The sequence below is a fragment of the Dipodomys merriami genome, unplaced genomic scaffold (genome assembly GCF_024711535.1).
Source record: "Dipodomys merriami isolate MVZ:Mamm:240054 unplaced genomic scaffold, mDipMer1.0.p SCAF_28, whole genome shotgun sequence".
Classification (NCBI taxonomy): Eukaryota; Metazoa; Chordata; class Mammalia; order Rodentia; family Heteromyidae; genus Dipodomys; species Dipodomys merriami.
Genome location: NW_027204270.1, coordinates 18,478,663 through 18,546,756, shown reverse-complemented (window position 1 = coordinate 18,546,756; position 68,094 = coordinate 18,478,663). Strand labels below are relative to the sequence as shown.

General features: G+C 56.0%; 3 protein-coding genes across 4 annotated transcripts in view; 2 read left to right on the top strand and 1 right to left on the bottom strand.

Annotated features, from left to right (window-relative positions):
• Positions 1-6,529, top strand: part of Padi4 (peptidyl arginine deiminase 4) — an 18,684-nt gene extending 12,155 nt beyond the window's left edge. The window contains exons 9-16 of the mRNA XM_070037035.1: positions 1-42; positions 881-988; positions 2,512-2,666; positions 3,399-3,543; positions 3,643-3,745; positions 5,017-5,087; positions 5,273-5,413; positions 6,102-6,529. The exon at positions 1-42 is cut by the window's left edge and continues 70 nt beyond it. Of these exons, the coding sequence (XP_069893136.1) occupies positions 1-42; positions 881-988; positions 2,512-2,666; positions 3,399-3,543; positions 3,643-3,745; positions 5,017-5,087; positions 5,273-5,413; positions 6,102-6,335 (999 nt within the window). The 3' untranslated portion in view covers positions 6,336-6,529. The remainder of the gene's footprint in view (positions 43-880; positions 989-2,511; positions 2,667-3,398; positions 3,544-3,642; positions 3,746-5,016; positions 5,088-5,272; positions 5,414-6,101) is intronic.
• Positions 6,530-10,682: 4,153 nt separating this feature from the next.
• Padi6 (peptidyl arginine deiminase 6) lies at positions 10,683-33,307 on the top strand. Its single transcript, XM_070037016.1, has 16 exons — positions 10,683-10,774; positions 11,279-11,456; positions 12,361-12,433; positions 13,474-13,541; positions 13,955-14,057; positions 15,191-15,316; positions 20,969-21,144; positions 21,324-21,427; positions 23,243-23,354; positions 24,395-24,502; positions 24,662-24,816; positions 25,492-25,657; positions 25,760-25,883; positions 27,516-27,586; positions 31,199-31,360; positions 32,927-33,307. The coding sequence occupies exons 1-16, from the start codon at positions 10,683-10,685 to the stop codon at positions 33,158-33,160; spliced, it is 2,052 nt and encodes a 683-aa protein (XP_069893117.1). The 3' UTR covers positions 33,161-33,307.
• Positions 33,308-36,463: 3,156 nt separating this feature from the next.
• On the bottom strand, positions 36,464-56,698 carry Rcc2 (regulator of chromosome condensation 2). Of its 2 annotated transcripts, none has more exons than XM_070037828.1 (13): positions 56,525-56,698; positions 55,264-55,559; positions 50,819-50,912; positions 47,979-48,122; positions 45,988-46,119; positions 45,658-45,746; positions 44,411-44,525; positions 41,470-41,636; positions 40,554-40,734; positions 40,321-40,426; positions 39,821-39,893; positions 38,787-38,864; positions 36,464-38,477 (listed from the first exon to the last, which is right to left on the bottom strand). In XM_070037828.1, the coding sequence occupies exons 2-13, from the start codon at positions 55,549-55,551 to the stop codon at positions 38,373-38,375; spliced, it is 1,572 nt and encodes a 523-aa protein (XP_069893929.1). In that variant the 5' UTR covers positions 55,552-55,559; positions 56,525-56,698; the 3' UTR covers positions 36,464-38,372. The 2 variants fall into 2 exon arrangements, with proteins under 2 accessions (XP_069893929.1, XP_069893930.1); XM_070037829.1 differs by lacking the exon at positions 56,525-56,698 and adding an exon at positions 56,441-56,491.
• Between the last annotated feature and the right edge of the window lie 11,396 nt (positions 56,699-68,094).

Here is a 68,094-nt window from a genome sequence, read left to right as displayed (position 1 = left end):
GTCAGCCCGCTGGAGGAGAACATGGACGACCAGTGGATGCAGGTGGGCAGCCTCTGCGTCCACCCTCCTGTCCTCCGGTGGCCAGGTAGGGGTCGGAGGGTCCTGAGCCGGGGGTGCAGCAGCCATGGTCTGTTCACTGCTGGAGATACCGACCTCAGCCCTGCTCCAGTACTTTCTCTGTGTGTGCATGGGGGGGTGGGGGGACAGGGGGCTTGCACTCTTGCTCGTTTTTTTCTACTCAAGGCTGGTGCTCTACCACTTGAGCCATGCCTCCACTTCTGACTCTCACTCGAGAGTCACAGACACACTGCACGCATGCGCTGTTGTACAGGGCCTGGCCTCTACCATGTAAGTTATTGTTTTTACTGAAGGCTGGTGCTCCATCCAGTGCTTGAGCCACAGCTCCACTTCCAGCTTTTTGGTGGTTCGTAGGAAACAAGTCTCACGGGCTCATCCTGCCTGGGCTGGCTTTGAGCCTCAATCCTCTGATCTCAGCCTCCTGAGTCACCAGGGTGACAGGCGTGAGACGGTGACTGGATTCAGCTGCTCTTGCTGACCCCGGCTCCACGCAGGCCGATTCTCTGCTGTCCCTGCTCCCCTGAGAGCCCTCTGCACCCCACATTCCTTGTCACCATGGTCCCCGTTGTCCCCCCCACCCCTGGTGCCCCCGCCCGCCTCCCTGGCTCTCCCTGGAAGCACCCCTGGGGGAGGGGCAGGTCCCAGTTCTCTGAGCTTCTTTTTGGGTTCAGGTGTCTGGCAGGGGGGGAGGGGGGAGGGGGAGGGCTCTGACTCCAGGTTGAGCAAGGTGATGGTCCCCCCAGCCCCACCCCAGTGTTCGATGCTAAGACCCAGCCACAGTCTCTCCCCCGGCCCCCACCAGGATGAAATGGAGATCGGCTACATCCAGGCCCCCCACAAAACGCTGCCGGTGGTGCTTGACTCCCCAAGGGACAGAGGCCTGAAGGACTTCCCCATCAAACGCGTCATGGTAGGATGGCTGGGGCCCCTGGCTCCCCAAAACCCCTCCCGGCCTGTCTTCCCCCCATCTTCCCCTCCCCCAGGTCAGGTGGGTGGGGCCTGTCCACCCTGGAGCCTGGCATGTTCCTGAGCCTGCCCAGCCCCGAGACCGTCCAGCGTGGTCGCCCTGGGCTGACCCAAGGGGCACGGTGGCGTCAAGCTGCCTTCCCTCGGGGAGGGGGCCTCTGTGGTCTCCGTGCCAGGGGAGGAAGCGTGGTGTCAGCACGGCCTGCTTGGCTACGAGGTAGACTGACGTGAACTCAGCACAGATAATAACAACAATAACAATAATAATAACTGCATTATTGCGTTTGCTTTCTGTCAGCCCTGGCGCTGACTCACTTAATGACTACCCTTGACAGTAAGGCTCTCCGGGGACCCATGTTACAGATGAGGAAACGGTGGGTCTGACGAGCAGTGAGGACTCAAACCCAGCCAGCCCCGCCAGGGCGCAGGCCCCTCCCCACCCTGCCTCCCTGCGGTCCCAGGAAGCCCCCTGCCCCTGACCTGCACCCTGAGCCCCAGAGAAAACACAGCAAGGAGTGGGGTGCGAGGTGTGCCAGGATGGGAGGTTTTCTGGGGAGCATCCTGCACCCCAGCCCACAGGGGATGGCACAGTCCGCATGGTCCACTTCCGGGAGCTGGGGGTGGGGGGCTGTGAACCCGGCTCAGGTTCCAGCAGGGGTCTCAGCCGGTGCCACCCTGAACCCCACCCCGCAGGGCCTGGCCCGCCTGCCAGGCTGCGTCTGCCCTGGACGGGCACTCCCAGCCGGGCCAGCTGTGTCCCCCTGCGGTGCTCACGTCTTCATCCTAGTTACTCAAGGAGGCTGAGATGGAGGTTCCCAGTTCCAAGCCAGCTGGGCCAGGAAAGTCTGTGAGACTCTTTGGTTGCCAATGAATTACCAAAAAGCCAGAAGCGGAGATTTGGCTCAAGTGGTAGAGTGTTTGGTAGAGTGTTAGCCTTGAGGGAAAAAGCCAAATGAGGCAGTCTTACTACCAGCAAGAAAGCAAAGAAGGGGGGCTGGGAAGGTGGCTCAGCGGTAGAGTGCTTGCCTTGCATGCATAAGGCCCTGGGTTCGATTCCTCAGCACCACATAAGCAAAAAGAAAAAAGCCGGAAGTGGCCTGTGGCTCAAGTGGTAGAGCGCTAGCCTTGAGCTGAAGAGCTGAGGGACAGCGCCCAGGCCCAGAGTTCAGGCCCCACCCCCCCAAAAAAAAAGAAAGCAAAGAAGGGAAGGAAGAAGGAAAGAAGGGAGGGAAGGAAGGAAGGAAGGAAGGAAGGAAGGAAGGAGGGAAGGAAGGGAGGAAGGAAGGAAGGAAGCAAGTCTTGCAGACTTGGCTATTTGGCCCAGGCCAAGCTTTGGGAGTGACCGCCGTGCCTTGGGCCCTGGCAGTGCCCGGGTGTCTCCTGGCAGGCGCTGGTCCATCCTTTAACACGCCCCCACCCCGTGTCCACCCAGTGTCCCTAATGCAAGCCCCTGCTCCTCCACCTCAGGGCCCAAACATGGGCTACGTGACCCGAGGGCTGGACGCGGAAGAGGTCACGGGGCTGGACTCCTTCGGGAACCTGGAGGTGAGCCCGCCAGTGGTGGTGGGGGAGAAGGAGTACCCGCTGGGCAGGATTCTCATCGGGAACAGCAGTTACCCCAGGTAAGGGGGGGCTGCAGGGAGAAGCGGGAGCCAGAGCGGGGGTCCCCCACCTGCCCCCCAACCCGAGAGGGCACAGCAAGCATTGGGGGGAGGGAGAGGGCTCCAAGAGCAGCTGGGGAGGGGTGGCGGGCAACAGGGCCAAGGTCAAGTTCCACGCTGGCACTCACGCTGTGGTCAGTGGATGCGGACTTACTGAGCAGCTACTGCACACCCAGAGCTGGGGACGTGGCCATGCATGCAACAGCCGCACCCCTGCCTCTCCGCTTACCAGGGGACCCTTCATGGTACAGTAACGAAGTCAGGGCATTGGAAAGGAGGGAAAGATAAGAAGGCAGAAGAGGAGGGGGACCTGTGTTGGGGTGACCAGGGTGGGCTTCTCTAGGGAAAGGACTCGAGCTGAGACCTGATAACAAGAAAGACAAGACCACGTGCAGATCATGGCAGAGTATTCTGGCATGTGCAAAGGTCCTGGGGCAGGACAGAGCTTGATGTATTCCACAACTGGAGACTTGCATTGATGATGGATCAGGCAGTACTTTCTGAGGCTAGGTGCTGATTTTGTGCCTCAGTTTCCCCCCTCCCCCACCAAGTGAAACTGGAATGACAATTCCTCTAGTCAGCTCGTGAGAGATATGAGGATGGCAATCGAGACTCCCTTCCCTGGTTGGAGGAGAGCTCGCCTCTGGCCCCTAGGCACCTCCTCAAGTGACGCTCCTTACCCTGTGGGGGCAGCCCGGACAGTCGGGACATGCACAAGGTGCTGCAGGACTTCCTGGAGGCCCAGCAGGTGCAGGCTCCCGTGAAGCTGTACTCTGACTGGCTGTCCGTGGGCCATGTGGATGAGTTCCTGAGCTTCGTGCCCGCATCTGACAGGAAGGTGGGCTCCAGAGCTGCTTGAAGTGGGGGTGGGGGTCCCCTCCACGTTCCTGGGAGCCACAGAGACAAAGCGGTGCTCACTCCAGTGCCTCTGCCCCAGGGCTTCCGGCTTCTCCTGGCCAGCCCCGGGGCCTGCTACAGACTGTTCCAGAAGCAGCAGGAAGAAGGTCATGGAGAGGCACTGCTCTTCCAAGGAATCAAGAGTAAGTCCATCCAGGCACCGGGTGCTCACACCTGTAATCCCAGCTACTCGGGAGGCTGAGCTCGGAGGATGGCAGTGTGAGGCCAGCCTGGGGCAGAAAAGTCTGTTGAGACTCTTGAGTGAATCAGCCAAGAGCCGGGAGTGGAGGCATGGCTCAAGAGCACCAGCCTTGAGTGGAAAAGGCTGAGCAAGAGTGCAAGGCCCTGAGTTCAAGCCCCAGTACTGGAGCACGTGCGCGTGCACACACACGCACACACACACGCACACACACACACACACGCACATACACACACGCACATACACACACACTCACACACGCACACACACACACTCACACACGCACACACTCACACACGCACACACACACACACGCACACACACTCACACACACATGCACATACACACTCACACACACGCACGCACACACACTCACACACACACGCACACTCACATACACACACGCACACACACGCACATACGCACACACACACGCACACGCACACACACACACACACACACACACTCACACAGCGTAAGCCCGTCCTGCCCTACTCTGTGCGGGCGCTGTCCTCCCTGGTCACCAAGCCTCCTACTCCTGGTGGGAGCATCCAGGAAGCAGAGGTCTTCTGAATGCTGTGTGCCAGACGCCATGCCAGGCACTGGGTGTCCCAGCCAGCCGTGAGAGCAACTTCAACAGGGGTTTAGGGACAGCCAGAAGGGCTTCCTGGAGGAGGCAGAGGCCATGAGGGATGAGCAGGAGCGGGGGTATAGAGGGAGCCATGAGGGGCAAGGAAGGAGGAGCTTGCAGACAGTGGGAGCAGCAAGTGCAAAGGCCTGGGGGCCGCAGAGAGCAGGTGTGAGCGGAGGACAGCCAGGACACAGGCTGGGGCGGAGGCTGAGCGGCCCGTGTGGCTGATCACTCTCACCCAATGTGCAGTGGGGTGCCGTGGGGTTCCCAGCCGACCCGCTTCCTTCCCCTCCCCCACCCTGCACGGCTGGGACCAACGTAGGGTTTCACAGGCGGGGCAGGCACTGAACCACCGCATGGCCCCAGCACACGGCTTCTCCCCTCTAAACCCTCTGTTTTTGGAAGAGATTCTCCGGGGAATGAGCCCGGGTGCCAGGCTGCATGGGATTACGGACTGCCCACAAGGTGCCTGCACCCTGGAACCCCCCCCTTACAGCCGGGGGGTGCGGAGTCTCCACCACGCCCACCCCAGGGCTGACCCACCTCCCCAGTCTTTGCTTGTATTTTCTTTTTCCCCCTGACAGGAAGAAAACAGCAGACCATAAAGGCCATCCTGTCCAACAAGGTTCTGAAAGAACAGAACTCCTATGCCCAGGTGGGGAGTCTGGGGGGGCTGGAGGGGGGGGAAGGTCCTGGCCACATCCCCACCCCTACCCTGTCCTTGGGATGGCCTAGGCCAGGCTGAAAGTGGGAGGGACCTGCTCTGGCCCCGCCCCAACCCCTCCCCCTCCCCCGCCCGGTTCCCCCCCCACACCGTCCCTTTCTCCGCCTTTGCCCCAGAGCTGCATCGACTGGAATCGAGGGGTGCTGAAGAGGGAGCTGGGCCTGGCCGAGGAAGACATCCTGGACATCCCACAGCTCTTCAAGCTCACAGGCAACTCCAAAGCCAGGCTCAAGGTGGTGGCCTTCTTCCCCAACATGGTGAGGAGGTGGCAGCCCCCCCCGCCCCCTCCCTCGCCCAGGGCCTTGACCTCCCAGGAGGAACGGGGGGCTGCTAGAGGAGTGCTTCTCCCTGCTCAGGTCTGAACAGCTTCCTCGCTCCCCTCCCCCGCCTTGTGACACTGGGGGATTCCAGATGAGGCACAGAGAGAGATGGCATCTGACACAAGAGCACACAGCACCAGGACGGGGCTGTCTGGCTTTGGAGCCCCCCCCCCTCTGCTGATACTTCAATGGCATCTGGCTAACAGGCTCTTACCAGCCAGGCTTCCTTGTGCTGAGCAGGAAGGGCCAGTCCTTGTGTGTGTGTGTCTGTGTGTGTGCCCATGCGTGTGCACTTGTCCTGGTGCTTGAACCCAGGAGCTCGTGTTCTTACTTGGCTTTTGCACTCCAAGCTGGTGCTCTACCACTTGAACCACAACTCCACTTCTGGCTTTTTGGTGGTTCATTGGAGATAAGAATCTATTGGATTTTGCTGCCCAGTCTGGCTTTGAACCATGATCCTCAGATCTCAGCCACCTAAGTAGCTGACAGGTGTGAGCCACACTGGGTACAACCAGGATTTTCAAGGCTGCCTGAAAGCCTTTCTCTCCGGTCTTTCTGGGTGGGTGGCGCAGTGGGGGAGTGAGGTGAGGGGCTCTCTCTGACCAGGGACCCCCATTTCCTGCAGGTGAACATGCTGGTACTGGGGAAGCACCTGGGCATCCCCAAGCCCTTCGGGCCGCTCATCAATGGCCGCTGCTGCCTGGAGGAGAAGGTGCGCTCGCTGCTGGAGCCGCTGGGCCTGCACTGCGTCTTCATCGACGACTTCGCCCCGTACCACATGCTGCATGGCGAGGTGCACTGCGGCACCAACGTGCGCCGCCGGCCCTTCAGCTTCAAGTGGTGGCACATGCTGCCCTGAGCGCCGCCCCCTCCTCCTCCCCCCTCTCTCCCCCCCCCGTGGTGCAGCCCGGCAGGGATTCTGGGAAAGGCTGGGCTCCCTGGGCGCAGCCAGCCCTCCCAGCAATGGCTCCTCTCCTCTCCTCTCCTGGGCCCAGCTCCCCACTCCTCCATGGTCCTCCTGTCGCAAACTCAGCTCTGCCCAGAGGAGCTAACATAAAGACGTTTTTACTCACTTTCTACATAAGGCTGTGAAGTTGTCCCTGTCGCTCGGGCATGTCCCCTGCTGTCCTGGCTGTGACCAGCTCAGGAAAGCTACCAAGACACACTGGAAGCCAGGTGGCTTTTGCTCCCAGGTCGTTAGTCGCTCTATGAAATCGTGCAGGACTCTGGTTCTGAGCTTCTTGTAGAACCCAAGGAAGGGAGCCAGGCATGGCAGCACACACCTGTAATCCCAGCTACTCCGGAAGCAGAAGCAGGAGGATCTGGAATTAGAGCTAATTTGGGCCAAGTTAGTAGGACCTTGTCTCAAGGACATATTGAAAAGGGGGTGACATTGTTTCACATAAATGGGCATGTTGTACAAAGGGGTTTCAACTATTTGAAGATAATAGTAATAAATATGAAGGGTTGATGGTGTAGCTCAAGCGGTTGGACACCTGGGTGAGACCCCGGGTTTAATCCCCAGTACTGGAAAAAAAAAAAAAAAAGGCTGGGTGCTGGTGGCTCACACCTATAACCCTAGCTACTCAGGAGGCTGAGATCTGAGGATCAAAGTTTGAAGCCAGTGCAGGCAGAGAAGTCCGTGAGACTCTTATCTACAACTAACCAGCAAAAAGCCAGAAGTGGAGCTGTGGCTTAAGTAGTATAATGCCAGCCTTGAGCAAAAAAGCTAAGAGACAGCATCTCCGCCCGGAGTTCAAGCCCTAGTAGTGGAACAACAACAAAAAAACTTCCAGCACTGTACTGCTAGCCTGTGTCTCATTATGCATTGTGAGTGTGTGTGTGTGTGTGTTGTGGGGCCTAAACTCTGGGCCTGGGCGCTGGCCCTCAGCTCTTCAGCTCAAGGCTAGCGCTCTACCACTGGAACCATAGTACCACTTCCAGCCTTTTCTGCTTATGTGGTGCTGAGGAATAGAATCCAGGGCTTCATAAAATCCAGGCAAGGCAAGCGCTCTACCACTGAGCCACCTTCCCAGCCCTCATTATGCACCTTTAAGGCATCTGATGCCAACAATAAATGCCATGAAGCAGAGGCTGCAAGTGAGGGGGAAAGAAAAGCCAGGACGGACGTGGGGACAGAGCCCGGCCCCAGCTTAACTTCCGGTGTGCTTCTTCCCATGTGTCCTGCCACCGGCTGAGCTGTGTCCCCTGAAATACAAACATTGAAGTTCTAATCCCCAGTCCTGCAGAATGTGACTGCTTTGGAAGACGCTCTTTCTAGAGCATCCACGAGTCCAAAATGAGGTGATCAGAGTCAAATGAGCTCAGAGTGAGCCAAAGATGCTTAGAGTCATTGAATTTTGAGTCCCACCTGGGGCTGCCTTGGCAGGGCTGGGTCAAATGACCCTGGGGTTCCATGCCCACGTGACAGCCAGCCCACAGAGCACGCACACCTGAGGCCAGGAATTCAAACACACACCCTCACACAGATGAGGCCCCTCATCTTACTGACCCCACGCTTGCTCGGTTGGCAAGCCCAGGGAAAACTTCCGACCAACGCCTGTTCCGAATCAAACTCAGGCCCCGGCTCACCCTGGACGCCGAGTACGGCTTTCAAATAAAGTACCTTGAAACATGACAGTGATTTTTGCCACCACAGACCCAAACCGACCATTTCTACCCTTTCATGTTGCATTTCCACGATAAACTCCTGCCTCTGACTCGTTCCTGGACGCCGAGCTTGTTGATTCACACAAACACCCTCCCAATACCCCCATGCCGTTCACGGCATCTCCAGCCCCTGGCCTTGCCCCCCCACCAGAGACACACAGTCACAGCCAGGTGGCTTCAAATACAAGATGTGGGCTGAGGCCAGAGATTCTGGACCCAGGGGGCCTCTGGGATGGGTCCCTGGGGTCAGGGGTAGGGACGAGGGTGGGGACCTGCTGCCGCTCTCTCCCAGCTCTTGTGTCATGGTGACTATAGTACTCCTGGATGCAGAGCCTCTCCCCTCCCCCCCACCTCTGCCTGTGCTTTACAGAGATCCTGTGTCCCAGGTCATCTCTGCCTCGAGATCCTCAATGTAACCCCCACCCCCACCCCGCACAGAGTATTTTCATATCCAGGGTGACATTCCGGACAGACGTGGCCCTCTGAGCAGTACGCCTGTGTGAACTGCGGGGTGGGGAGGAGTGGGAAGTTTAACTTCATAAACCGAGTGTCGACTTTCAGACTTCTACAGTCACGCACCTGTCTGAGATCTGGTTCCCAGACCAGATTCTGCACCAGAGACTCACTGCAGGAGGTTCATGTGCGACTCAGAACCCCATGGAGGGAGTGTGGGGCCCATGCAGGCTTCAACGAGGACCCCTCGGGTTGCAAGCAGCCTAGTGTTTGTACCCCCCTCACACACCACATTGGGTAGGCCACCCCGGGAGGGGGACCTAGGCCAGCTGAGCATCTCCTGTGCTTGGAAGACGCTTCCAGAAGGACTTGCTGTGAGCAGGCAGGTGCTACTCTCTTGTAGCTGGGGAAACACGCCCCCCCTCCAGAAGGGGGGCCTCACAGGCCCACCCACCAGGGTCCATCCATGCTGGCTTAAAGTGACCACAGGGCTTGGGTCAGCTGAAGAGTCCTGGGAGCCCACTGGGTTATTTGGGGGGAAGAAGCAGGCAAGGTCACCTAGTCATTTGTACCCCCCCTCCTCCAGGGATCTTCCCGGGACTGGGGATTCAGTGGTGAAGGGGACTCCCCTCCTCTCCCCCAGAATGCAGTGTCCTTCACCTCCTCCTGCCAGGTGCCATGGGCCCAATGGGACAGGCCAAGCACCTGATGCCACCCAGAGGGAATTTGAGGGTTTTCCTGGCCAGCTACCTCCAAGGAGCAACTAAAGCAGCCCATTCAGGGCCGAATCCTTCCCTCCATGCAGCGATTTTCACTTTGAGGCTTGAACAGGCCTGACCCCTTTCCCTCCCTCCCCTCCCCCCTCTCCCCCGCCATCCCAAGTCTTCCTCAGATCCCAGACTCCAGAACAGTGGGGGTTGGTACTAGTGACCAGCAGCTGCAGGGGTCAAAGCAGGCTTCGAACTCAGCTCCTGCCTAACATAGTCATGCCCGATGTAAAACGCAAAGCTTTTCTCCAAACTGGACCAGGAAGGAAGATCAGCAAGGGCTGGAATCCTATGTAGCACAGACTCTTTGTTAGGTTTAATAAATAAGAGGGCTGGCCAAGCGCTCAGGGCTCATGCCTGGCATCCTAGCTACTCAGCAGGCTGTGATCTGAGCGTTGTGGTTTGTGCAGAAAGGTCTGCCAGACTCCGATCTCCAATTAACAGGCAAAAAAGCCAGACGTGGGGTTGCAGCTTAAGTAGTTGAGCACGTGTAGTTATGAGTGAGAAAGCCAATCAAGAAGCATAAGTCCGTGAGTTCTAGCACCAAAAACATAAGAAGGGAGGGCTGGGGCATGGCCAGAGCACCTGTCTAGCAAACATAAGCCCTGATTTCAAACTCCCCCTCCCCCCAAATCCTAAGCCTGTGTTCCACTGAGATGGATGGCAGCTGCCTCCCACTCGTGCATTCTACCTACTTTGTGTTCCCCGCCCCCCCCATTGTTTGGTTGACAGCTGTGGGCAACCAGCTCACCTGAATCACCAGGAACTAGATACAGCCAACAGCCCATGTCGTTCCCCCCCCCAACCCACTACTCCAGGGAAATACAATGTTACCAAACTTCCCTTCCCTGATGGTTTTTGTCACCACCATGGCCTAGAGGTCCCTTGGTCCGGCCCTTTGCCCAGCTCTCCTCATTTACTTTGGGAATCATGCACTCTACAAATCCTAGATCTTGGGGGTGCTGCGTCCCAACCATGGCTCCAGCTTATCCCCCTGACCTGCAGGTATTTCTGCCTGATGGCTTCTAGAAGAGTCTTTGAGTAAGTCTGTTCACGCATCAACTTCCCACCCTCCTCCTCCTCCCGGCTGAAGGTGGCCAGCCTTGGAGAGCACAGACGCTGCTGATAAATCACCCCTTCTCATCTCCCCTACCCCTGCGCACCCCACCGAGGAGCAGCAGCCACACCTGGATGGGGGGGGTGAAGCCTCCCTCTGCTTAATAAGGGGGCGGGTTAGAGAGGCCCACGACCCATAGCAGGGGAGAGCGGGCACACACTCAGGCCTCCGTGCTGCAGTCAGCTTGGATAGTCCTACCATGTCTGTCCAGCATCTCATCCGTCTGTCCTTGGACAGCCCTGTCCACGCCGTCTGCATACTGGGCATGGAAGTCAGCGTGGACATCAATGGGTAAGGCTGGCACTGTGCTCACTGTCCCTGAGGATCAGGGGTTTCGGGGGACCCCAGGTTCGGGTCCCTAGAAGTCCTTCCCTTTTGTCACAGAAAGCTGGCTAAGTCCCTCGGCCCAGGGCTGGCTGGGCAGCGTGAGGGAATCAAGGGCCTTCGTACCTCTCTGCTCCCCTGGCGGGGCTGATCCTGAGGAGGAGACCAGGCAGCCTCTGCCTTCCCCGGCGTCCTGGCTTAGATCTCCCTCGTCCCTGGCCCTCTTCCTTTTCTCACCAGGATAGCTCTGGGGCTCAGACACGGCCGCTCCCTCCTTGGGAGCTGGGGATTTGTAAAGGAACCTGAGGAGACTGGATGAGGCTGACATTGTTAGGGCCTTTCACCCCCCCAGCAGCAGCAGGCCTCTGCTTCAACTTCCCAGGGGCCAGAGGGCTGGGGGTCACCCCCACTCTGCGGGAGCCTGCCAGCCCGCGGAGGGGGGACATCGTCTGCATCTGACTCTGCCTTCAGGTGCGCCCCCACGGAGTGCACGTCCTTCACCATCCACGGCTCCCCCGGGGTCCTCATCGGCAGCTCGAGCACCACCTTCACGAGGAAGGAGGACACTACTGTCTCGCGTCCGCTCCCCAGTCCCGCGCACGTGCTGCTGCAGATGCTCTCGCTCAGCTTCAGTGAGGACGAGGACAAGGTGAGGAAATGGGCAGGTGGCCCCCGGGGGTCTCACAGAACACCGGGCTGGTCTATGGGCTCTCTCTGGGGGGACAGGGGGTGGGGAAAGAGGTGCCTCAGTGGGGCTCAATCTGGGCCGTAGGGCTAAACTTGCCCTCCCAGTGCAGTCAGAACCTGGTGGGGGGTTTGGCGCCCCGCTTTTATAGGTGCAGGACCCTGGCCCAGAACTTGAGGAGTGGGGGAGGGAGGGCCTTGTTGGCAGCTGGCCGGAGGCTAATGTGGCTGATGGGCGTGTGATTCACTCCCTCTCCTTAAGCTGCGTCCCTGGATGAGCCCCTCTCTCCTGGGCTCAGTTGAGGGGACTCAGCTGGGCCTCACCCACCTGAAAGCCGGTCAGAGCTCAGCCTCTACTACCAGGAGGGGGCAGCAGAGGGGAGGCCCAGCCTTGGGGGAGCAAACAGGAGAACCTGCAGGCCAAGGCTCTGACTAATGGCTGGGTCCCTGGCTCAGGATGGAGTTGAAGTCGAAGCCAGGGTGGTCTCTGGAAGGAGCGGCTGGGACATGACTAGCCCAATCCCCAGGGGTGTCCCCTCCTCCAGGCAGCTGGAGCTGTCGGAGGGCCTGCCTGAGGGAATCAGGAGACAGGGTCCCAGGAGCATGACAGCGCTTGGGCGATGCCCTGGCAGCCGGGATCGCCTCTGGGCAAGGGAGGAAGTAGAGACCCCTGAACACACCTGCAGGGCCAGTTGTGCAATGAGACATCAAAGGGCCGGGGTGCCATGGCAGTTTGAGTGCCAGGTCCCCCAGGCCAGCTCCCCAGGAGATGTTGGGAACGCGACACTTGAACCATGAATTCAAGGTCACGTCCCTTGGCCTGTGGCTCTGCTCCCGGTGTGCCACAGATCCTGGTGCTGTCTCCACAGGTGGAGGTGTCCTACTTCTGCCCCAATGAGGACAGCCCTGCCGCCACAGCTGTGCTGTACCTCACCAGCATCTGTGAGTACGGCTTCCCCCAGGGACCCGGCCCGCCCTTCACAGGAGAGCGGAGGCTTTGCCCAGCCAGCGAAACCGAGGACCCGGCCTCCTGGGTTCCTGAGCTGATTGCAATCGGACCTCTACCGCTGCAATGTCTCTTAATACCTCCCTACTTCAGGGTCTGCGGCCTCCAACACCAGTCCCTTCTTGACAATTCTATCCACCTGCTCCTTCCCAGGATGCTTTGCAGGACTCTTCCCCCTGTGGGCCAGGGAAAGTCTTCCAGGCCCACCTGGCTTAGATGCCCCTCCCCCATCCCATCCTCACCCCCAGTCTTCAGCCAGGCAGTGCCGATTAGCTATCGCCTATCTCAACATAGTTTCTTAGGTGTCTAATGTAACAGACGCCAAATCAAAGTGGTTTTCCTTCTTTCAAACCTACCTTTCTAGTAGCTTCCCTGGTGCAGTCTATGGTCGCTTCGGCCTGCTTGCTGCTCAGGCTGGGAACCTTGGAAATGCCTTTAGTCTCTGCTCAGCCTGTCAATCTGTGGGTCTTGATGAACTCTCTTCCCATGCCCTCACCCTGGTCTAAGCCTCCATCCCTTGTCTCATAGGCACATCTCCCATTGACGCTGCTGCTTTTGCTCTTCTGTAGGGCTTGGCTTGGTCTAGCAGCCAAGCGTGTGTGTGCGTGTATGTGTGAGAGTACAAGATAGTTCTGGGGTTGAACTCAAGGCCTTCCACCCTTGCTTGGCTTTGTTTGCTCAAGGCTGGCACTCTACCACTTGAGTCACACTTCCATTTTGGGCGTCTTTTTTTGCTGGTTAGTTGGAGATTAGAGGCTCATGGACTTTTCTGCCCCCGGCTGGCTTTGAACCTTGATCTCCAGATCTCAGCCTCCTGAGTAGCTAGGATTACAGGCGTGAGCCACCAGTGCTCCGTTGGTGCCTCAGTTCCAAGTCTTCAACTGCTTTTGTATTAGGCAGATCAAAGCCAGTGGCTAGCCACGGCTTGTGGGTCATGCCCAGTCTGGATGGTTGAGATGCCCCACTTGCTTTTCAGACGTCTCCCTGGACGCGGACATCTACCGCGATGGGCAGCTGGAGATGGCAAGTGACAAGCTGGCAAAGGTGAGATGCTGCCCAAGAGCCGGTGGGGCCCACCCCTGCCCCCACCCGACCTCCAGAGCCTCGGTTACACTGCACGTCAGCACTGAAGTCGATTAGTGGCTTCGCCCCAAGCCAGGTTTCCAGCAACTCTAGACACTCCTCACCTGGTCAGCTGGATCAGGGTTCACTGCCAGCCTGGTGGGGCGCACCTCTTCAATTTGCCCCACTTGCCTGGCACTAAGCTAGGTAGAGCTGGGAGCCTGGATCAGATCTTCCCTCTCGGCTCCTGGCCTGAGGCGGACACCTCAACCTCTGTCCTGACATGTTCCTAGGGCAGAGGGGAAAGGCTGGCTCTGGCCTTGGTGGGTGCTGGCATGGGAGGAGCTGAAGGTATATGTGGTGTCTTCCTGAGTTGATATGCGTATCATTTGCAGAAAAAGTGGGTGTGGGGGCCCAATGGCTGGGGCGCCATCTTACTGGTGAACTGCAACTCTGTCGATCTGAGCAAAGTCACGGACAAGGCCATCTTCTCCAAAGGTGAGCCTGCTGGCCCTCCTCCGACCCCTCCTCAGCCAGGCCCCACCCCGGACACAGGGAGAGTTCCTTTGGGTGGATCAGGTCTCCAGTCTTGAGAGTTGGGCGGTGGTACAGTGCTTGCCTAGCATAGGTCTTGTTTTTGTGCCAGTACTGGGGCTTGAACTTGGGGTCTAGGCACTGTCCCTGAGCTGTTTAGCTGGTATTCTTACCACTTGAGCTACTGCTCCACTTGCAGCTTTCTGTTGGTTAGTTGGAGATAAAAGGCTCATAGACTTTTACCTGCCCAGACTGGCTTTGAACTGTGATCTCAGATCTCAACCTCCCAAGTAGCTAGGATTACAAATGTGAGCCACTGGTGCCACTTTGTCCTGTTCTTGAGAGCCCTAGCACCCCCCACAGGCATACCACATGTACTGATCTCCTCCACAGCTGTTTTGTGGTAACAGATCATGTGGCTTTGTGGGAAGAGCCTAGGCTATCCTGGGGTTTGAACTCTGGGCCTCACACTTGCTAGACAGGTGCACTTCCACTTGAGCCATACATCCAGTCCTTTTTTGGGGGGGGGCCCAGTCGTGGGGCCTGAACTCTGGGCCTGGGTGCCGTCCCTCAGCTCTTCAGCTCAAGGCTAGCGTTCTACCACTTGAACCACAGTGCCACTTCTGGCTTTTTTTTCTTTTTGCTTATGTGGTGCTGAGGAATCGAACCCAGGGCCTCATGCATGCAAGGCAAGTGTTCTACCACTGAGCCACCTTCCCGGCCCCACATCCAGTCCTTTTGCTCTGGTTATTTTTGAGATAATTCCTTTTGGACCAGTTAAAACATGCACTACCACCTGTTTATGCTTCTGATTGTAGCTGTGATGATGGGCATGTACCACCATGGCACAGATTTTTTTGTTTGTTGTTGAGATGGGAGTCTCACTTTCTTGCCCAGGCTGGCTTGGAACTGTGATCCTCCCAATCTCTCGGCTCCTGAGTAGCTGGATTATAGGTGTATAGCACTGAGCCCAGCCAAACACATAGGCTTTAATGTCAAGATGTCAGTGTTCCTTTGCACCAACCTCCACCTTGGTTTCTGCCACTTCCAGCCCTGGGACACCAGGGTCTGAAGTTGGTGTCTTTTCTTTTGCCCAGAAATAAAGACTCTGGCTGAAGTGACTCTGACTGTCCAAGGCCCCAGCAGCACCTTAAAGAACTATGGGCTGGTCCTCCACACCTCTGAGGAAGAGGCGAAGAAGATAAGAATCTACTGGCCCCAGGGTAAGGATCCCAACTCCAAGTCTTCCTAGGCCCCCTGGGGGCTGGGATGAGATGGGCCTTCACCACCTCTAGGTCTCAGAAGGGTCCTGCTGTGAGCCCAGAGCTTCAGACCAGGGGCTGCCATGGAAGGAATCGCGTCCTGGAATTCTCTGCTGCCACCCTCACCAATGTAAAATGGAGCTGTTGGCACCTATTCTGTAGGATTCTTGCAGCTAGGAGAGGAGCAATCTGTTCTAGCTGATAGGACAGCCATAGCCTTAGAGAACTCTCCTCCCAGTAGCCTCCACCAGAGGAGTTATCTGAGAGAGAGAGAGAGAGCGCACATGCACACCTGCGCCAGTACTAGCACTATAACTTGGGGCTGTAAGTTGTCCTTCAGCTTTTTCCCTCAAGGCTGGGATTCTACCCACTTGAGCCCACAACTCAACCTGGGGCTTTGTAGTGGTGAATTGGAGAGAAGAGTCTTTGTGGACTCCTGTCTCAGCCTCCCGAGCAGCTAGGCTTGCAGCTGAGCTGCTGGTGCTCAGCTTCCCATCTGTATTCTGGAGACCCTCGCTATACTGAACTTTCAAAATTCAGGCACCAAGAAACCCAAGTGGTGTGCCTGTCCTGGCGCCTACATCCCAGGCCGCCCTTCACCCCCTGCCTGCCTGCCTCCCCTGGAGGTAGGCACTCACCCTGCCCTGCAGCCTGCTGGTCGGGTGCTGGGTTAGCAGTAGACATGTCTGCAAGTCTCCCTTAAGTCTTGACTTGCTATGCCTGGTGGCTTGGTTGAATGCCTGAGTTTCTCAGGTTGAGATTTAACTGAGTCAGAGTCTATGCTTCCTTCCCTACTGATGTGTGGGCCTCAGTCTGTCATCCTCCATGCCAGGGTCTCTAAGTCTGAATGCATTGCTGAACTTGGAATCTGAGTGCATGCAGAACAGGCTACGTGGATTGGTTCTCATATGCTAGGGGTCAATCATGGAGAACTGGGTTGTCTAGGCCTAGCTTAGGCTAGGAGGGCTACGCTAGCTGAGTCATCCAGTATAGAAAGCCCAGAGATGGCCTGGGCCAGACAACATGGTCCCCAGAAGCCTCCCAGAGGGACACACACTGTACTTAATCATGAGTACCCTGCATAGTGACCCTCCTGGTCCAAGACAGGAACTTGGACTTGGGATCTGATGCTTTTGCTCATTGGCTGGTGCTCTACCACCTGAGTCATGCCTCCAACTACAACCTGTTCTCTCATTGAAAACTCTTATTGGAACCAGGCGCTGGTGGCACACAGCTGTAATCATAGGAGGCTAAGATGGAAGGATCAAGATTCAAAGCCAGCTCAGGCAGGAGAGTTGATGAGACTACTGGCTTTTTTTCCAGCAAATTAGAGATAGATCTGAAGATGGAGCTCATGGGGGTAGAGTTACCAGCCTTGAGTGAAAAAGCTAAACAAGAGGGTAAAGCCCTGAACTCAAGCCCCAGTACCAGCACAAACAGAATGCTTGGGAAGAATGCAGGTTAGGGAGAAGTCAACATGGGCTTTCACAAAGACCTCCAAGTGATGCTAAAGTTGACATAGTCTAGAATCTGAAGTTTCCAGAGAAATAGACACAGCAGACAGCTGGAGAAACAAGAACCTTGAAAGCATGGTAGCACGTTCTACTGGAGTAAGATGGCCAAGAATATGGCAGATGGTGATTGGTGGGGGCTCGGCGGTAGACTCTGGCCTAGCCTGTGTGCAGGCCCTGGGCCATCCCCAGTAGAGCTAAGGTTGCCACATCCTAAAGTGAGACCTTAGGGTGTGGCAGCTTGTCTTGCTGTTGAGATGAGATTTAAAGACCTGGCTTCAGCAGAGCTGAGGTATTTTTCCAGAAGAGTAGAGGAGGAGGAGCTGGGGTTGATGGTGCGTGGAAGAGAGCAGAGATGACCGGGGCACCTATAATCCTAGCTACTTGGGAGGCTGAGATCTGAGGATTGTGGTCCACTGTCATCCTGGTAGGAAAGTCAGACTCAGCCATCAAAATACCAGAAGTAGGGCTGTGGTGCAAGTGGTGAGAGTGCTAGCTTTGAGCACCAAAGCTCAGGAACAGTGTCCAGCCCCTGAGTTGAAGCCCAGGGCCAGTGTGTGCACACACAGACACACCAGGGTCTGAGAAGGGGAGCAAGGAGGGAGCAAGTGATGAGGAAGATGTCAGAGCTGGCATGGGCATAGACTGAGTGAAAGGGTCAGGAATGGCCTGTCTGGAGATGGCATGTGGACCGAGACTATTGGTGTCGACACCTAAGGTGGTACAGAATGTTGAAATGAGGCTAGGGATGTTCTGTTCTGTGACGTCCAGGACCAGGACGGCCTATAGAATGAGGGCAAATGACATTATATGGTGGCATGTGCTCCCTAGGAGGTGATTCTTGGATGATCTATGCCACCTCGAAGCCCAGTGGTTCATGGCAGGTAGAAGAAAGCATGGCCAAATTGCCAGCATTTGCCCTATGCCCTGAGGATCCCTGGAAGCCCAGCCCAAGGGTGCTGAGCCCAGAGAGGACCAGGGCAGGAAGAGGCTCTGTTAAGGTGACTTCTGTCTGACCCATAGGGCAGATGGTTCCCCCTCCCTGTCTAATAGGACACTGCACTCCACAAATGAACTGCGGTGGGAGGATACATAAGAGCCTGTGAGCTAGAGCCAATTCGTCTTGATCTGTTCAGTCCAGATCAAGGCAGTGAAACAGTGGTTTTTGTTTAGTGGTGGTAGGGATGAAAGCCAGGGCCTTGCTCATGTTAGCTAAGTGCCTGTCACTAGCCATAACCCCCAGCCTGCTCAAAATGTAAACAGCGTAGGGAGCTGGTGGCTCACACCTGTAATCCTGGCTACTCGGAAGGCTGAGATTCAGAAGACTGAGGTTCAAAAGCCAGCCTAGGCAGAGAAGTCTAAATGGCAAAACAGCGAGGCTTAGGGATGGCTCAAGTGGTAGAGCACTGGCTATGAGCAAGAAAGCTTAAGTGTGAAGCCCAGAGTTCAAGTCCCCTTCCTGCTATAAAGAATAACGAGGACTGGGTACCTGTGGCTCACGCCTGTAATCCTAGCTACTCAGGAGGCTGAGATCTGAGGATCATGGTTCAAAGCCAGCCTGGGCAGGAAAGTCTCATGAGACTCTTATCCCTAATTAGCCAGCAAAAAGCTGGACGTGGAACTGTGACTCAAGTGGTAGAGCACCAGCCTTGAATAATAAAGGTAAGGGTTTGCCACAAAAACGTACAGATGGGTCCCTCTTGACTTGCCTGCCCTGTGGTGAATCCTCTTCAGAGGAATGGCCAAGAGGAGCCTGGTTCTTCAGGGCAGGTGGTGGTCTTGCGCTTGTAGTTGGGTTCTCACTGGACTGGTGACCAGCCATGGTCCAGCCCAGGTCTCTGGGAAGGCCTCATTATCAAGAGGGCAGGGTCTGTGCTGGGGAATCCCAATGGAAAACTCTGCCTTGTCCAGTCCTGTGTCTTTCCCCCAGGAGACCTGGTTTGATGGGGAGTGGGGGGTGGGGGTGGGGGAATTGAAGCTTCTAGTTGCCAGGAGTGTTGTCAGCCCAGCACCTGAAGCAAGAGGGGAGAGGCTGGGCCTGTGGCCAACATGGGGGGAGGGAGGAGGTCTGCCTGGAGGTCTGCCTGGAGGTCACTGACCATAGCCAAGCAAGAGGCCAGCGTCTGACCAGGAATGGCTGTGTATGTGGGAGGAAGTGGAGGCCTGAGGAGGTGGTGACCAGATCGTTCTGGGTCTTGGTTGGCCGGCATAGTCAGTTAGGAGTCCCTGGGGCAAGAATCCACCCGAAGGCTTCATACAGGGAGCAGGTGTCCGCACGGCAGCTGTCATGTCAAGAATGGGTGAGGAGGGCAGAGGTTACCATGCATCCAGGCAGGAGGTCGGAGTGGACAGGTGGGCAAAGTTGGGAGGCTGTGGGTCAGATGATCTCATGATAGATAAAGGCAAAGCTTAGGATCTAGCCATGGGAGGCCCCCATGGTGTGTGGGGTCACTTGCTTTTCATCTTAGGAACAGATTTCAAATGAGAGACCATAAGAACCTTGCATTTTGTTGGTTTCATTTTGGTGGTTTTGTGCTTGTCTTGGGGCATGAATTCAATGCCTGGACGCTGTCCTTTAGCTTTTTTGCTCTAGGCTAGTGCTCTACCATTTGAGCCACAGCTCCACTTCTGGCTTTTTAATGGTTAATTGGAGATGAGTCTCATGAATTTTCTGCCTATGCTGGCCTTGAAACTTGATCTTCAGATCTCAACCTCATAAGTAGCTAGGGTTACAGGGGTGAGCCACTGAGTACCTGGCTAAAATCCTGCTTCTTTTTTTTTTTTTTTTTTTTGGTCAGTCGTGGGGCCTGAACTCTGGGCCTGGGCGCTGTCCCTCAGCTCTTCAGCTCAAGGCTAGCGCTCCACCACTTGAGCCACAGCACTATTTCCTGCTTTTTCTACTTATGTGGTGCTGAGGAATCAAACCTTCATGCATGCAAGGCAAGCACTCTACCACTGAGCCACCTTCCCAGCCCCTGCCTTCCCTCTTTTTTTTTTTTTTTTTTTGCCAGTTCAAAGTTTGAACTTTAGGCCTCACATCTTGCTTGGCTTGCTCATTTGGCTGGTGCTCTACCACTTGAATTATGCCTCCAACCTAGCTTTTCTCTAATTGGAAATAGAGTCTGGTAGACTTTCCTGCCTAGGCTGGCTTGGGGCTGTGATCCTCAGATCTGTCTCCTGAGTAGGTACGATTATAGGCATGAATCACTGCTCAACAGACCCCATATTTTCCTAGTGCTAGTCCTGGGGCTTGAACTCAGGGCCTGGACACTGTCCCTGACCTTTTTGCTCAAGGCTAGTGCTTACCCTTTGAGTCACAGCTCTACTTCTGGCTTTTCTTTTTTTTTTTAGTAGTTTCCTGGAGATAACCTCATGGACTTTCCTGCCCAGGCTGGCTTTGAACTGTGGTCTTCAGATCTCAGCCTCCTGAGTAGCTGGGATGACAGGTGTGAGCCAGTGGCACCCAGCAGACCCTGCCTTTTCTTTGGAGCTCTTAACTTGGGAGTGGCATCTATCTTTTTTTTTTTTTTTTTTTGGTCGGTCGTGGGGCTTGAACTCTGGGCCTGGGCGCCGTCCCTCAGCTCTTCAGCTCAAGGCGAGCCCTCTACCACTTGAGCTACAGCGCCACTTCGGTTTTCTGGTGGTTTATTGGAGATAGGAGTCACAGTCTCTCCTGCCCGGGCTGGCTTTGAACCGCAATCCTCAGATCTCAGCCTCCTGAGTAATCAATCCTTTCTTCTACTGGAAGTTTGACTTTCCCAGCTGAGGCTGCCTTTGTACAAAAAAATCTTGCTTTGAGGACTTTACTAGATTCCCCCCTAAAGCTGGATTTGTGGATCAGATGTAGAACCACCTGCTGCGAGTCTTTGCCCCGACTGAGCCCTGCAAATGAAGGTATTTCCACGTCCCTGCCTCCTGACAGATCTTGGGCCTTCAGTGGGTATTGGTGCCTAACTGTCCGATCTTTAGAAACAAGCTGTTCAGCTCCTGCCTGCCTGGAGCTCAGCCTGGCTCCGGCTCCAGGCAGACGCCAATTCTCCACCTAGCCAATGGGAGAAGCAGCCCTGGGCTGCTTCAATGGCCATTGTCCTTCTGTCTCTAGAAGATGCCCAGTCTACGTTCAAGCTGGTGGTGGGCCCCAGCCAGCATTTCCACACCTTGTCACCGCTGGAGAGTATGGAGCAGACCTTGTATGCGGAGGCCATTGACTTTCCCAGCAGCAGCTTTTCCGGTCTGATTTTCTTCTCTCTCTCTCTGGTGGAGCAGCCTCAAGACTCGGTATGTCTGTTGCCAAGTAGGTAAGGAACCCTGGGATGGGGAACGAAGGGGAGGAAAAGCATCTTCCACACCTGGGCGGGCGGTAGGATGTTTCAGTTAAAGACAATGGGCTTCAGGCCCCAAAGAGGGGAGGGGAGAGAGCAGAGCCAGCTTACCACTGACCTTGTCTTCTGTCACAGGCAATCCCCGAGACCCCGATATACAAAGACACTGTAGTGTTCCGGGTAGCACCCTGCATCTTCATGCCCAGTACCCAGATGCCTCTGGAGGTCTACCTGTGCAGGTAGGACCCCCATCCCCAGCCCAGGACTGCCTACACTGCACCCTAAGTGTGCAGATGGAGTTGGTTAACTAGACAGCTCACTAGGAGACCGCATCTGTCCATCTAAGCTGCCTGGTCCTCCTTCAAGAGTCCGGGCAGGCCGGGCGCCTGTGGCTCACACCTGTATTCCTAGCTACTCGGGAGGCTGAGATCTGAGGATCATGGTTCAAAGCTAGCCCAGGCAAGGAAAGTCCGTGAGACTCTTATCTCCAATAAAACCACTAGAAAAGGCTGGGAAGGTGGCTCAGTGGTAGAGCGCTTGCCTTGCATGCCTGAGGCCCTGGGTTCGATTCCTCAGCACCACATAAACAAAAAGAAAAAAAGCAGGAAGTGGCACTGTGGCTGAAGCAATAGAATGCTCACCTTAGCTGAAGAGCTGAGGGATAGTGCCCAAGCCCAGAGTTCAAACCCCACAACCGACCAAAAAAAGTCTGGGCAGGCATGGAAGAGTTTGAGGGTCCTAGATACAGCAATGCATGGTGTGGTCTCATCCATGTTGTGGGCTGTGGGTTTTTTTTGCAGAAATTGGGGAACAGGCAAACAGCATGATTTCAGGCAATATAAAATACTTTGGGATTCAGTCTTCCTGGAATCCTAGTTACTCGGGAGGCTGAGATGTGAAGATTGAGGTTCAAAAATAGCCTGGGCAGGAAAGCCCATGAGACTATTTCCAATGGATGGGGACGCTTGAGTCTCCCAAAAGGGTGGTATTCAGGCATGGCTTGACCCAGTTCAGCCACCGATCATCTGCGAGATGGGGAAAGGGAAAGGATGGACAGCCCACCTTGAAGGACCTGGGTCTGTCCTTTGGCTCCCCTCCCCCTTACTCGATGCTGTCACTGTACCACTTAAATCACAGCTTCACTTTTGGCTTTTTGCCTGTTGATTGGAGATAAATATTTCTCATGGACTTTCCAGCTCATGCTGGCTTTAAACCTCAACCTTCAGCTTCCTGCATTAAGGAATACAGACATGAGCCACTGTCGCCTAGCTCTTTTCTTGTGTGTGTGTGTGGTGGTACTGGTGGTTTGAACTTGGGGCCTTAAGATTCCTAGACAGGCACTCTACTACTGAGTCATGCCCTCAGCCCTTAGCACCCCAATTTTTGACACTTTAACGAGTATGGCCTTGTTCACATTCAAAGCACAGGGATCCATTTTGCTCATAAAACTGGAAGATTGGGACTGGAAAGGTGGCTCAGTGGTAGAGTGCTTGCCTTGCATGCATGAGGCCCTGGGTTTGATTCCTCAGCACCACATAAACAGAAAAAACCGGAAGTAGTGCTGTGACTCAAGTGGTAGAGTGCTACTCTTGAGCTGAAGAGCTGAGGGACAGCGCCCAAGCCCAGAGTTCAGGCCCCACGATGGACAAATAAACACAAAAACTGGAAGTTCTTCATGCGCTTGGGGCTTTAGATTCCATATGGACCCGCAGTGGTGGCGCTGTGTGTGGCGGTACTGAGATGCCAGGGGCGTTCATGATCCTTCCGTGGTCCCCATGCATCTACAATAACCTTCCTGGTCACCTCTAGAGACCACTTAGCTTCTTGGGGAACAAGAGACTCCACCAGTCCTGGGATTGGAGTTGGAAGAGCCCCAGGGCAGGAAGACATGCAGGGGATGACTGCTGGACAGGGGATAGGGCGGGGCTTCCCTGGGCAGGCGGTGCGTGGCTACTGTGCTCACCAATGGGCTGGCAGAGGCCCTTGGCCCCACCCTCCGGGACAGGGTGGTTGGGAGCAGCAAGGTCAGAGGCGGCTTCCTTTTCCCATGGCAGAGAGCTGCAGCTGCAGGGTTTTGTGAGCTCAGTGACAGAGCTGAGTGAGAAGATGAATGTCCCGGTGGCAACTGTGTATGAGGATGCCAACCGCCTGGGCAGGTGGCTCCAGGTAACACCCTACTTGGGGACACACGGTGGGGGAAGGGGGGCCAGGCAGGGCCACCGCACGCGTGACCCACACAGGCTCCATAACCCCTCTTTCATGGAGGGCTTTGCTGAAATAAGTTGGCAAAGTCCTGTGGACATGAGGAATAAAGCTTAGAGCGCAGCCCCCTACCTACCCCCTTGCCCCTCACCCCCAAACCCTGGGTGCCATAGGCTCCAACGCCCTCACTGCAGGCTCTGCATAGCGCTAGGCCCAGAACCACCCCGGCTCTGACAACACCGGAGCAACTGCCACGGGCTGGTGTGCCACGCTAAGGCCACGCTAAGGCCAGAGAGAAGGCAGAATGGAGCCGGTGCATGGGTAGCTGGGCTCCAGCAAGGCCCTGGGCTCGGAGCACAGTGAGAAACCAAAAGAGATGGTCAGCTCTCAGACCCACCTAGGCTTGGAAATCCTTGAATGAAACCCAAGAAAGCAGGGAGCTACTTGTGTAAGGATCGCTGTCAAGGAGGGCTGGGCACCGTGTGAAGCACAGGCCAGAGGTGGGCAAGAAATCTAGAACAAGGTGCATGTTGCTGAAAGGGAGGACACATCAGTGAAAGGTTGATTTTTAGGTTTTAAAAGGACACCCTAGAGGGGCTGGGAACATAGCTTAGTGGTAGAGTGCTTGCCTAGCATGCATGAAGCCCTGGGTTCGATTTCTCAGTACCACATACACAGAAGAGGCCGGAAGTGGCGTTGTGGCTCAAGTGGTAGAGTGCTAGCCTTGAGCACAGAGAGGCTCAGGGACAGTGCCCAGGCCCTGAGTTCAAGCTCCTGGACTGGCAAAAAAAAAAAAATCACTGTAGAGGGGAGTGGCTTTGCGTTCTTATAATCCCAGCCTTTGTTTGGGAGGCTTAGGAGAATTCTATGTTTGAGGCCAGCCTCCTGCCCCTGAGAGGGAAGTAAAATTTACAGGAAGCAGTGAGGTCCTTTTGCGCCTCTCAGGGAGCTGGGCATGGGCAGGAAGGTATGACGACCTCACAGTCCCTCCCTGTATCCTCTAGGACGAGATGGCTTTCTGCTACAGCCAGGCACCCCACGGGACCATCTCCATGGTCATCGATAGCCCTCGGACTGCCAAGCTGGAAGATTTTCCCATGAAATACTCACTGGTATGTGTGGGGCTTGGTTTGGCTGGGCTGATAAGAGTCCAGCCTCTTGCTGCTGTCCAGTGCTGGGGGGGGGGTGTAGGGGTGATGTGACAATCGAAAGAAAGAGTGGGGCTTGCAGCCACCCCCTCCTAATAACCCTGTCCCGTCTCCATCCTCCAGAGCCCCGGTATTAGCTACATGACTCTCTCAACAGAGGACCATCAGGTGGCCAGCCTGGACTCCGTGGGGAACATGATGGTATCTCCGCCGGTCAAGGCCCAAGGGAAGGATTACCCCCTAGGCAGGATCCTTATTGGCAGCAGCTTTTACCCCAGGTGAAGTCAACAGACCGGAGGTTGCCCCAGATGCCTTCAACAATTGAGGGGAGCCAGGCACTGGGGGTTCACGCCTGTAATCCTAGCTATGCGGGAGGCTGAGATCTGAGGATCAAAGTTTTGAAGCCAGCCTGGGCAGAATGAGGCTCTTCAGCAAAAAGAGAGAAGTGGCGGTGTGGCTCAAGTGGCAGAGTGCCAGCCTTGAGCAGAAAAGACCAAATGAGGGCAGAGTTTAAGCCCTGGTACTGGCACAGGCATGCATGCGTGCGTGTGTGCCCACACACACACACACACACACACACAGGCAGGATGGGGAGTTCTGGTAGACATCAATTTAAGCTGAAGTAAGGGTCCTTGAGTCTTCTCACATGAACCAGACTAGTGGTAGAAAAAAACAAGCTGTTCTTTCCTGGGTCAAGGTGATTGAATAGAAGCAAGCACAATTCAGTGTGGACATTTATTTCCACCAAAGAATGTGGTTGGATTTCTGCATGGCCATTCATCTGAAGCCTGCTGACGGGTGAATCTGGGCTTGATGTGGGAGCATCTGGTCATGTCCTGAGCTAGGTCAGAAGTAAAGGGTTATGAGCATTGCGTGACTCAGCCTCCTCCAGCTGTGCCAGACCAGATGCTTAGCCAGCCGCCAGCTCAGACCCCATTCTTTCCATCTTCTAGTGCCATGAGCCGGACCATGGGCAAGAGCCTCCAAGCCTTCCTCTACGCCCAGCAGGTACAAGCCCCGCTGGAGCTCTTCTCAGACTGGCTGATGACTGGCCACGTGGATGAGTTCATGTGCTTCGTCCCTGTGGAAAACTGCAGAGACACAAAGGTGGGGAAGGGGGTGGAGAGGGTTTAGAGGACAGCCGCAGACGCAACAGCGGAGCCCCTTAGAACCTTCTAGGGGGCGGGAGGGGTGTAGCTTCTGATCCCTCTCGGTTTCCAGGACTTCCGGCTACTGCTGGCCAGCCCCAGTGCCTGCTATGAACTGTTTCAGAAGAAACAGAGAGAGGGCTATGGAAATGCGACTCTGTTTGAAGAGGTCAGAACTGACCAGCTCATTTCTAATGGTAAGGGAACCCCTTCTTCGCCATACCCTCCCAGATGGCCAGCCTCAGCAGAAGGGAGATGGGAGAACCTGACCGTGGATGGGGTGCCTTTGGGGGCACCCAGCACCAAGGGGGACTCTGCGGGAACTGTGGTCCACACAGCTCCAGAAGTGCCGGGCATTTGGGTGGCACATGAGAACTTCTTTACATAGCATGTGGTGCGTATGCATGTGTGCGCATATGCACACAGCCCTTTGCAATACTGATTTCCTTCAGGGAGGGCTGGGTTGGGTGTCTCAGTCCCTTAAAGTACCATGTAAGTGGACACATAGGAATTGTGTGGCTGGTGCCATGGCATAAATGTAGGAACACGAAGCCCAAGGCCAGTGGCTCATGCCTGTAATCCTACCTACTTAGGAGGCTGAGGAGGCTGAGATCTAAGGATTGTGGTTCAAAGTCAGCCCTAGTAGGAAAGTCCATGAGACTTCTCTCCAATTAACCACTCAAAAATCAGAAGTGGAACTGGGTGCCTGTGGCTCATACCTGTAATCCTAGCTACTTGGGAGGCTGAGATCTGAGGATTATGGTTCAAAGCCCACCTGAGCAGAAAAGTCCGTGAGACTCTTATCTCCAATAAATCGCTAGGAAACCAGAAGTGGCGCTGTGGCTCAAGTGGTAGAGCTCTTGCCTTGAGCTGAAAAGTGCAGGGACAGCACCCAAGCCCAGAGTTCAAGCCCCATGACTAAGTCAGAAGTGGTGCTGCGGCTCACAGTGGTAGTGTCAGCCTTGAGCAAAAGCTCAGGGATGGCGCCCGGGCCTTGGGTTCTAGACCTAATGATGTCACATGCACAAATACACAAGTAGGAATATGAAAGTGTACCTTCCCCAAACTAGGAGAAAGGATTTTCTCCAGAAAGGGTAGTTCTCTAGACCCTCAAGATGTGAAGTATAGTCTGAGAGTCAGTGGATTTGTGTCTTGGAGGTAAACAGAAGTATGGGATGGGCTGCAGAGCCGGTGGCTCAAACCTGTACCTCCAGCTACTCAGGAGGCTGAGACCTGAGAGGATCATGGTTTGAAGCCAGCTTGGACAGGAACATTCAGACATTTATCTCTAACCAGCACAAAGTGAAGTGTAGTACAAGAGCACCAGCCTTGAGCAGAAAAAAAATGAGGCCCTGTGTTCAAACCCTGGGACTGTGTGGGATGTGCACCCCTGTTCAGGCCTCCTGACCAGTTGGGATCCTCCTGGCCACAGGAACACAGTAGAAGATGGCCTTTAGTGTGGACCATGTGCACAGGCCCATGACAGTCACCCCAGAGCTGATGCGCAGGTTGGCATCCTTGCTCCAGAAATGGCAACTAAGGAAAGAAGTTAATGTGTCTCTCTGGGCTGCACAGGCCTAGTAACGGCCCAGGGGGCCAGCTGAGGGGCCCAAGGCACCCTGCAGCTGTGTTCTGGGCTACCTTGCTCAAGGCAGGGTCATCACCTGCTGGCAGTAAATCTGCCTGGGATTTCGGATGCAGCCCCCCTCCCCCCCCAGGACCAGCCAGGCCACTCAATCATGGTCACTGGTCCCAGGATGCAGCCCATTGGCTGCATCAGCTCTGGATGGTTCTACCCATTCCTGACCCTTCCAGGCCTTTTCCTACAGGGCGCAAGGCCAAAACCATCGATCAACTCCTGGCTGATGAAAAGTTGAGGAAAGAGAATGACTACGTGGAGGTAGGCCGGGTTGTGGGAACTTGTCCCAAGAAGGGGCTGGCATTGTGGGCTCCCTGGGAAGGGTCTGGCCTGCCCCTACTGGGGGTGGAGGTAGGCGGCAGCTGCCAGGCCATGGGTGGCCTCCAAGAGGGATCTAGACTTCAGGGATGGGGCGCGGGGGGGCGGTAAGGGAGGGAGACTGGACCTAGTTGGAAGGATTGGAGGTGGCCAATCAGGGACAATTTCAGTCCTGTGGGGCAGTTTGCCCCACCCATCTCCATTCATATAAGGCTGAGTGTCAAGACCACTTGTCTCTTTCCAAGTCAGAAAAGCCCTGACAGTCTGGACCAGCTCCAAATTGAGCACTGACAATGCTCTGGTCATTGTGTGTGATGTCTGAAGCCTGGGGTGACGACACTACAAAATAGAACCCAGCCTGCCTACAGGACAAAGAGGCTCAGACTAGGCAGCAGTCTGAGATGAGATTGAGCTGGGTCTGAACCCAAGTTCCCAAGTTCATGTTCTCCTCAGTGTGTGTGTGTGTGTGTGTGTGTGTGTGTGTATTCTGGGGCATGAACTTGTCCCTGAATAATTTTGCTCAAGGCTCTATAACTTGAGGCACAGCTCCACTTCTGGATTTTTGCTGGTAAATTGGAGGTGAGAGTCTCATGAACTTTCCTGCCTAGACTGGCTTTAAACCATGATCCTCAGCGCTCAGCCTCCTGAGTAGCTAGGATGACAGGCATGAACCACTGGCACCAGGCTGGCTGTGCTACTCTTAACTTACTGGTGTGCTTTCTTAAGGAAGATCAGCTGAGTTCAGATTTCCTGACAGGCCCGCGTTCCACCTCCCCTCCTTCCCCTCATCTTGCTGTTGCAGTTCTGAGGTGCCACGAAGGGGTCGCCAGGCCCCAGACCTCTTAGATGACTCACTGGCTTTGAGAAGTAGCGGCCCCTGGAGAGAGGGCCCCACTTCTGGGAGGAAAGATTGAGTTCTAAGGAGAGAAGGGCAATTTTTGCCCAAGGTGTCATGGCATCAAACTGGCTTTGCTCTGGATCCTCATGGCTCCCAGGCAATGTGCGCTCTGCCGCTCTGCCCTGTGCCCTGACCTCTGCAGAATCGGAAGAGGCCACCTGAACTGACGAGCTGGGTATTAGCTGGTCGTGGGGGCCAAGACAGTGTCTCTGAGCGGCTGGCTGAATGTTACCTTTGTGATACCCCATCTCCAGATCCACGGGGTGCCCAGGGACTGGGGTGAACGGGGAGGAGCTCAAGGCGGGGACTGGCTACTTAGGCTGTTTCCTGGGCTTGGGAGCCCCTGCTTTGTTCTCTGAATTACCCAAGTCCTCACTCTGGGGGTGGGTGGTGGGTGGGGAGGGAACCACAAAAGGGGCAGAGTCAGGGCTGGAAGCTGCCCAAAGCTAACTGGCCTCCTAAGCCCAGGCTTTTCCTCAGAGCCCTGGAAAAGAAGGCCACTGTGTTTATCAGGGCCTGTGGGACTCCTGCATGCACACACAACCTGTCTGTGTCTCTGTGTCTGTCTGTGTCTCTGTGTCTGTCTGTCTCTGTCTGTCTGTGTCTCTGCCTGTCTGTGTCTCTGTCTGTCTGTGTCTCTGTCTGTCTGTGTCTCTGTCTGTCTGTGTCTCTGTCTGTCTGTGTCTGTGTCTGTGTCTGTGTCTCTGTCTGTGTCTCTGTCTGTGTCTGTCTGTGTCTGTCTGTGTCTGTCTGTGTCTGTCTGTGTCTCTGTCTGTGTCTCTGTCTGTGTCTCTGTCTGTGTCTCTGTCTGTGTCTCTGTCTGTGTCTCTGTCTGTGTCTCTGTCTGTGTCTCTGTCTGTGTCTCTGTGTCTGTCTCTGTGTCTGTCTCTGTGTCTGTCTGTGTGTCTGTCTGTGTGTCTGTCTGTGTCTCTGTCTGTGTCTCTGTCTGTGTCTCTGTGTCTGTCTGTGTCTGTCTGTGTCTGTCTGTGTCGTCTCTGTGTCGTCTCTGTGTCGTCTCTGTGTCTCTGTGTCGTCTCTGTGTCGTCTCTGTGTCGTCTCTGTGTCTCTGTGCCGTCTGTGTGCCGTCTGTGTGCCGTCTGTGTGCCGTCTGTGTGCCGTCTGTGTGCCGTCTGTGTGCCGTCTGTGTGCCGTCTGTGTGCCGTCTGTGTGCCGTCTGTGTGCCGTCTGTGTGCCTGTCTGTGTGCCGTCTGTCTGTGTGCCGTCTGTCTGTGTGCCTGTCTGTCTGTGTGCCTGTCTGTCTGTGTGCCTGTCTGTCTGTGTGCCTGTCTGTCTGTGTGCCTGTCTGTCTGTGTGCCTGTCTGTCTGTGTGCCTGTCTGTCTGTGTGCCTGTCTGTCTGTGTGCCTGTCTGTCTGTGTGCCTGTCTGTCTGTGTGCCTGTCTGTCTGTGTGCCTGTCTGTCTGTGTGCCTGTCTGTCTGTGTGCCTGTCTGTCTGTGTGCCTGTCTGTCTGTGTGCCTGTCTGTCTGTGTGCCTGTCTGTCTGTGTGCCTGTCTGTCTGTGTGCCTGTCTGTCTGTGTGCCTGTCTGTCTGTGTGCCTGTCTGTCTGTGTGCCTGTCTGTCTGTGTGCCTGTCTGTCTGTGTGCCTGTCTGTCTGTGTGCCTGTCTGTCTGTGTGCCTGTCTGTCTGTGTGCCTGTCTGTCTGTGTGCCTGTCTGTCTGTCTGTGTGCCTGTCTGTCTGTCTGTGTGCCTGTCTGTCTGTCTGTGTGCCTGTCTGTCTGTCTGTGTGCCTGTCTGTCTGTGTGCCTGTCTGTCTGTGTGCCTGTCTGTCTGTGTGCCTGTCTGTCTGTGTGCCTGTCTGTCTGTGTGCCTGTCTGTCTGTGTGCCTGTCTGTCTGTCTGTGTGCCTGTCTGTCTGTCTGTGTGCCTGTCTGTCTGTCTGTGTGCCTGTCTGTCTGTCTGTGTGCCTGTCTGTCTGTCTGTGTGCCTGTCTGTCTGTCTGTGTGCCTGTCTGTCTGTCTGTGTGCCTGTCTGTCTGTCTGTGTGCCTGTCTGTCTGTCTGTGTGCCTGTCTGTCTGTCTGTGTGCCTGTCTGTCTGTCTGTGTGCCTGTCTGTCTGTCTGTGTGCCTGTCTGTCTGTCTGTGTGCCTGTCTGTCTGTCTGTGTGCCTGTCTGTCTGTCTGTGTGCCTGTCTGTCTGTCTGTGTGCCTGTCTGTCTGTCTGTGTGCCTGTCTGTCTGTCTGTGTGCCTGTCTGTCTGTCTGTGTGCCTGTCTGTCTGTCTGTGTGCCTGTCTGTCTGTGTGCCTGTGTGTGTGCCTGTGTGTGTGCCTGTGTGTCTGTCTGTCTGTGTGTGTGTGTGTGTGTGTCTGTCTGTGTGTGTGTGTGTGTGTCTGTCTGTCTGTGTGTGTGTGTGTGTCTGTCTGTCTGTGTGTGTGTGTGTGTGTCTGTCTGTCTGTGTGTGTGTCTGTCTGTCTGTGTGTGTGTGTGTGTGTCTGTCTGTGTGTGTGTGTGTGTCTGTCTGTGTGTGTGTGTGTGTCTGTCTGTGTGTGTGTGTGTGTCTGTCTCTGTCTCTGTCTGTCTGTCTCTGTCTGTCTGTCTCTCCCCCCTCCTTCCCTCTTTTCTCCCCCCCCTGCCCCCGCCATGGCTCCAGGCACAGAACAGAAGGAGGCTTCCCATTTCTGATACTTGGTGTGTTCCCCCAGAAATGCATCCATCTGAACCGTATTCTCCTGAAGAGGGAGCTGGGCCTGGTGGAGAAGGACATCATCGACATCCCCCAGCTCTTCTACCTGGAGAAGCTCACCAACATCCCCTCAGACCAGCAGACCACCAAACTCTTCGCCAAGCCCTACTTCCCTGACTTGGTGAGGGCCATGGGGCATCGCTGGCTGGGGAGGGCTGGACCGGGGGTCAGGGCACAGCAGAGGAAATGGGATGAGGGTCTTTTTGCTCTTAGTGACCCCAGGAATGGAGGGCTGGGCTTGCAGGCCTTGGGCCAGGCTCTATCCAGGCCAAGTACTTCTGGGCTCTTGCTTAGCCCAGCCTCGCTCATCAGCAGCCTGAGGGTTCATGGAGGATTCCTTCACCGATGAGAAGCAAGATGCTGGCGGTCCTCAAGGAAGTTTCTTAAGGACAGGGTCTTCTGTTCTGTCCCTAGAGTCCAGAACAGCAATGTCTGGTGCATGGAAATAACATTATTTAGTGAGGATGAATGGAGGGACTCCCTCTGCCAACAGTGGTTTGTATCTGTCCCTCTCCTGCACCTGTGACCTGTCACTTAGGTCTGAAATCTGAGACATCTGCATAGATGCTTTAAACACCTGAGCTCCTCTGGGCCCTGGATACCCAGGCTCCACCCTCACCAGCACCATGCAAGTGCCCCTGGGAGCCGTTGGGAACCATTGGTTGGCAAGCCATCTGTGAGGAAGAGTTATAGATAGGAATGGGGCCTAGTGGCTTCTGCCTGTAATCCCAGCTACTTGGGACATGAAGATTGTGTAGTCTGTAGTTCAACTCAGGCCAACCCTGGGCAGAAAGTTAGCAAGACTCCATCTCCACCAACAAGTTCAGTGGGGTAGGCTATGCCTGTCAGCCCTGCTACAGTGGAGACAGATAGGATCTTGGTACGGGTCAGCCCCAGGCCAAAAAATAATGCAAAACCCTGCCTAAAATGAAATAAGACTGAGGGTGTGGCTCATGGTAACACACTGTGAGTTCAAATCTCCTAATGACAAAAATAGGGTGAGGGAGGCACTGGAGGCTCACACCTGTAATCCTAGCTATTCAAGAGGCTGAGATATGAGGATCACTGTTTGAAGTCAGCCAGGCAAGAAAAGTCCCCTTGAGAATCTTCTCACCAATTAACCACTCAAAACCCAGAAGTGGCACTGTGGCTCAAAGTGGTAGAGTGCTAGCCTTGAGCAAAAGAGCTCAGGGATAATGCCCAGGCCCTGAGTTTAAGCCCACAACCAAAAGAAAAAAAGGTTGACATTATAAGGCTAGAGGAATGGAGGATGTTCAGTACATAGGAATATGGCAAAGCTAAAACTATGGGGTCAGAATAACAGATACAGAAGAAGGAATGAGTAAAACAGCAAGGCCAAATGCTGGCCACACAGAATTTGGGTTTTGCAATTGAGAAATATTGGAGGTACTGAAAATGTGGAAGTTTGTCTATGGCCATAGAACGCACCCAATCTCGTCTGAAAATGTGGAAGTTCACAGAGATGGATTAGTAATGTCTGCATTGGCACAGGCCTTGATAGTGGTGCCTCACTGAGATCCATTAGTGATGTCTGCATGGGGAGGGGGGGCCTAGTGACTAGTGTTCTGAGCTTGCTCTCCCTCACCTAGCCCATGGCACGATGTGCTTGGAGGAAAAGGCATCTTTTTGCCATCCTCAACTAGTCCTTGCTCCCTCTTTCTAACAGCTGCAGATGATCGTGATGGGCAACAATCTGGGGATCCCCAAGCCCTTTGGGCCCCAAATCAAGGGTATCTGCTGCCTGGAAGAAAAGGTCTGCCACTTGCTAGAGCCCCTGGGCCTCCAGTGCACCTTCATCGATGACTTTGACTGCTACCTAACTGACGTCGGAGACTTCTGCTCCTGTGCCAACATCCGCCGGGTGCCCTTTGCCTTCAAGTGGTGGAAGGTGATGCCTTAGCCCCAGGCCTTCCTTGGACCTGAGGCCCTGCTGCACAATGAAGGGCCTGACAATAGACCCCAGCTGCAGGCTTCCTGGTCCAGTGGGGACCCTGGAGAATCCAGGCCAATACACCCCCTTCCTGCCTGGTTTACCCCTGTCCTTGAGATCCAGTAGAGTGGCTATTACCACCAGCATGAACCCCCTGGAGGGCAAAGGAAGCTAAAGAGGAAATAAAGCTCCAGCCTTTCTGAAAGCATCTTGTGGCAACCTCCTTGCTCTGAAGGAGGGCTGAGTGACTGGGGGCAAAGTGCCCCTGCTCCTGATTGGTGGGGTGGCAGGGAGGGGGTGGTGGTGAAGAGCGAGGCTACATCCCTAGCTCTCCTCTTCTACAGTGGGAAGTAGCAGGATTGCTGCCTCCCAGTTTGAGCACTCAGCCATGCTGGGTCCAGGCTCCAGGCTGGTGTAGAGGTTCCCTGTGGGGCCTGGAGATGAGGGGCTACAGTTCCCATCCCATGTGAGCGGCTGGCCTCAGCAGGTAGAGAATGTAGTCTCCTTAGAGGGAGAAGGTAAAGCTAGTCAGGCCTGGGCTGGCCTTTGTTTGGCCCACAGTGTGGCGCTCCAGAAGTGACAGCCCGTGTCCAGTACCAGGACGGAAGGGGGGGAGATGAGATGTCAGCCCTGAGTTCCTGCTCTGCAACTCCAGGATGCCGTCGAGCCTGTGGCAGGCCTGTGCTGGCGTCAAGGGTGGCAGGCAGGGTTTGGCTGTCCTTTGCTGCTGCTATGAGAGGTAATGGTCCCCCGCCCCCCTTTCTGGGCTGTCGCCAATTACCCAGCAGGCAGTTCTGCAAGGACTCCCTGCCCCGAGTTCCCTTCAGTTTCAAGGCCCCGGAGTGCAGGCTGCCCCTGCCACATGGTCCAGGCCTGCAGAAGGGGACCTCACATTTGGCCAGAGGCTGTGGGGCATATAGGCCCAGGCACAGGCCAGCTGTCACTTCAATGTCTCTATCAAACTAGCGGGACTAAGATGGCTGGGCCTGGGGCCACTCCCTAAGATCCTTGACAGCCTGGCTCTGGTGGACTGGCCTTTGTTTGCTCAGGCATCTCAGGTTGACTCTGTCCTCCTCGCCATTCAGGAGTTCCACACAAGACCTGAACAGGGGCTGGGAAGGTGGCTCAGTGGTAGAGCCCTTGCCTTGCATGCATGGGGCCCTGGGTTCGATTCCTCAGCACCACATAGGCAGAAAAAAAGCCAGAAGTGGTGCTGTGGCTCAAGTGGTAGAAAAAGACCTGAACAGGCCTGGCCTTTCACAACTTTCAGGCCTGTGGTCCTGGCCTATTAGCAAACACGCAGGGCAGCTGGTTGGAGTCTTCATGGCCTGCACAGTTATGGGTGCTGTTAACTGGGCACCAACAACCATACACATGGATCTCCTGCTCCTGTTGACAACTCGGCCACCCCAGGCTCAGGCTGCGGGTGAGGGCTCCAGGAAGCCAGCCCTGCCCACTTGTGTACCCCCTACCTGCCAAGGCCAGGGAACACCTCTGCACCCTGCCCATCCTGAGTGAAGAGCTGTCCACTGTACCTGCCACATGAGGGCTCTGGATGTTTTTTTTTGGGGGGGGGGTGTCTGGTTGTGGGGCCTGAACTCTGGGCCTGGGCGTTACCCTCAGCTCTTCAGCTCAAGGCTAGCGCTCTACTGCTTGAGCCACAGCGCCACTTCCGGCTTTTATCTTTTTGCTTATGTGGTGCTGCGGAATCGAACCCAGGACTTCATGCATGCAAGGCAAGCGTGCTACCACTGAGCCACCTTCCCAGCCCCTCTGGATGTTTTTACTCCAGCCACTGACAAGGCCTGGGCAGGCCCGCCCAGCGGTTCTTATTCCAAAAGCTGGAGACAGCACCTCTGGGGCAGAAGAGCATTGCTGACTCCTGATGCACCCACCTGTCTCCCCGGCCCTCTGTGGGGACACCTGGGGATGGAGAAAGGGGGCATATGGGCGCAACTGGGACTCAGACCCCCGACCCCCCATACACACCCATGAAAATGTCAGCACGCATGCCACGCCCCCTTCCCAGTGCCTCCAGGAGCACAGGCCAGGCTGCAAAGGCCAAATTTGCACCCCAAGTGCCAAGTGCACACCGGCTGTCCTGTCTGCTGACAGCAGGCACATCCAAGTCCTCAAGGTCCCAAGGTGGGGGGTGGGGCGGGGTAGCTTCATGGGGCCTGGGACAGGGCAAGACTGCTGGCCTGCCAACCCCTCTTCTGGGGCCAGAGGAGCCGCTGACAGGCACTGGCCAACTCTGCTGGCCACACACAATGTACAGCAGGGCACTGCCAAGAACTGCCAGCATTGCCTGCTGGACTAGGCCCAGGCAGGCAGCTCTTGAAGGCAGAGGGAGAGGCTCTGGGTCTCCACAGACCCGCAGGCAGCTCCTGCAGGGAGGGGCCCAAGGCGGCACCCGCCCCGTCCCAGAAGGGGTGGGCTCCCTGCATGCTGACTGGGTGCTTCTGAGCCAGGGGGTGGCTGAGCTTTTCAGCAGGAGCTCCAAGCTCCAGGGTCACTGCAGCCAGGGCTGGTTCTGGTCTACATCCTCTCAGAACGGCACCGCAGTGGCCTGAGGGCCCAGCAGTCCCCATGACAGATCCCAGGACCTGGCTCCAAGCCGAGGACTGCTTCCTTTTCCAGGCTGGCTAGGTGTTAGCTCTCGGCACTGGCACCAGCACCAGCCTGGTCTCTTGGCGCCCCCTGGCGAGAAGCTGGTCACAGACGCTGCAGCCTGGGATAGATCCTCCTGCCTGAGTTTGGGGGTGTCTTTAACACTGCTGGCTCACGGCATTCATAACCACTCATGGGGCTCAGGGTGTGGCTGTCAATCCCCTACCATACATAAGACCCAGTACCATAAAAAACCAGTTTACACCACCACCATTACACGAAACACCCTCAGCAGCCCACCTCCAGGGGGCCTGGTACTGTCATGAGCCACACCCACTCTGCAGAAGCCCCAGAGGAGACCATGAGTATGCTTCTGTGCGTGGCTGTACCCGCCACACTCTAGGCCTCGGTGACCCAACGGGCAGGTGGCACCCACCCTCCAGAACGAGTTCAGACCCCCAACTCAAGGGGCCACCAAGGAACTGACCCCATCTCCTTACCCGTCTCAGGCCAAGGGTTTCAAGGGGTGGAGTTGGGGGCCAAAATTCCCTGAGGGCTTTCCCAACACTCCCTGCTGTGGGTGCTGCGTCTTATGGGGCAGGCTGAGAGAAACGGGGCTGCCATACAGGCTTGTGTTTTTCTGACTGAAAAGAAATACCAAAGCCCAAACAATGATGCAGTTTATTTAAAATGTTTACTCCAAGAAATATATATATAAAAAAAAATAAGACAATTAACAACACTAAACCAGGCACCTTCAGCCAAATCCCAGGGCCCTTTTCATTCCCCTTCACCCTCTGCTCTTCCCAAGACCCTCCTTTCCAGACCCAGAGAGCACATTCCCAGTGGGTCCTCTGGAGGTGTGGGAACCCCAACTCCTACTCTCAAGCATTTTCTCCACGTGGAAATCATGTTACATCTCTATGCCTAGGGGGTAGGGGTACAGAGGAGGGCGCAGGACCCGCCAGTGACTGCTGGACTGTTGGATTTAGTTGTGTCCCCCAGACCCGAGCCCCCTCAGCCCAGGGCAGCTCCTGGGCTGTGACCCGAGCTGGAGGTGACCTCCAGGGTGCAGGTGCTGCGTGGGGAGAGCCCGGGTCCTGCACACTTGAGGCTCAAGTGGGGTGGGAGCAGCCTGGACAGAGGTCAGTTTCACAGAAGCTGAGCTGCGGAAGCCCACGCCCCGTGCTGTCCACGCCCCGTGCTGTCCACGCCCCGTGCTGCTAGCAGTGCATGCAGGGCAGGGACGGGCGTGAATGCAAGCCTCACATCCCATCTAAGACAGGAGGCCATGGGACTGGCGGTACTGTCACACGCCCAGCAGGACAAAAGCCACTATGGAGTGATGGGCAAGAGAAAAGCAATCCACCAGACAGATCATTTTTGGCATTTTAACTTCGAGACAATGACAAGTGGAAACAACAGCAAAGCAAAAACAAATGCTGAAAACCAGTATGTCACGTTCCCATCCCCCAGTCTCACACTAGGCCCTGACTTCCCCCACCCCAGGCCCCAGAAGCACCACGGTACTAAAATCTACTTAAAGCACCCAAACCAGTCCAGAGCCCTGGGAACCCAGAGCCCAGCCGTGCAGCTGCCTTGCTCGGGTTCTGGGGAAGGCACCTCGTCACTCACGCCGCACTGTCTGGGGCCCGGCTTGGGCAGGACACGGGTCAGGGATGCGGGCGGCAGTCTCAGCCACAGAGCAGGGCACTTCTTCTGGAGCCCCAAACATGGAGAGCGCAGGGCGGGGGTCCCAGGCAGGCTGCACCGGAGGCAGTGGGGACAGAGGCAACAGGCTGGTCTGTGGCAGGCGGCCGGAGCACTGGCAGCTGGCTGGTCCATCTCTAAGGAGCTCCCGCTGGTGGCCAGGCAGGGACTTGACAGATAGCCATAAAGCCAGAACCCCCCTTCCCAGATACAAATGTTCCCCACGGCTGCCCCCACCTCCCCCGATCACCTGATTCTCATCTGGACTTATCTTACAGCTGAAGTTGATAAAAATGGCCACAAACGAACCTCAGCGCCCCCACCAGGGGGGACAGGACAGGGCTGGCTTTGAGACCAGAGGCGGTGGGGTGCACAAGCAGCCAGGGAAGGAGGCTGGGACAGCGCTGGCGGGTCCGGGCTGAGGGAGAGCAGGCAGGAGACCCAGGAGCTCCACAGCACGCAGGTGGCTGCGGAGGGGACCGGCCACCAGGGCCAGCCTCTCCTGTCCTGCGTGGCCCCCTCAGATCACAATGCTACTTACAGCTGGAATGGGAGGTGGGGGCGAGCAGATTTAGGTGAGGGAGAAAAGAAATGCCACTTAAAAACTTCAACTGCTCAAAGTCTCTGCCTCGTATGTAGGAATGGTAAGTCAACTATGAGCAAATATTTTAATTAAACATTGAGGGGGGAAAAAAACCACTTTGGAAAGCATACAGAAAAAGGTAGTTGACGTTGAATCACGTAGAAAACAGAACCTTGGGGAGTCTTAACAAAATGCACCTTCGGTCAACGTCTGCTTCCTAAACTCGGTTGGACTTCCGGTCCCAGTGCACTTGGAATGAGCTGCGGCGAGGGGGCGCCCTCAGAGGGTGCGCGGGTTGTACTCCGGCAGCCTCTTGAGCTTCTCCTTCTCTGTCTCACTCTCGTCCCGTGCGATCACCAAGGAGTGCGAGTAGCCCATGGCCACCTGTGAGGACATACCAGGTCAGAGTATGCAGGAAGCACTCGGGCACACGGGTCCCCCAGTATGGCAGAGGAACCCTGGGGATGCCTTGCTGGCGTCAACTGATCGGAACCCCTCCCAGCCAGAAATGGGGACCTGCGGCTGACCCACCCGGCCCAGGCCCACCCAGCAGTGCGCTTTCTGGGGTCAGTGCAAGACAAGGCCAGGGCAGGGACAGCTCTCCCGCCAACGGCTGAAGCCAGCGCCTGCTAGCATGGGGACAGGACAGCGGGTCAGGAGAGGGCACACAATAGGACGCTCACGACAAGTCACCTGCTCTGAGAAGATGCCGTCCAGAGTCTTCACCTCCTGGGCTGCCGTGGAAGACTTGGGCTTATGGTCCCCGTAGCCCTGGTAAGGCAAGCGGAGGGGTGCTCACAAAACTGCACAGTCCCAAAGGCCACTGTGCCGTTCCCAGGCATCCCACCAGGCGGAGCCCGAGAGCACACGGGTCCCCCAGCAGGAAACTGAGGGGCAGTCACGTGACGGCAGGGAGAGCCGACGGGTGGCCTCAGGACACCAGTGGTCGCCTCAGGACACCAGTGGTTACATCCAGAGGTCTCTACTTCCAGATGCTTTCCAGGAAGCCCAGCACTTCCCTCCAGCTTCAAAGTTCATATTTGTAACAGGGAAAATTGTATTTCAAGCCCATCCACCCTTCTGAGACGCCAAAGGAACTAGGCTAGGCTCCTAGTCTCTTTCTTTGCTTTCGGCGTTTCCAACTGAGCCGTCTCATAAGGGACAAGTGACAGACACAGGGCAGCTGGGAAGGACCACTCGGACCAGCAACCTCAGCGATGCATCAGGGGCCAGGCTAAGCCCTCTCCTTGCCTCCCTCAGAGCGGGAAGCAGTCAATCAACAGTCAAACTGCCAGGATGAGATGAAGCTAAGCCTCTGCCCGCAGCAGGCAGACATGGGGCTGGGGGGGTGAGGCACTCAACTCTCTACTGAGCACTAGGAGGGAAATGGAGATGTGGCTGGGGACAAGCAAGCAAGGGCCACCAGTTCTAACTGCATGAAATTGTGAGCTTACAACTAGAAAAACAGGCCGGGTGCAGTACCTCACACTCATAATCCCAGCTCTTCGTTATGGTTCTCCCCCCTCCCCCCATGGCACAGCCTCAGAGATCCCCAGTGGGAAGGCACCGGCACAGCACAGTGGACGGTGAAGACTGTCTTCGTCAGCACTGGCCCTGAGATCTAGGGGATCCCAGGTCCACAGAACGCAGCCCACCACCCTTTTTCTTCTTCCCTGCTTCAGAGGTCAGAGGCTGGCCTGGCCTCCAGCCAGTGGGCTCTGGCTCACCAGTTCCCCGAAGGTCGGTGATGGACCCCAGCTGATGGTGCTCTCGTCTGCTGCCACGATGATGCTGCTCTTCCTGCAAGGGGCAGAGCACGTCACCCCTCCCCCCCAGCCTGGGAGGACCTTCAGCATCAGAGGCTAGACTAAGGACATGTTCATCTGACAACACAACCCCCCACAGGGGCCGGGGCTCGGAGACCTCCTTGACCAAGCCCCCGGAGTGAGGTCTAACGGGAAGGGAGGAGGCCACAGAGGGACAAGTAGATGGCTCATGATTCCCAGGGGGTACAGAGCAGAGCCACCCCGGACCCCCCCCCCGCCCCATACTGTAATAACCACCACCAGATGACCACACTCCTGCCCCAGCCCCCAGTAGGTGCTGGCCAAGGAGCTGCTCTTCCCACCACACCCACTGTCCCACAACCTTAAGCTCAGACCTGGTGCAGGACAGAGCAGGAGGGAGGGAAGGAAGGAACGGAGGAGGGAGGGGCCTTGCCGCCTACCCGCAGGCCAGGCTCCGGATCCTCCAGCCGCAGAGGTCCTGGACTGCTTTCGGGTACATGGTGGACTCCCGGGAGGTGTTGGTGGCCCCCCAGAAAAACAGCCCGCCTGGAGAACACAAGCACAGCAAGCCAGGGGTCAGCCTCTGGATGGGCAGTGGCCTCACAACCCCCACATACGCAGTGGTCTGCGGAGGAGGAAGGCCAAACAGGGGCTCTGCATACGGGGCACTGACCCACTTCGCTGACGGCAAACGAGCAGGTGTAGCCGGCGTAGATCTGGCACGCCCCCCTCCCGGGGAAGTCGAACAACTTCACCAGGCGAGGCACCATCTCGTCCTTCTGCTCCGCGTGGCCCAGCCGGCCATAGCCACCGAAGCCCCAGGAGAAGACGCGCTTCTGCGAGTCCAGAACCAGCTGCGGGGAGAGACACAGGCTGGCGCCCACAGCTCCCACCGGGGAGAGGGACTGGGGGCAGAGGAACCCATGCCTGCGTGGAGTAGGGGTGGAGGGGCAAGGCGGGGCTAGTTTGCCCGCACGGCAGGAGAGTGAGCCAAGCAGCCCTGCCCGCGGTCCCGTCTCTCCCTTGGTGTCTTTAGTGTTTCGTGTGGAGCAGATGAGCAGACGGGAGGGCCAGGGTGTGGCTCAGTGTGGGGCACACATGGGTCCCACCTGTGCTACAGAGAAGATATCGAAAGGACATGGGACCCCAGCGGAGTTACTGGCCTTCCCGGCTCCGGACTGGCAGGAACTGAGCTCCTGGCCCCGGGCACTGGGGACATGGCCCCAGAGAGGAGAGGCTGAGCTAGTGGCCTGTGGGCTTGGTCTGCATGACATCGCTCCGGCAGAGGCAGGAAAGACTGACCACAGCTCTCCTAGGATGACCCTTCAGGAAAGCACCCCACAGAGTGCAAGACAGACACCGCTGTTGCCATGTTGCCAGCCAGAGGCAGGAAGCTGCCTGCCGTCCGGGCTGGGGCAGCGTGGACGTCACGGAGGAAGGTGCTGGCACGGGAGGGAGCCTCAGGGGCTCTGGCCAAGCCCAGCTGAGCGGTAGGAAGCTGAGGCACGTGGGGTGCCCACGCAGGAGCAGACCCCAGACGAGCCGCGGTGGGGTGCTGCAGCATCAACAGCAAGGAAGGGGAACCTCACCGTGTGGTTGGCGCCGCAGGCCACGTCCCGCACCACCACGTTGGGGACGGGCAGGATCTGCCCGTCCTTCGTCTTCTCGATGAAGATGGCCACCCGCCGGGGCACCAGCTCACAGTCATACTCTATCCGCTGCGCCCGGGCGATAAACTTCCCGTCCGAGTTGTGTCCTGCGGAGCGGATCTGGCGTCAGTGGCAACCCGGGCTCCCCACTGCGTCAGCCGCTCCAGCTCCCACCTGAGCCCAGCTGCCCAGTGGGCTCTGACATGAATGTATGGGGGAAACCCTGTCATTCTGTTAAAAAATGAACTCAACGGAGTAAAAGCATCCAAGAAAGGGCCGCCAGGTGTGGTGGTGCACACTTGCTGTCCAGCTGAGGGAGCACTGTCCCGGGGCAGCCTGGGACACACAGCAACGCTGTATCTCAAACCAACAACACCACATCTTCAAGGACCCCCACACACCAGAGTGTCCACTGGTGACACCCCCGTGCACAACTGCATCTAACTTAGGGAGGGACAGTGTGGACTCATGTCTCACTGTGACTACACTTGCACTAACCAAAGCACGGAACACAGGACACACCCAGGACACACAGGCTGTGCCCACCTGGGTGCTCACAGAGCCCGAGGGCCAAGGGGAGACACAACTACAACACACAATCCAGATGTTTCTATGAATGATCAGAAACCGGCAGGCACTGTGTCAAGGGCCACACAGAAGGACCCGGGCTGTCCAGTCCCGGAGGTGGACTGGTGCACTCACGCTCCGGCAGCTGCCGCCCCGTGTGCCGTACAGTGAGTGACCAGTGGTCTGACCCTGGGCTTGCGCGCTGCCCAGCATGCTGGCTGCAACTCTGCCAGGCCAAGTCGCCTGGACACTTGCCCACACGCCGAGCCTCCCCAAGTGTGGGCACACTACTTGTGCACACAAGCAGACCACAGTGGAGTTCCAGGCTGGGCTGGAGCTGCTGAGTCTCAGGAGCGGCTCACGTGGCGCCAGCTCAAGGCCGCCACACGTGCTTCCCTCCCACGTCCACCCACCTGCCACTTACAAGTCTGAGGGCTGCAAGTGCCCCGTCTTTTCAGGGCTACAAGGAAATGGTGCACACTTCAGAATATGGGAGCTGTTACTCATGAACTAAATGAATGGGTAAACAGAGGCATATTAAACTCTTCTCCTGCTGACAAGATTTCTGTGAGCGGAGGATACTGGGTCCCACCATCCCAGAACGGGACGTGGTGAGGGCGGTAGGCATGAACACGTTGGCGGTCATCTTTCCTCCCATCTCCTTTACAGCTTTTCCCGGAGTATGGGGCAACAACTGCTCTGGCTCCTCGGGAGAGCGAGAAACTCCGACAGCCTGTTCACATCACACTGGCCTGATAGAGCAAGTTCATGCGGCAGAGTGGCAGAGGGCAATGCTGGCCTTCTAAGCCATTGTGGTCCTTCTAGGGACCTGTTAGGAGTTCACAGGATTGGAAACCTGTTCTTTTTTTTTTTTTTTGCCAGTACTGGGGATTCATGATTACTCAGGTAGCCTGATAAGATGGTGGTCTATCACTTGAGCCACACCTCTAGCCTAGCCTTTTCTGGTTATTTTGGGGACCAAGTCTCTTGGACTTTTCTGCCCAGGCTGCTTCTAATTTCTCAACCATCTACAGGACCTTAAGCCCGCCCCTCCCCTTTCCCCTCTACACTCCCCCCCCCCCACCCATTGCCACCCCAGTAGCTAGGATTGTAAGCAAAAGCCACCAGCACCCAGCTGGAAGCCTGTTTTTAAGTAAGCTGTGAGTGAAGAGTAAGATTCCATTGATGAAACCAAGCCAGCTTCCCGAACAAGCCTCAAGATACAAATTGAGCAAAGCTGTGCACGGTGCTCCCCTGGTGACTGGCAGACCTGACCGGCTCTGCAAGCATCAGCGCCCTCCTCCTGCCCAGCACCCTCTTCTTGAAGCAGTGTGTGCCTGCTTGCTAAGTAAGCTGCTGGTGTGGCTCCCGGGGAGGCAGAAGGCAAGAGGGAGCTGTACCCGCAGCAAAAAGCAGACACGCACTTCCAGGGCCTGGGAAGGGGTCCTGAGTCCCACCCGAGGGCCACGGCCAAGGAAACCCATGTTACAGTCCGCACCGCTCCCGACATCCAGCATGGATGTGCGTAAGGCGTTGTTCTTTCTTATTCATTTCTGACTTGAGGTATATTTAGTTTCACAAAGTCACTGTTCTTGAAGTCTAAGGCCGGTGTGCTGCTCGGCCTTCTATTTATACTTTGCCATCTGCGCACTTCTAATGACGCAGGGACCCAGCAACCCAGATCCCGGGGGCCGAGCACGAGGCAGCAGCCGGCAGGGGGCGCCCACGCCTCAACCTCCTGCTCAGGAGGAGACTTGTCCCTTGTGTGAGGGGGGAGGAAAGAAAATGGAGGCCTTTGCAAGTTTGGATGGGAAGGCATTTCCCACTCTGTGAGTTCCTCTTTTCTGTTGTGAGACCACAGGCTGACACTCTGAGGAGTCCACAGCGGCAGGGGAAGAAGGGGACACCACACCTCTTCCCGGGACACCCTCAGCCCCAGTGGGCTCTCAACTACGGGTCCAGGCCAGGATTTCAGAGCCTTCATCCTGCGGTGTTTTCTTTCAACAAAGGCAAATTTGCACAACTGAATCTAGATACGGGTGGTGGTGCTATTTTTCTTTTTCCTCTCTGAAACGCTTACATAAATGCATTTCCAAACAAGAGAAAGGACTCTTTTGTCAGACTCCAGCCCTCTCTCAAGGAGAGAGCACTGTGCCCAGCTGGTGACGACATGCGGGTCTGCTAACTGTGAGACCCACTAATGGACAAAGGCCATTATCTGAGATCCATTACCCGCATTCCTAACACACGTGTGCAGCCCGACACTGCTAAACACACGGTTAAGGTTACAGAGCCGTTAAAGGCGTTTCCATACCCAGCTGGCCAAACTCAGGGCACCCGAAGGAATAGAGATTTCCTTTGCAGTCCATTATCATACTGAATTCAGCCCCACAGGCCATCTTGGTAATTGGCTGGCCGTTGTACATTATCTGAAAAGAAGAGACAGCAGAGTTTCAGACATTCTTTAAAAGACTGATAAAGAGTCTCCCTGTCCCCCTGTGATGGCACGCAGCAATTACGAGGTTACAGAGAATTGACGGACATGGACAACATAGAACTCAAAGAGACTCTTCCAGGCAGAGCAGAGGGTCTGAGAAAAGCAACACCTGCTCTGGGGTTCTGGACCCCAAGGAACCCACTAGCAGGCCCCACACATCCTGGTGTCCACAGCTGGAACATGAGCTGGGAAGGACATTCACTCCAGACCTGGTGCCCAGGTAGTGGGCCTGCCCAGCAGTTGGGACAGGCCACTTCTCTTGTACAATGACAGCCACTTGGCATAGGGCATTAACTGATAGTGTGAATGGGGAATAAAGCATGAAGGGGTTGAAAATAGAGAAACTGGAGAAAGAAGGCAGCAAAGGATGCACAAAACAGTAAGGACCTAGAAAAGCCCCCATGGGACTGGAGGATGGAGGGACAGAACTGCTGGGGCAGGTGAGCTAGACGATCCAAGTAGAGGAGCAAGCCCCCTGCCTGACAGCACATGGCCACCACGCAGGGGCACTGCCAATCTTCCAGCCCCAGGCCCTCTCCCTTGCCTAAGCCAGGAGTCGGCATTTGTCTTCCTGCCACCCAGCACCAGGAGTGCACTCATCAGGGACAACCCCCTCCCAACTATCACAAGTTCCTGAGACTGTTACCCGGAGATGGTTCTAACGTTCCAAGCATCTGACAGATGGCTGTGAACACTAGGTGTGTGCAAACTTTCACCCCCCCGACACACACTTTCTTTGGACTAGGACAGACTTCTGCATACTTTTGTTGGTCATGGGGTTGAACTCTGGTCCTGGGCGCTGTATCTACAATTTTATTTTTGCTCAAGGAGAGCACTCTCCCACTTGAGTCACAGCGCCACTTCTGATTTTCTGGTGCTTTACTGGAGATAAAGCATCTCACAGACTTTCCTGCCCTGGCTGGCTTTGAACCACGATCCTCAGATCTTAGCCTCCTGAGTAGCTAGGATTATAGGGGTGACCCACTAGCACCCAGCTTGCACACACTTTTCCTTTGAAGGGAACCACACGTCTGTCGGCCTGACCACAGTACGTGTGATGTTACCTGTGCAGGACTGGGGACGGCGTCTGTCTGGTTGCCGAGGCCCAGCTGCCCCATCTTGTTCTCCCCAAAAGCAAACACGGAGCCCGTTTCTGGAAGGAGAGGAAAATGTTACAGAAGGGAAAGGAATGTCGCGGCGCCCAAATCACAGGAAAGCACATTGCAGAACAGCGAGGTAGCGATGTGGTTTGAGCACTAGCGGCTATTCAAGGCCCTAGGGAGCCTTCTTGGGGCCCTCACCACCCTCAAGAGGCCACCAAGCTGCCCAGGGGCACCCTGACGGGAGCCACTCCGGGACTCTGCCCCCCCCAGCTGGGAGCTGCGCCTCCTTACCAGTCAGTGCCAGGGTGTGGTTGCGCCCGCACGCCGCCAGCACAATCACCTCCTGGCTGAGGGCCTCGATGAGCCGGGGAGCTTCCACCCTCTTGGTGTCGCCGTGGCCCAGCTGCCCCTTCTCATTGCGACCTGCAAGCCACAAGGGGCCGCTCACGAGTGTTCTCAGAGACACCCACCTGTGTTCCCAGTGTGCAGCCTCCAAACCCCAGAGGCCAGCTCCTGCCAGCCACTGCACCTCCCCGGCATCCTCAGCAGCGCTGGGAAACCAAGAGCACCCCAACCCGTGCTACAACCGGAACCCTAAGAAACATCCCTGTGTGGCCGGCACTGGCTCTGGCGCCTGCCAGCGTGGTCCCTGCAGCTCCTGCTCTCCAGGGGGTGACTGGCGGACACCCACCCCACATTTCACCCACCAGACCATTGAGTGCCCCCCCCCCGACCCCGCCATCCTGCCTTCTATCTGCCACTCCTAACTGCCAACACAACCAAGCCCCGTGACCCTGCCTGGATGTCCCCAGCCCTGAGCTGAGCTGTGGCGGCAGCCCGGCCCCACAGAGGCTCGAGGATGGACCCAGGGGACCAGGATGTGCCAAGACCTCGGCGATACCAGGGCCTCTGGGAAAACCAAATTCTGCTCAAGACAGGTTGGGCTACAAGGATCTGGACACTGCCTCCCCACGCCCTCCCAGAGAACACACATGCAAGCCACACTGGAGGACCCGTGGAACTTTCCAGAGCTCCTCTGTGCTGGGGGTGGGGGCACCAGGCTGAACACCAGTTGGAGGTGAGTGGGCAACTGACACAGGAAGCTCACTCAGGGGCGGTGTGTGGACTGGGAGCAGACCCCAGGGCCAGCACTCGCTGCCCATGTTCTGGGAAAGGCACAGCATGCAGAACACAGGGACCCGTCACCCTGCTGGCTCAGCAACGGGGTGGCAAGGCCCAAGAGGCATTCCCCCGTCTCCTGCTCGTGCTCAGGTTTTCCAGAGCCCCACCGGTGGACCATGACACGCGCCTGGACCCAGAACACCGCTGCATGCCGGGTTCCCCGGCGCAGGGACCCCTGCCGCAGAGCAGAGCCCTGTCTAGAACCTGGGCACCCATGCAGCTCAGCAGAGATCAGAGACAAGGCCATTTTCCTCACATATAAGGGCTGAGTCCAACTGCAAGCAGGAGGAGACGGGAGGGCCACACACGAAGACAGCCAGAAGGAAACAACTCGGGGGGAAGCGTGGCATGTCAACAGCCCGCGAAGGATATAAATTTGGGCCACACATAACTTGTTTGGGGGATTTTTTTTTTTTTTTTGGTTAAAAACAGAATCACAAAATTAGCAGAGTGCAGAAAAGACAACAGATGTTAATGTATTTGGACTTTGGTACAACAGCTCATGAAATCACAAAAAAAAAAAAAAAAAAGGCTCCAAGAAACAGAAATAAAAATGAAGTCATATGGACTCTAACAGTCAATGGCTGGGTGCCATGGTCAACACCTGTAATCCCAGCTACCCCAGGCAGAGATCTGAGGATCAGGTTTGAAGCCAGCCTAAGCAGGAAATCTGTGAAATTCTTTATCTCAAACTACTGAGATGCCAGGAGTGGAGCTGTGGCTCAAGTGGTAGAATGCTAGCCTTGAGCAAAAAAAAAAAAGAAAAAGAAAAGAAAGAACCTTTAGGGACAGCGCCCAGTCCCTGAGGGCAGAGTCCACACACCCAGCCGGAGGGGCCTCGGTCAACACCTGTGACCCACACAGAGCAGGAAGAGCAGAAGTCACAGGACAGGGGCCACCCCAAGGTGGCTTCTCTTCCCAAGGGAGAGAGAGAGCCCGAGAAACAGACCCTGGTCTCAGTGAGCCACAGAGCACCAGGGCTGTGGGAGGGAAGCCAGCCCGATGGGAGGGGCCTCCGTGTAGGAAGGAGAGGGGGCGGAGGCCGGGGAACGCTCTCAGCGCGCTCTATGAGGCAAGGCGCGGCAGGCGCGGGTACTTACCCCAGCTCCACAGCTTCCCTTCCGTGGTGATGAGGAGGCTGTGGGCTGCGCAGGAACCCGAGACCACGGTCCGCACGCGGACCCCCGACAGGCACCCATACCTGTGGGGACCCCACAGGTTCTGACCGAGATTGCGGTACGCAGCTGCGGGGACAAGAACGTGAATCACCTTGTGAACAGATGCCTGGAGGACCCACGGCCACGCCATGGGCTACCGGGGCACTTCTCTCGGGAAGGACACTGTCCCAGTCTGGTGGCCACGAGCGCACAGCACAGTCACCGCTCTGTGCTGAGGGCCACAGGCAGGTGCCGTAGGAGCGCTGGTAGCCCCAGGGTCACCGGTCACCTTTGCACTGGCACTGCCAACCCCAGCCCGAGCCCGCAGGGAGCATACCAAGCACAGGCCCAAGCCCAGGCCCTGCCAGCCCTGCTCTCCGTGCTCCTCACAGCACTCTTGCCTCCACCTTGGGCCTGCTCTGCACCCAGAGGTCCCCCCCCCCCGCTTCTCAGCCAACCTATCTTCAGACTCCTGGGGAAGCCTGCATTGGATTTCGGGATGTCCAATTCCCAATGTGTCCATCCCTGCCAGAAGCAGCAACGCGGTGGCCTGCTGTCCCTTGCCCAGGACTCACAGATGCCTGGCCCATGGTGAGCTCACATCTGCCAGCGGCTCTGAGTTCTCCCTCCACAGCCCCATTTCACCCTACTGCACACAGCCGTATCCCATGCTGGGCTCTGCAGAGCACTCGTACACGTTGGCGGCTGTTGTGAGAGGGCAGCCACCGTAGCTCACATAGGAACTGATGCAAGAGAGCTTGTGTTCTCCATCTGTCACCTGTGAGGTGCCGGTCATGCCCACTCTGCCCAGGTAGGGGGCGCCACCTGCTCTCCTTCTCAGGCTATAGGGCCCATCAGAGCTTCAGGGAAGTCTGTGCCACACCTCTCCTATAAGGTGGGAGGTGCAGCAAACTAAGAAAGAGCTGGGAGGCTGGGAAGGTGGCTCAGTGGTAGAGTGCTTGCCTTTAATGCATAAGACCCTGGGTTCGATTCCTTAGCACCACATAAGCAGAAAAAAAAGCCGGAAGTGGCGATGTGGCTCAAGTGGTAGAGTGCTAGCCTTGAGCTGAAGAGCTTAGCGCCCAGGCCCAGAGTTCAAGCCCCACAACCGGACCCCCCCCCCCAAAAAAAAGCTGTGGGCCAGCTACTCAAACTAGAAGCTAGGGCAATATCTGGGTCACGGAAAAAACAGGGGCCTGCCATCAGGAAAGGCACAACTGCTACAAAGCCCCATACAGGGGCAGCAGAACCTGAAGACGAAGCTCTGCTGTCCACGACCCAGCTGGGCAGGGCAGGAGCTGCGGCCTGCTCATGGGGACATGGGCTGCCTTGCCAAGGTGCCTCTTCCTGTGGAGGAGCTGGCACAGGACTCAACTCATGAGCACAGCCAGGTATCCCCTGGGGATCCAAGTCAGTTAACAGCCAACTGTGATCACACGCATGCACACTGGAAACTGGTGGCTCACACCTGCAATCCTAACTACTAAGGAGGCTGAGATCTGAGGATCATGGTCTTTTTGAAGCCAGCCTGGGCAGGAAAGTCCATCTGTCAGAGTCTCAGCTCCAAATAACCAGCAGAAAGTCAGAAATGGAGGTATGGTTCAAGTAGCAGAACTCTAGCCATGAGCAAAAAGCCAAGAGTAAGGACTTAAATCCCTGAGTTCAAGCTCCATTATTGGCACAAAATCCAAAACCAAGCCAAACAAAACCATGTCAGGAAAGCAAAACAGGCTATGTTAGGGAAGGGCACCAGGAGGAAGGAGGGGGGGGGGAGGGAGAGAGGGAGGCAAGTGGGGGAGGGTGGGTTTACCCAAGCTCTGTCTGACGACAGTGAAATCACACATGCCACCTGCACAGGAGGAAACTTCAGGAAGGGGAACTGGAGTGAGGGCCACTTCCAAGGTGAGCTCAGGAAGGGCAAAATTTGCTTGACAAAGGCCAAGTCTGCCCTGCACCCACTACACGGCTGCTGGACCGTGTAGACCCTCAGCGGCCCGAGGGGAGCAGAGGGACATCTGCTGAGCAGCAGGCAACAGGGCCCATGCTGCGGCTCTGCCCTGTGTGCCTCTAACTGTGGGCGGGCACTCCACACAGACAGGCCCCAGCGGCCCCAGCACCAGGGCTGTGCCGTCAGACAGGAGCAGTCCCTGAGAGCCAGCTGCCCCGCCAAGCAGGCATTTGGCTCCAGGGAAGCAGCCAGCGGTCAGGTCCTGAGCAGACTCACAACCCTCCAGTGGCTGTGTCTAGGCACAAGGGTGCGGCAGTGTGCAAATATTTGCTCCCAGTAAAGCAGTACTAGAAGGCACTTTGGGCATCTCTCCAAATGAAAACCAAAAAGCCATAAAACATGGCAACCTGCCAGCCTTCTGTTGGAGGGGCGTGGGCCTCGGGAAAGAGATCAGTTCTGCATGGGGCGGGGGGGTGCGCGGGGCGGCTGGCCCCCTTGGCCAGTGTCCTCTACCATTGGTTGGTTATTCTCTTGGCCCAGTTCCTGCAGCAACATGGACTTCAGTGACGCCCGGCCTGCAGCACATAGTCCCAGCCTCCTTGTAGAGGAAGTGGTGACAGGAGGAGGAGAGGTGCCTGGGCCCGTCTGAGGAAACTAGCTGCCTGGGTGGTGTCATCTTAATGGAACTGCACCCGGCACAAGTCACTCCAGCGGCCGCGTAGCCTCCGATGCACCTGTGCACACTGACAGCACCTATCTGGCGTGTGCCAGGGCTGCCTTGGGCACAGACACAAGAAAACATCCATACAAGCTGTTTCAGAGCCCGGCTGCATACCTTGCTGTTTAGGCACTTCCTTCCGACCGATCAAGTCCCAGTTGGTTGCCCCAAAAATCAGCAGCTGCCCTTTGCACTTAGACCCTTCGAGTTTCTATAGGGAGAGAGGGGAGGAATTAGTCCAAGGTGTTCCCAGCTTCCCAAGGCTGTCCTAGGAAGCAATGGAAAGGAACTTTCTGTTTGAGACAGGGTCTCCTGTGTCACCCCAGGCTGGCTTCCAGCTCCCAGCACGTCTCAGCCTCCTGAATGTCTGGACCAGCGCACGGCCTCCCTACTCCAAGCCCTGGGGTCAGGTGCTTCATGTTGTCTCTGGCCATCCCTGTACCAGCACCACGCCCTTGACCCATAGCCTTTCCCTGGGGAGTTGGGAGGGACAGAGATGATGACCAACTTCTCCAGGGGAAGGGCAGGGGACGCGGTCCATTTCCGACTAAGACACTAACACTCCACCCCTCAAGCTGTCACCAGAGGTGCCGACCCCCGAATGCCCACTTCAGTTGGTGGCATCTTGGAAGGCCACTGTCCAACTTGACTATACTCGCTTCTCAGCACTTCACTCTCAAATGCCACTTGCCTGGCATGTATATGGCCCTGGGTTCTGGGTGCTATGCGGTCATGCATGCAGTCAAAGTGGGTTGTGGTTAAAGACCCCCATAGTGCCTCCAGGTTCATGTCCACAACCATCCAATTCCATCTCTGCCATATGGCCCATCACACCTGGTCACAACCATGCACAGGGCCACCCATCCACAGGGCCCATCTGGAGCGGGCAGTGCTGGCACAGCACGGATATCACCTTGGCCCACTGAATTATTCAGAGCTGCCCTTCTGCAGAGCTGAGATCCTCCCCCCCTACCCCCGTGCCCAGCCTCAGGTTACCTGAATGGGAGCCTGCTTTCCTCTGCTATCTCCCCATTTCACTTAGAAGCAGGTGTGGCTTGGCCCATGTGTCCATCAGGGTCCCCATAGAAGGGGCTAAGCCCCAGGGATGAAGAGGGCACCAGAATGATCCTCAGGCCAGGCAGCTAGAGGTTCAAAGCATCATTACCATATAACCACATCGCTATAATGCTTGTCATTAACAGAGCAATGATGGTGCTGGGAAGGTGGCTCAGGGATGGTGCTTGCCTTGCATGCATGAGGCCCTGGGTTCGATTCCTCAGGATCACATAAGCAGAAAAAGCCAGAAGTGGCTCTGTAGCTCAAGTGGTAGAGTGCTGGCCTTAAGCTAAAGAGCTGAGGGACAGTGCCCAGGCCCAGAGTTCAGGCCCCTCCACCGACAAAAAAGGCAATGCTAAGGCCACCACCCAGGACCAGGGGCTGAGTCTGATCAGAGCAGGAGGCCAGCCAGCACCTGCAGCAGGAATGGGTTAAGACGTGAGAGGCCTTCAAGCCAGCTAAACATTTTCACACACCCCACCTTTCTTTCCCCAGTGGCTGGCTCCACAAAGGACCTGGGCTGTTCCAAGTTTCTCTAGTCTAGGCCCCGCATCCCCTCACGCTAGAGGGGAGTGGCTGTGCATCACATCACAGCTACCGATGCCAGCATCTGCCACACACCCTCACCTTCATCACTCCACAGCTTAGTGCTTCCTCCACCTCATGCGGAATGGAAAACTTAATTAAAGGTCAGAAGGTGGCTCGTTGTTGGAGCATGCCAGGCCTTGGACCCGATCTCAACATGAAAGTAAATAAGCAGGAAGCCAGAGGCTGTTCAAGGCTTCATTACCAGCCTCCACGGATGGGCCAGGAGATGGTTTAGGGGGTGAACTGGGTCTCTCTCTCTGACACCACTCCTGTCTGAAGGCCACAGACAGGCTTGAAAACAATCCCGACAGGATGTATGAACTGCATCTCAACCTCCTGCCTGCCAACAACTGGCTGTGAGTGTGACCTAGGCCCAGGTGAGCAGCCATGGGAGAAAAACACACTAAGCAACGTACGGACTACTACCTGTGAACAAGAGGCCTGAGAGCTGACCTGTCCCCGCACACGCACTCAGGAGCCTGAAAGACCACCAAAAGCCAAGTCCCTGATGCAAATCTGCTCCAATACTGCTTGTCTGGCTATCAACTCTATTGATCTGGTTCTTTCACATCAGACAGGTTTGTCTCAGGCTCCACAAAACCTTAGCAACCCCAGACTAGGAAACAGCCACAGACCTGGACACCCGCACTGCTCACCTGTTTCCAAGGACTCAGCCAAGACTGCACATGTGTGATCTGTTCGGCCAGGCTCTGAGGTCCCTGGCAGTCAGGGCTGAAGGAGCGCTCAGAGGCCACAATGCCCACCAGACACAGCCACACTCGAAGCTAGGCTGCACAACTGAAGGCACCATCTCTCCCTGACAGCTTTGCCCCTCAGCAATCTGGCCCCTGGTTCATCTTTCCCACCCCACCACCAGCAGACTCCAAGTGTGAGAAGGCAGAGGCCACAAGTTCTCTCAAGGCCCACCTCCAGCAACTGGACTGGAAGGGCTTGTAAATGCTCCTTCTGGAAGAGCTGGTACCAAGTCCTGGGTTCAGGGACATCCTTCAGGACAAGAAGTATACTACCCACCTAGGCCTGCTAGCAGGGAATGAATGAGCTGCAAGGTTCAGCCCCGACCCAGGCCCAAACATAACAGATCCTCTTGGAAATGTAGGGTATGCACTCTGCACGGGGCATGAAAGAGCATCACCTTTAAACCTACATGGTCACCTAGACTTGCAATCCTAGGATGGTGAACCAAAGGGTATAAGAACCAAAGGGTCTATGCAACAGCCCCTGAGATGAGAAAGTCTGGAATAGATGACTTTGAAATTCCTGCTTCTAAGCCAGGAATAATGGTTCACTCCTGTAACCCCAACACCGGGAAAGTAGTATGAGAATCATGAGTTTGAGGCCAGCCTGGACTACAAGAAAACCAAAATTCACTCACTAGGTTATTCTGCTTCCACACATGTACACAAACTGGGGGTTAGCTATACAGAGATGGGCTCTCTCCTAAGACCCACCATCTGCAGGGCTGGGGTACCCTGCCACCACCTTCTAGGGTGACTCTCAGCAGGGGAGACTTCATTTCCTGACATCAGAACTGGAGCCAAGCAGCAGACAGCTGGGCTATTCAGTGCGGTCCTGCCTTTGCAAAGGCAGGCAGAACACAGGAGGCTGGGCTGCTTTAGTTCTGTTCTAGCACACACTGGGGATGACGGAGAACAGGTCCTGGGCTCCGGTGCTCAAAACTCTGCTCTGGCCCACCGCCAGGTCAGACCTGGCAAGGCCTTCTGACAAGGGCTCTCCACATCTGGCTCAAACCCTCTCTCTGTGGGGAAGGCAGCTGTGAAGCACTTTCCCCTCATAAGTTTGCAATGCCCTTAAGGATCTACCATGCTTCTCAACCATCTAGGCAAGGCCCTCACTTGGGACCCCGTCCAGGCTCCTAACCCCTGGGGCACTGCCTGAGCAGCAGGGAGACCCTAAGGCCTGGCATCCCGTAACTGCTTCTGGAGCATGCACACCGGGAGAACACCACTCCCTCACCCCCGGTCTGGCTCTAAAGCCCATGAGGAAGTTCCATCTATCCTTTTCCTAGGATTATCATAGAACGTGCTAGAGGTCTGTCTTCCACCCCCCCACCCCAAAAAGATGTCCCACGCCAAATCTGCAAAAAGTTCTGCTGGGGATGCTCTCCGACCCTGCGGGCAGGCTCCTCAGGTTCTTAACTCAAGTGGGCCTCGACCATCGAGGCCACTCGAGCAACCCAAGCCCATCCGCGTTGTGAGGGGTACCCCCCCAGCCCTGCCCCGGCGGGCACCCCGCGCGCCGCGCCGCCACCGACGCCAGACAAAGCCCAGCACCCCTCCGCAGGGGCTGCCCTGACCGGGGGAGGGGGGCGCGTGCGAGCATGCGCCTTCGCACCCCGCCGGCGGCCCCCGCCTTCCCGGCGCGCGGACGGCGCACGGCGCCTGCGCGGGGGCCGGCAAGCCCCGCCCCCCCGGGGCGCCGGAGCCGCGGCGGCGGGAACCTCAAAGCCCCGGCGCGAGCCGCCGCTCCCCGCCGGGCGCCAGCCACCCCCTCCCCGGCGCTCCCGGGCCCCGCGGCGGGCGCAGAGAGCCGCGGGCCAGCCCGTGCGCGGGACTCCCCGCCGCCGCCGGGCCCTGGCGAGCCTCCCCGGCCCGAGCGAAGTTCCCCCAAGTCTCCGCTCCCGGGCGGGGGAGGGGCGAGGGAGCGGCGCCGGGGGCGGGGCGTGACCCCCGCGAGGCGGCGGCAGCGGCGGCGGCGGGCGGCCGCCCCTCCCCCGCGGGCCCGGGCCGCGCGCCCCAACGGCCGACGGCCCGCGCGCCCCGGGGTCCGCCGCCCGCGCCCGCCGCCTCCTTGTCTCCCTTCTCCCCGGCTCCGCGCGCGCGGAGGCGGCGGTGATTCAGCCGCGGCCTGCGCCCGCCCGCCCGCCCGGGCCCACTCACGACGCGCTCCTTGGTGTGCTCCGGCTCCGTGATGATCACCGCCGCGCCGCCCGCCTTGCCCGCCGCCGCCGGCCGGGCCGCGCGCTTGCCGCCGCCGGGGGCCCCGTCGAGCTCCAGGCCGTCCTCGTCGCCGCTGCTGCCGCCGCCGCTGCTACTGCTGCAGCGCTCGGGCCGCTCGCGCTTCCTGCCCGCCGGGCCGCCGCGCTTCCTGGGCCCCGCGCGGGCCGTGCCGTTGCCGGAGCTCGGCTCCTCCCAGGCCGCCGCCGCCGCCGCCTTCTTCCTGGGCATGGTCGCGGCTGGAGGAGACACGGGGCAGCGCGCACAATGGACGGGTTATAAACTGCGCGGGGGGGAGGGGAGGAGACGCGCCACCGGCCTCCACTTCCTCCCCTGCCCGCCCCGCAGCGCCGGCCGCGGGTGGGCGGAGGGGGCGAGCCCGGGAGGAAATCACGCCCCTCCCGGGCCCAGCCCGCGCCTCCGGGGAAACCCCGGGCGCCCGGCACGGTGGGGAGCGGCGAGGCCGGCGACCCCGGCCCATCCCCAACTTAGATCTGGCGCACAAAGCACCGCGGCGGCAGCCTGGCCCCGGAAAAGTGCAGAGGAGGGAGGAGGAGTCGGGATCTGAGTCCCGGAGGGCTCCGGGACACTTTCAAAGATGCCTACGGCACCGGGCGGCCGAGGGGCGCCCCCGCCCCGCGCACCTCCACCTGCTGCTTTTGTCTCCGCGCCCCCGCCCCGAGCCGCTCCGTGCAGGGCAAGGCGCCCCCACCCCGAGACCCCAAGTCCGCCCCCGGCCCGGCTGTCCCGATCTCCAGGCTCCAATCGGATGAGCCCCTCCCGGGCGGGGGGGTGTCCCCGAATAAAGTCGCCCCCGGCCCCCAAGCACCTGCTCGTCCAGGCACGGAAAATGGAACTTTAACGGGGGCCCCGGCCGCGCGCCCGCCGCGGCCCCGCGCGCCCGGCCCGGCCCGGCCCCGCGCACCCGCCCGCCCGCCCGGCCCCGCGCGCCCGCCGCGGCCGCTTCGCCTCTTTTTTTTTTTTTTTTATTGATTTTGAACAATGGGATCTCTGTCTGTCTCCGATTAAACCACGTGGATCCGCCTCCCTCCCCTCCTGATTCATTCAGCCCCCCGCCCCCCCTCCCTAGATTTTTCTTTTCTTTTCTTCCCTCCCTTACCTTTTCTCTCTAAAAAGGAAGAAAGAGAGAGAGAAACTTTCCCAGACCCCGCAAACTGCTCGCCGCGCCGTGCGGGTCCCCTACCTGGTGGGGGTGGAGCGAAGCGGGAGCGGAGGGAGGCGAGGAGGAACTACAGGACCGGCCGCAGGGCTCCTTTCTCTTTCCGGCCCAGACGAGGGCTCCAGCCCACTCACCAGAAACACTTAAAATGTAAATACGAGCTTCCAGAACAAATGCTACAACACAAAACAGAAACACATGTGCTGCCGGGCGGCAAGCGAGCGCGCGGCGGGGCGGGCGGCGCGGAGCCCGGGGCGCGCGCGCCCCCTGCCGGCCGGCGGACCCGCGCCCCCGCCCGCCCACCGCCAGCGCGCGTCCCGGGCGCCAGGCGCCACGCCGCCGCGCGCCCCGGGCCCCCCGCGCCTCGGCGCCTTCCGCCAGAGGCGCGCGAGCGTGCCCAGGGCCTGCCGCGCCGCGACCTGCGCGTCCGTCCGAGACGTCTCCGGGGCTCGGGAGAGCGCCGGCGTTGTTTTTTTTTTTCCTGGGCACGTCTAGACAGGTCACCCGAGGACACCCGCTGGAAAACAGTTCCTTCGCTCACGCAGCAGCCAGCGAGGGACGTGCCCTAATTGAGCGATCGGAAGCGAAGATGGATGCGGTGCCGAGAGCCTGCGCCCGGGCAGGGAGGCTGCTGTCGCCTGCGCGTGTGCATGCGTTCCCCCTCCCGCGGCCCTGGGCCTGCGGGGTCGCCAAGGTCGGGGCGACGGAGCCAACTAGTTAGCAGTGATGGGGAGGGCCATCGAAGTGGGCATCGCCCAGGGCCTGGACAGAGCTCCCGAGCCCGTGCTACGTGCCAGCCGAGAACACCTCCCCTCCCCCCCAGTGGAAAGCGAAGTCACGAGAGAGCCAGATTCAACAGTTGCAAGGATGGTTAGTGTTACAAAGTAATACTACGAAGGAACGTTCTAGGGCGGGCATGTGCCCTGTTCCAGCTGGGGAAGGCCTTGAGGGAAAGGTCAGCTCAGCCAGGCAAGGGTCAAGACCACCCCGACCGCGACTCCCAGCCAGGAGGCCAAAGTAATCCAGTTCCCGGGTTCTGGGAAGAAATAGCTTCTGTGGGGCTGAGGTGAGATTAAAGGGCTAGGCTATAGCTGCTGGGGAGAGCTGAGGATCCCCGTTTGAAGCCAGGCAGGAACGTCCGTGAGACGCTCATCTCCAATTAACCAACAAAAAGCTGGCAGGGGAACTGTGGCTCAAGACTGCTATCCTTCTGGGGGGGGGGGGGGAGCTAAGGGACAACACCCAGGCCCTGAGTTCAAGCCTTGGTACTGTCACAAGAAGGCAAGAGTCCAAGAGGTCCAAAACTAAAGTACTTGATCAACGTCAAAAGACTGTGTGTATCAGGAGCCAAGAGCACTTACGTAAAAGAACCTGAAAATGAATAATCAACAGGTACATTTCAGAGATTTTCTAAAAGGTCAAGACAGAATAGAAGCACCTTTTGAAAACCATTTCTTCACAGGCCTTGCATTAAAAAAAAAAAAAAGATTAAAGCAATTAATCCTGGGTGCTTTGAAATAAAACAGGAGAACCAACCAGGAGAGAATTCCAAGCTCCAAGCGTGCTTCAGGAAAGAACATGTTGGTGCTAGCCGGCCTGCAGGAGGCTGCCTGGAAGCTCAGCCTCCCTCCACCAATTACAAGCTCCTTACAACTTGCTGCCAGCCAGTCTGGTTCTTTCTTGGGCCCATTCTGTGCTCTTTGCCAGGCTGAAGACCGGCGTGTCAGAAACACTGACACAATAAAACGCTAATACCACATTGCATCATCTGACCCCCAGGTGTGGCGCTCCCAGAACTGGTTTTTCTCGAGGATGTTGCTGGAGAAGAAAGGCGCTTTAGGGGTACACCCATCACTAGCCCTACTTGCCAGATTTCTGCCCTTACATGTCTCAGTTTTCAGCACGACTGTCCCTAGGAAGTCCACGTGACAATCCCAGCTGAATGAGATGGGCTGCAGGCATCATCAGCAAGGTCTTTATGGGACCAAAGCCACAGAGCACCAAACACCCATCAGACTAGGTGGGGGTGGCTCCTCCCCTAAAATGTGCTTGCAGGGTGGGAATGGAAGGGGAAAAAATGAGAGAGCAAAGGAAGGGGTGACATTGCCCCAAAAGAAATGTACTTTTTACCTGGCTTATGTAACGGTAACCCCTCTGTATATCACCTTTATAATAACAATTTTTTTTTATGTGCTTGGAATTTCCCTGGGCTTTCCTCTAGCCACTGCTCTGGGGATGGGATGAATTGGTGCAAAACCTGGAGAGGAGGTGGGATTCCTCAAGCACTTCTGGTCTGGTGTTGGGCCACATCCATAGCATGTGTCCACACGTGGGCTCCCCGCGCCAGCTGGCCCTTGCTATTTGGCCTCCTTTGGACTGCAGTGAAAGCTTATGTCAAGCGAGGCTTGGCCTCAGCTGCATTCCGAGTGCCTCTCAGAAGTGGCCTCACCTCCAACTGGGAGGTTCATGGGCTCCTCCCTTGCTATGGCCACCAATCGTGGAAGTGATGGTAGTCACAAATGGAAATCCACCAATCGTGCAAGTGATGGTAGTCACAAATGAAAATGGAGTTACGATGCTCTATTAAAGGTGCAGCTGGATACAGTTTCCATCTCTGGGGCCTACCTGGTAGCAACTGGGCATTTGAAATGCATCCAGTGTGCAGTTAGGTGTGAAACACACATTGGAGATCTCTCCCTCCCTCCCTAGCTTTCTCCTTTTTCTTCCTCCTTCCTTTTTTCCTCCTTTCCTTCCTTCCTTCCTTTGTTTTGTTTTTGAAGCAAGTGCCAGGATTACAGGCATACTATCACACTTGGCTCACACTGGCTTTCAAAGACAGGCACTGGTGGCTCACACCTGTAATCCTAGCTACTCCGGAGGCATCTGAGATTTGAGCCCTTGAAGGAAGTCCGGGAGTCTCTTATCTCCAATTAACTTTCAAAAAGCCAGACACAGAGCTGTTATTCAAATGGCAGAGTACTAGCCTTGGGCAAAAAAGCTCAAGGGCAGTCCTCAGGCCCTGAGTTTAAGCTTCATTAGTGACATACACACACAATTAATTATGGTTTAGGCCAGCCCAGACAAAAACAAGAGACCTATCCCCAAAATAACTAAAAACAAAAAGGACTGGGGTGGTAGTTCTACGGTAGGGTATCCACCCAACAAACTTGAAACCCTGAATTTAAACCACAATACCACCCAAAAGAAATAACCAGTGGTGTACATCTGTCATCCTGGCACTCAAGAGGCTGAAGCAGGTGGACTGGGAGTTTGAGTCCAGTCTGAAACCCTATCTCAAATAAATACATAACTAAAGCAAGCTGGGGTGTAGCTCTGCGCTGGAGGCTGGAGTGCTTGCCTAGCATGCCCTGGGTTCCATCTCAAGCCCTGCTGCCCGGCCCCCCAATATAGATGATTGATAAATAGATACTGAAAAATAACTATTAGTTGATTCCATGTTGAAATGGTAATGTTTTGTATTGTTTTGGATTTAAATAGTACTAAATTCATTTCACCTATTTCTTTTTGCTGTTTTTTGTTTTGTTCATTTTTTTTTTTTTTTTTTGGCAGGTCTAGGGGCCTGAACTCAGTCTGGGCGCTGTCCCTGAGCTCTTCAGCTCAAGGCTAGCACTCTACTACTTGAGCCACTGTGCCACTTCTGGCTTTTTCTGCTTATGTGGTGCTGAGGAATCAAACCCAGGGCCTCATGCATGTAAGGCAAGCACTCTAGCACTGAGCCACCTTCCCAGCCCAAGCTGTTTTTTCTTAATGTGACTATTGTCTAAAAATTTTTAAATTACATCTTTCTAGTGTTGTGGCTGGTGTTTATTTGCAATGGACAACAAAATGGCAAAAACAGCCCCAGATCCTGGAGCCACAATGCTCTGCTTCTGAGGTCTGTCTTCCCCTGTCTGTAACATGGTCTAAATTCCTCCTGGAGCTCCTTCTGGACTTACTGATTCCTGGCTCTCTGATCGGTAGGCACTGAGGATTCCTGTCTGAGTATTTGGAGAGATGTTTTCTGGGAGATGAAAATTCCATTGTACTATTTTTGCCAGGGAACCACAAAATCTTAGGATCCAATTATAGTCAGACCTTTAAGCCCCAGCCTGGGAGCCCCTGTAGGCTCAGTGTGTAGTGTCTGTCTTTGATTGTACAGTTAGCGCCCATGGCAGCTGGTAAGCAACATCTGATGTTGCCTTAAATCATATTCAGAGGAAAACCAGCACTGGTGGCTCTTGTCTATAATCCTACCTACTCAGGAGGCTGAGCTTTGAGGATCATGGTTGGAAGCCAGCCAGGCTAGGAAAGTCCATGAGACTCTTATCCACCAAAAAACCAAAAAGAGAGCTGTGCCTCAAGAAAAAGAGCAGGAGGCCCTAAGTTTGAGCCCTAGTACCAACACACACACACACATACACACACAAATATCCAGAAGGGCTGGAAATGCGGCTCAGCGGTAGAGTGCTCATCTCGCATGCATGAAGGCCTGGGTTCAATCCCTCAGTACCACATACATAGAAAAAGCTGGAAGTGGTGCTGTGGCTCAAGTGGTAGGGCACTTGCCTTGAGCTGAAGAGCTGAGGGACAGTGCCCAGGCCCAGAGTTTAAGCCCCACGACACACACACACACACACACACACACACACACACACACACACACACACACACACACACACACACACACACACACACACACACACACACACACACACACACACACACACACACACACACTCCAGAAGGCCGGGCGCCAGTGTCTCACTCCAGTAATCATAGTATTCATGAGGCTGAGATCTGAGGATCTTGGTTTGGAGCCAGCCTGGGCAGAAAAGTCCTTGTGAGATGCTTAGCTCCAATTAACCACTCAAAAACTAGAAGTAGCACTGTGGCTCAAGTGGTAGAGAGCCAGCCTTGAGCACAAAGAGGTTCAGGGAGAGTTCAGACCCTGAGTTCAAGCCCTATAACCTGCAAAAAAAATAAAATAAAAACTAAAAAATAAATCCAGAAGAGGTTTCAGAGCTCGGAGATGCTATGAAGCTTCTTAGGGGCTGATGGACAGCCAGGAAGGATCCACGGCTCTCAAACCCAGTCAGGAAACCTGCTGTGACCGCAGAACCTGGTTTTTCTTTTTTTAATTTAAATTTCCTGTGCTGGAGATCCAGTCCAGGGACTCTAGCATGCTAAGCCCACACTTTACCACAGAGTTACATTCTCGGCCCAGAAACAGTTTCTTTATCAAGTTCTCCCGGGTGTTTGCCATGCATCTGAAAGCATAGGACATGGTGTGCAGGACATGGCTTTCCTCACGCCTCCACTGTGCACGGCTGCATCCATAGATGCTGATCACCATCCAGTTCACGGGTGAGGACGTGTGGGATGCTGGATGGGGGAGTGACCGAGCAGGCCCAGAAAAAAGGGAGACTTCAGCCCAGTGCCTGTGGCTCACACCTATCATCCTAGAGACTCAGGAGGCTGAGATCTGAGGATCAAGGGTTGAAGCCAGTCAGGGCAGGAAAGTCTGCGACTTTTTTTTTTTTTTTTTTTTGGTTGTGAGGCTTGAACTCTGGGCCTGGACTCTGTCCCTCAGCTCTTCAGCTCAAGGCTAGTGTTCGACCACTTGAGCCACAGTGCTACTTCTGGTTTTCTGGTGGTTAATTGGAGATAAGGGTCTCACAGACTTTCCTGCCCAACCTGGCTTTGAACTGTGATCCGCAGATCTCAACCTCCTTAGTAGCTAGGATTACAGATGTGAGCCACCAGCATCTGGTTTGTCTGAGGCTCTTAGCGTTACTTAACCTCCAAAAAGAAGTGGAAATGTGGCTCAAGTGATAGAATGCTAGCCTTGAGAGAAAAAGCTGAGGAAGAACACCAAGACCCTGAGTTCAAGCCCAGAATCAGCACCGGAAAAAAAAAAAAAAAAAAAAAAAAAGAAGGAAGATAAGAAAGTTGTAGGAATTCAGCAAGCATTTACTGCATCTCTCTCCTGCCAGGCTGCTGTGCCACTTTCTCTCCTGGGAATAAGGACCCACGTTTCCTGCAAAGGACACTCTTCGGTCCCTGTGCTGGTCCTAGCCACTCCTTTGTTTCAAAAGAAGCCAGAAGGAATTTGGAATCTCTCTCTCTCTCTCTCTCTCTCTCTCTCTCTCTCTCTCTCTCTCTCTCTCTTACACACACACACACACACTGCACACTCTTGGGAATTACATCTAATTTTTCAGACCCAGGAAAAACAGGATCGAAATCAATTTCATCAAGGTCTGTGGGTTACTTTGTAACTGCCTGTGCTCCTAAACCCACTGGAGGGTCTGCATTCCTGCGGAGTTGCTGGGCTCATGATAGAACCACAATTTGTAAAATTGGTCTGTAATCAATAGCTCACCAGGCCCTCTGGAGGGCGCTCCTTCATGCCAGTTTGCAGAGGGAAGACATTCTGCAGCGGGGCTGTAGCTTGGAGATTAGAGAAAGAGATCAAAGCACAAACAGATTTTTTACAAAAAGTTCACCCAGCATCGGTTGTGCATAATTCACACCAAAGTCTCACTTGCTGCTGAGACCGGACATCTATGGGAATCTGGTTGTTTTCTTCGTCGGTTGTGGGGCTTGAACTCAGGACCTGGGCGCTGTCCTGAGCCTCTTTGTGATCCAGGTTGGCACTCTACCAACTGAGAATCTGAGTGACAAAAAACACCAAGGCTGTGGACCTAGCAGGGAATGGGGCCGTTTGCCTGAAAGATGGGCGGTCAAGCTAGGAATGCAGCCTATTCAATGTATCAGGTGGCTGTGGCAGCTGGGAGCCATGCCATTTGCAGGCTGTGTTATGTCATGCTAACCTATAATCTTTTGAAAAATGAAGAAACCCATCCCCACTGGGAGTCCCCACTATGCCAGATACCTGGGCAGGCAGCCTGGCTCTCATCCACTAAGTGGACAGGGCCAGGCAGAGGAAGCCAAGGAGTTCTCCTCAACTAAACTTCACAAGCTGGCATGCATTGAGCTCTTGCTATATGCACACAGAGAAAATGCTTGTGTCTGGGAATGTGGCAGAGTGCTTGCCGAGCATGCACGAAGCCCCGGGTTCCATTCCTCAGTACCACATGAACAGAAAAAGCTGGAAGTGGCACTGTGGCTCAAGTGGTAGAGTGCTAGCCTTGAGCAAAAGAAACTCAGAGACAGTGCCTAGGCCCTGAGTTCAAGCCTCATGACTGAAAAAAAAAGAAAGAAAAGCTGGGTGAGCTGGGGTGTATCTAAGCAGTAGAGCTTTATCTAGCATGTGGGGTATCTTGGGTCCTGTTGCCAGCACTGCCAACACCACACCCCTAAAGAGAAAAAAGAAAAGCCAGTCTCAGTGGCTCACAGCCTTAATCCTGTTTACTAAGGATTGAGATCTGAGGATCACGGTTCAAAGCCAAATGACAAATCCAAGAGACATTCATCTCTAACCAGCAATAAGCCAGAAGTGGAGATGTGGCTCAAACAGTAGTAGAGCCTTAGCCTTGAGTGAAGGCTAAGGGAGCGTGTAAAGGTCCTGAGTTCAAGCCCAGTACTGGCACAAAGAAAAAATTAAAACTACCAATAATCGGGCTGGGAAGGTGGCTCAGTGGTAGAGAGCTTGCCTTGCATGCATGAGGCCCTGGGTTCGATTCCTCAGCACCACATAAGCAGAAAAAAAGCCGGAAGTGGCGCTGTGGTTCAAGTGGTAGAGCGCTAGCCTTGAGCTGAAGAGCTGAGGGACAGTACCCAGACCCAAAGTACAGGCCCCACGACTGGCAAAAAAAAAAAAAAAAAAAAAAAACTACCAATAATCGTCTATTGGGGCCTTACCAAGATCCAGGTCCTTTAACCAAACAGGTGTGATCTCAACGAACTCTTACAAACCACACAAGTTCCACCCTACATTGGGGGTGGGGGTGGGTGGGGAATGAAACTAATAGAAGTGGTGCAATCTGCCTCAGGTCACATGGCCAGTGAATGGGATTTGAACTCAATTCTGGATGCTAGGTGAACTGGGCTTTTAATTTCACTTTAACCTTTTAATTTGGAAGTCATCCTAGATTACAAAGAGAATACCAGGAGGTCTTGTGTGTCCTTTGCCCAGTTTCTCAGTGGTACAATGTTAGACAAGCACTAACTAATGTTGGGGTCACCTTAGCACTGTGCAATTGTACCCATCTGTTCTCCATTCCTACAATTTGGTCATCTCAACTGTTTGTTTGTTTGTTTGTTGTTTTGTTGGTTGTGGGGCCATGCCTGCTTGTTGATGGTGCTGGGGATGGAAGCCAGGCCTGGTGCAAGTGCTCAGCCACCAAATCACACTCCCAGCCCCTTAGTCTTTGAGACAAGGTGTCTAACGTAGTCCAGGCTGGCCTCCTACGCTAGGTCCTCCAGCCTCTGCTGCCTGAGTGCTGGGATGATGGGCTTTCCTTCTCCACGGCTAGAGGCTTCATTCAGTTTCACTGAAGGTGGGTGGTCTGGGTTAAGCTCAAGTTTATTGCCCCTTTTTCCTCAGTGCAGCTTAGACCAGCACAGGTGGCTACCTCTGGGCTTTAGGGATCTGAATCCAGCGGGAATCTGTGAAGAAAACAGCCCACTGCTAGCCCAGCTCTTGGAAGATTCTGGAGCTCTCCTAGCTGCAATGGAGTGAGTCCTAAGCCCTGGGATGCTGCTGAGGGCCCAGCACCTGCTGGCCTCCAAGCCCAGCTCTCTGAGCTCAGCATCTAAAGCAGAAGTCCCTGCCCAGAGAACCCCAGGCTCCAGCATCTGCCAGCCAGGCCCCTCCCAGCACCCAGCCCACCATCTGCTGGCTCCCCAATTGGGGCCTCTTTCCATGGGTTGAGGGAGGGGCGGTTACAGGAGAGGGTCCTCTGAAGGAGGCTCATTAGTGGGACAAACAACATCCCTGGGCCTGTGGGGGGTGGAGCAGCAGCCCCTGAATGGGAAGCAGTTACCAGCCTGCAACTTGGCCTTGGCCTTGGCCAAGTGGGCGGAGATCAAGGGCCCAAGCCCACCAAGGGAGAAAGCCTGGAGGGCTTGGAAGAGAAGCTTCCAAAGGAGAATTTAAACAGTTGCCTCCAGCCATCAGGCCCGGTGTGCTCTGTGAGGTCTGGGGGAGAATCCAGCCCCTGGAAGCTGGGGTTGACTGCTTGAAGGGCTGGCTGGTGATGGACGCAGCCACACGCTCCACCTTCAACACAGGTGCAGAATGTGTCCGGCGTCAATGCACTGGAAGCCCAGGTGCCAGCACCCACCTGATAGCCCCTCTCTACCCTCTCCTGTCCCCTCCCACTGCAGTGGATCCCAAAAGTCCCTTGTTTCAAAATTCTCAGGAGGTCAAGGAAGGAGGATCATCAGTTTGAAGCCAGCTGGGGCTATATGGTGAGTCTCTGACCTCAGAAAATTAAAGGAGGGCTAGGAAAGACATTGTAATAGGGTAAGGTTGTAAATTACTGTGGTGAAAAAAAAAAGTAATGGAGAAAAATAAGCTGGATGCTCGAAGTTTAAGCCTATAAGCCTAGCTGCTCCAGAGGCTGAAGTCTAAGGATCAAGGTTGGAAGCCAGCCGAGACAGACAAATTGGAAAGATTCTTATCTCCAATTATCTCCAGCCAAAAAGCTGGACTCAAGTGGTGGAGAGAAAGTGACAGGGAGGGAGGGAGGGACAGTGAAAGAACCTGAGTTCAAGCCCTGGTACAGGTACAAGAAAAGTACGTTCTCTTTTTCAAATGGGAGCCAAGGGCTGGGAAGGTGGTTTAGTGGTAGAGCACTTACCTAGCATGTTTGAAGCCCTGGATTCCATTCCTTAGTACCACACACAGTAAAAGCTGGAAGTGGTGCTGTGCCTCAAGTGGTAGAGTGCTAGCCTTGAGCCAAAGAAGCTCAGGGACAGTGCCCAGGCTCTGAGTTCAAGCCCCAGGACTGGCAAAAAAAAAAAGGGGGGGGAGGGGAGCTTGTGCTGGGCATGGTGGTGCATAACTGTAGTCCTGGAACTCGGGAAGCAGAAGCAGAAAGACTGAGGACAGAGAATTCAAGAATGGCCAGGGAGCCGGGCATTGGTGGCTCACGCCTGTAATCCTAGCTACTCAGGAGGCTGAGATCTGAGGATCGCGGTTCAAAGCCAGCCCGGGCAGGAGAGACCGTGAGACTCTCATCTCCAATAAACCACTAGAAAACCGGAAGTGTTGCTGTGGCTCAAGCGGTCAAGCGCTTGCCTTGAGCTGAAGAGCGCAGGGACAGTGCCCAAGCCCAGAGTTCAAGCCCCACAACTGACAAAAAAAGAAAAAAAGAATGGCCAGGGCTATGGAGGGAGACCTTCCTTATCTCACCAGCAACAGCCCCTTCTCAAAAAAAAAAAAAAAAGTGTGGTGGGGAGGGAAGAGCCAGGGGAGAGGTGAGAGGAAAGGGAGAGGGTATCCAGATGAAAGGAAGGAGAGAAGTGTCCGGTCCTACAACCAGGGCAGGGAAGGCAGAGAGTCAGGAGAGGGTGGGGTAGATACCAGGATGCTCTGTCCCCAGAACAAGACACTGTGATGGTATCTGCCACCATACAGGGCACTTCCTCTGTGTGTGTGTGTGTGTGTGTGTGTGTGTGTGTGTGCGTTCCATGCTTCTTCCCTGATGTGCATAGGGCCTGTGGTCAGTGTCCTGCTTTTTCCTGGGAAGCAGCTGACAGGTTTGTTGGTCAGTGAGACACACAGTCAGAAATCTGACCCAAGGAGCCTGCAGCCACACAGGCAAGACCAGCCCTCTCTTCTGACTGTCTCTAGAGGTATGGGTTTATCCCCCAGCACCTTGTGTCCTGTGGAACCTGCTCTTCCACAGTGCTAAAGCAGCAGCACAAATGCTGAGCACCGAGCCTGGGAGCTTGGGGTTTATCAGTGAACCAAAGCCACAGGCCCTGACCTGTCCTGTCCTGTTCAGGCTGCGGGGTAACCAGCCAGTGCAGAGGGCCGGCCTCACAGCACCTTTGTGCTTTTGGGCGTGCAGCTTTTGAGCCTTAAAAACAATCCTGTCCTTTACCCCAGATTCTGCTTCCAGGAACCTAGCCTGAAAAAAAAAAAAAAGGAAAATTTCCCTCAACCCAGAGCAGGGCTGTGATTTGGTTAGTCAGTGGTTTGGAAATTATGTACAGCAAACGCAAGAAGTAGTTTGGCAGGGATCCACTCTAATGCAGGGCGTGATGAGGAGAGGGCTGAGCCCGGCTAGGCTGGGCCAGGCCACAGCGGACAGGGCCAGGGTGGACAGGGCGGTCCCGGGCTGCAGGGGCGGGGCCAGGGGCGGGGCCAGAAAAGATGGGAGGGGCGGGATCACAACACGAAGGGCGTGGCTAGGCTAAGTGAGGGAGGGGCCAGACCAAGTGAGGGCGGGGCCGGGTTGCGGGAGGCTCAGCCGGTCTGGGTGAGGCCTGGGATTCAGGTTGAGCCTATTTCGGTAGGGCGAGCATTTAGGAGCCATCCCAGCGTCCCTGAGCCCTAATTGCTGGGAGATTCCCGCCCCTCTGGCCTCTTGCACGTGGGGCTTTTGCCTGCAGGGTCCTGCTGCCCCCTGCTACAGGCAGGCTGTCAGATCGAGGCCTGTGGACAGGGCAGGGTGGCCCTT

Excerpts from the sequence above, each read along its gene's own strand:
- Padi6 (XM_070037016.1), top strand. The coding sequence starts at position 10,683 with ATGTCTGTCCAGCATCTCATCCGTCTGTCCTTGGACAGCCCTGTCCAC. Across the intron at positions 11,457-12,360 it reads TCAGTGAGGACGAGGACAAG|GTGGAGGTGTCCTACTTCTG; the intron begins GTGAGGAAATGG and ends CTGTCTCCACAG. Across the intron at positions 12,434-13,473 it reads GCTGTACCTCACCAGCATCT|ACGTCTCCCTGGACGCGGAC; the intron begins GTGAGTACGGCT and ends CTTGCTTTTCAG.
- Rcc2 (XM_070037828.1), bottom strand. The coding sequence starts at position 55,551 with ATGCCCAGGAAGAAGGCGGCGGCGGCGGCGGCCTGGGAGGAGCCGAGC. Across the intron at positions 40,735-41,469 it reads CCTGCGGCGCCAACCACACG|CTGGTTCTGGACTCGCAGAA; the intron begins GTGAGGTTCCCC and ends CTCTCCCCGCAG. Across the intron at positions 38,478-38,786 it reads ACGGCATCTTCTCAGAGCAG|GTGGCCATGGGCTACTCGCA; the intron begins GTGACTTGTCGT and ends ATGTCCTCACAG.